The sequence below is a fragment of the Phasianus colchicus genome, chromosome 29 (assembly GCF_987193195.1).
Source record: "Phasianus colchicus chromosome 29, bPhaCol1.hap1.1, whole genome shotgun sequence".
Taxonomy (NCBI): Eukaryota; Metazoa; Chordata; class Aves; order Galliformes; family Phasianidae; genus Phasianus; species Phasianus colchicus.
Window position 1 is genome coordinate 3,015,570 of NC_143464.1, and position 69,992 is coordinate 3,085,561.

The 69,992-nt window shown below is 48.9% G+C and overlaps 7 protein-coding genes across 7 annotated transcripts; 3 read left to right on the plus strand and 4 right to left on the minus strand.

Moving 5' to 3' along the window:
• Positions 1-1,176: 1,176 nt before the first annotated feature.
• LOC149914636 (olfactory receptor 14J1-like) lies at positions 1,177-2,133 on the minus strand. The gene has a single exon (XM_090126541.1). It carries the CDS (start codon positions 2,131-2,133, stop codon positions 1,177-1,179), a length of 957 nt encoding a protein of 318 aa, XP_089982667.1.
• A 10,309-nt stretch (positions 2,134-12,442) lies between these two features.
• Positions 12,443-13,375, plus strand: LOC149914637 (olfactory receptor 14J1-like). The gene has a single exon (XM_090126466.1). It carries the CDS (start codon positions 12,443-12,445, stop codon positions 13,373-13,375), a length of 933 nt encoding a protein of 310 aa, XP_089982592.1.
• A 10,253-nt stretch (positions 13,376-23,628) lies between these two features.
• On the plus strand, positions 23,629-28,055 carry LOC149914638 (olfactory receptor 14J1-like). Its single transcript, XM_090126467.1, has 2 exons — positions 23,629-24,541; positions 28,033-28,055. Exons 1-2 carry the CDS (start codon positions 23,629-23,631, stop codon positions 28,053-28,055), a joined length of 936 nt encoding a protein of 311 aa, XP_089982593.1.
• A 2,310-nt stretch (positions 28,056-30,365) lies between these two features.
• On the minus strand, positions 30,366-31,340 carry LOC149914639 (olfactory receptor 14C36-like). Its single transcript, XM_090126468.1, has one exon. It carries the CDS (start codon positions 31,338-31,340, stop codon positions 30,366-30,368), a length of 975 nt encoding a protein of 324 aa, XP_089982594.1.
• Positions 31,341-41,216: 9,876 nt separating this feature from the next.
• LOC149914640 (olfactory receptor 14C36-like) lies at positions 41,217-42,188 on the plus strand. Its single transcript, XM_090126469.1, has one exon. It carries the CDS (start codon positions 41,217-41,219, stop codon positions 42,186-42,188), a length of 972 nt encoding a protein of 323 aa, XP_089982595.1.
• A 5,716-nt stretch (positions 42,189-47,904) lies between these two features.
• Positions 47,905-48,879, minus strand: LOC149914641 (olfactory receptor 14C36-like). The gene has a single exon (XM_090126470.1). The coding sequence runs from the start codon at positions 48,877-48,879 to the stop codon at positions 47,905-47,907; it is 975 nt and encodes a 324-aa protein (XP_089982596.1).
• Positions 48,880-64,965: 16,086 nt separating this feature from the next.
• LOC149914642 (olfactory receptor 14C36-like) lies at positions 64,966-66,057 on the minus strand. Its single transcript, XM_090126471.1, has 2 exons — positions 65,332-66,057; positions 64,966-65,004 (listed from the first exon to the last, which is right to left on the minus strand). The coding sequence occupies exons 1-2, from the start codon at positions 66,055-66,057 to the stop codon at positions 64,966-64,968; spliced, it is 765 nt and encodes a 254-aa protein (XP_089982597.1).
• Positions 66,058-69,992: the final 3,935 nt, after the last annotated feature.

A 69,992-nucleotide genomic window follows, 5' to 3' on the forward strand; every position in this document is an offset into this window, starting at 1 on the left:
AGCATGAGTGGGAGAGTAAGTGTAGGAATCTGTGCAGTCCATTCCTTGGGAATGTTCTTGGCAGCAACAATTATAGAAGCCCTGAGCCTACAGGCACTGCCATGAGGAGATCTCCATTAACAATGGACTTGCTGTGGTGGAAACTGTGTGACACAAGTGCCTACTGCGTGTCCTTGCTTGTGTTTGCAGCCACACAGCAGCACTGTCGCCAAGCCACAGGAGCTGCAAGGCTAAGGGTCAGTGGGGTTGAGTTTCAGCTCAACACACCACCACCACACCACTGAATTCTGTCTCTCATGCAACCCTGAGCCTTTTCTTGAAAAGTTTCTGTCTCACCTCTGTTGGCTGTTCCATTCCTGAGATGGAAGTGGCACCTGACTCAGGAAGGAGAAGGACACAGAGCTCTGCAGGAGGACCTGCACCACCTGCCCAGCAGCTCTGTGCTACCCCACAGTTGCACTTCCTACCTACAAATTCATGCTCCAGAATGTCTCCTGAGAGTCCTGGGCAACCTTTCCTGGCCTCTCATGTGTGCTTCAGCTACCCTCAGTCATCGTGGAGGCAGTGCCCACCTCTGTGTGGCAAATGGAAAGAAGACTGAAGGGAGACTTCAGGGAAAAGTTTAAGCCTCTGAGATGAAAACCCATATCCAAGACATTTTCTTACACAAGGTCTCACAGGGACTGAGGAAGAGGGGATCTGACAACCAACGTGCAAACCAGGTGCTGCTGCTGGCCTGTCAGAGGCACTGACAGATGTGAGCCTGAAAGCACAGACCCCAGCCAGGCGCCAAGGGATGGCCCGTCAGCTATGGCAGGCTGCAGTCACTGCACAGTTTGATTAACAGCTGTATGCTTCGTGCTGGACTATGGGGTGCTGAGAACAGCTGACCCTGAAAGCTCCATAAATGTCCCACAGTAAGGAAGACAGACAAAGTCATTGCATTCCCGTTGTTTGGATAAGCTTCACGGAGATCCTGCTTTATAATGTACTGTGTGACTGGGCAACACTGCATAGGTACAAACAGAGTCGTAATTGATGTGGATAATGACATTTAAATGAAAAACATTGGAACACATAAAACACGGAATAAAACATTCAATAAATTACACTTAGAAAAGTAATACGTAAACCAAGTAAGACAGTTTGATTCTGTCAAAAACTGTATTACAACTCTTAGATAGAAAAAGGTGGGCAGTTCACTGCTTTCGAAACGCATTTGGTCATCAGTTTCTGAAGAGCATCTTTGAGCTCCTGGTTCCTCATGCTGTAGATGAGGGGGTTCACTGCTGGAGGCACCACTGAGTACAGAAATGACACCAGCATGTCCAGGGATGGGGAGGAAAGTGATGGGGGTTTCAGGTGGGTAAACATCACGGTGCTGAGAAATAGGGAGAGCACGGCCAGGTGAGGGAGGCACGTGGAGAAGGCTTTGTGCCGTCCCTGCTCAGAGGGCATCCTCAGCACGGCCCTGAAGATCTGCACATAGGACACAACAATGAATACAAAGCACCCAAAGAAGGCAAGAATACTAACAACAATAAGCCCAACTTCCCTGAGATAGGATTTTGAGCAGGAGAGCTTGAGAATCTGGGGGATTTCACAGAAGAACTGATCCACAGCATTCCCTTTGCAGAGAGGCAGTGAAAATGTATTGGCAGTGTGCAGCAGGGAATAGAGAACCCCAGTGCCCCAGGCAGCTGCTGCCTTGGTGGCACAAGCTCTGCTGTCCATCAAGGTCCCGTAGTGCAGGGGCTTGCAGATGGCAACGTAGCGGTCATAGGACATGATGGTGAGAATGCAATACTCTGCTGAAATGAAGAAGAGAAAGAAAAAGACCTGTGCAGCACATCCTGCGTAGGAGATGTGCCTGGTGTCCCAGAGGGCATTGGCCATGGCTTTGGGGAGAGTGGTGGAGATGCAGCCCAGGTCGAGGAGGGCGAGGTTGAGGAGGAAGAAGTACATGGGGGTGTGCAGGCGGTGGTGGCAGGCTACGGCTGTGCTGATGAGGCCGTTGCCCAGGAGGGCAGCCAGGTAGATGCCCAGCAAGAGCCAGAAGTGCAGGAGCTGCAGCTGCCGCGTGTCTGCCAATGCCAGCAGGAGGAACTCGCTGATGGAGCTGCTGTTGGGCATCTGCAGTTCCTGGGCAGGGAGTCCTGTTCAGAGAGCAGAAGATAATGATGAGTCAAGACCTTTTTCAGAAACGCTCCTCCTGCTAAACTTCAAATTTTTTTGCGCCATAACTTGAATTTATTTTCATGAAGTTCAGCATTCCATAAGCAGATGACCATTATGGAGCTTTTACATTTCTCTCATTTCCTAATCTTATCCCATCTCCCTTGGTACTTTCATCTGTTTCCCTGTCTCATATCTTTAACACAACTGCTCTAAAAGCACCCAGCCCCAACTGCTGTGCCCTTAAAATTCTATTAGAGTAAGTTGCCTGATTGCAGGGTAAGTACATTATTCATGTCTGCAGAAAACGATGGTATAGTAATTTTGTTCTATTGCTCAAGAGAGGAGAGGCTGAAAGCACATTCTGTGTGACTGTTCATAGAACAATTGATTGAGAAAAGTGTGATTCAGGAGTCTCAGAGGTGTGTTCAAAGTTGACAGCCCCTTTTAAATTTCTGCCTTGAATCATTTTCTTTACACTGAGAAAAGGAAAATCCCTGCCTTGTCTCTCCTCTTGCACAGTGCCCTTCGAAACACTCTGGCATGCACTGTATCTGTGATGCCCCTGCCTGAGGCAGCAGCTGTGGCAGCTGTCGTGCCGGGGGCCTCCTTCCCCCCACACATCTCCTGCAGCGCCCTGGGCAGCTCCCAGGCAGGCTGAGTGCTGAGCCTGGCAGGCGGCAGAGTCCCTGCCCCGGCACACAGCCCCTGGGGCACAGCAGGGACCTGCTCTGCAGGACAGCCCTGGGCACCCGGCTGCAGCCCCGGCTGCACAGCCTGCAGCCGTCCTGGGACACGCAGCCCTCAGGGCTGTGCTCTGATGCAGCAGCAGGGAAGCCTTCAGCTGGAGCAGGTCTTTTTCCATGATCAAGAAACTGAGCGTATGCAGCCTGTTTTGCAAAGGGATGTCCCTGATTTAGATATCCATATCCCTGCAGTAAAGCCCACTCTGCTGCCCACAGCCAGAGACTTACTGGGTCAAGGGCTGTGAGCAATGCCCTTCCAGTGAGCTCACATCCTGCTAGCATACCACTCTGCCTGTACGCTCTTTTCCTTCTTCTCTCTGTCACTTGCAGATCATGCCCCCAGCCCTGCAGTGTGTTGCACAGGAGCTGCTCCTGGGCACAGCTGTCTACCTGCTGTGCTGCCCACTTGTATGAGCTCTCTGTGTCCCAAGAGCCCAGAGCAGCTCAGCAGCAGAGAATGTCATTTCTATCCTCCCAAAGACCTCCCTTGAGATGTCCCTGGGTCTCCAGGGCCAACAGCTCCTGTAAGACAACTGCATCATGACTGTACTCTGAAATCTGCTGAATTAACCACCAAATGCCCACTGGACAGTGACTAACTCCAGAAATACTTAGTCCTACCAGAGTGTGATTGCTAAAACAAAAAGGGCACACAGACCAGGACAGGGAGGGGTGGACTTCCCCTGGGCAGGGCAATGATCCAGCTGAAGCAGTGCAGGCACCTCATCCCTAGATGGAAACCCTGCAGCTGAAATGGGATTCAGCTCCCCACGGACCCCCAGGAGCTGAGATTCCTCTGGTTCATTTCAGATGTGCACAAGGAGTTGCCTGCATGTGAGCTCTTGCTCTGAGTCCTTGGTCCTTCAGCAGCAGGGAGTCAGTTGCTCACACACAGAGCCTGGGTGATGACCAAGGTGCCTGGGGTGCTCCTGGATGTGTGCTAGTGCTTGGGAAGTGTGTGGGAAATCCCTGAGACAGACACCTCCTTCCTGAGCATCAGCTGAGGGCAAGAGAGGGGATAGTGGCATTCTTGTTCATCCTAAATGGCAACAGACTCCTGCGTTCAGGGCACCCAAGTGTGCCTTTTCCACCCATCTCCATGGAACATGGAGAGTTATGCAGCTGACTAAATGGATCTTTCTCTGTTCTCTATCTACTGCTTATTCTGAAGCTCAAGGCACTGCAAAGCTAATACACGTCTTTATTCTTCAACTGATGAAACCTCAGTTTTCTATAGGCTCTCATGTGAATGGCATCAGAAGCAGCCTAGTGTCATGCCAGTTCCCTGGGCTGTCCAGCACACTCACATGCAGCTGCAAATTCAGCACTGGGCCTTCAGGAAAGCCATGTCCTTGCTTTGTCTGTGCTGCTTGGGCAACTTGGCGCCCCACAATGTGTTCAATGCCTTTGTGACACCTTTATAAATGCCACTGATTTATGAGGGCCAATGGCATCCTGGCCTGCATTAGAAATAGTGTGGCCAGCAGGAGCAGGGAGGGAATCATCCCACTGTACTCAGCACTGGTGAGGCCGCACCTTGACTATTGTGTCCAGTTTTGGGCCCCTGACTACAAGAAAGACATTGAGGCCCTGGAGCGTGTCCAGAGAAGGGCAACAAAAGTGGTGAGGGGTCTGGAGCACAAGGGGGTCTTAAGAGGAGCGGCTGAGGGAGCTGGGATTGTTTAGAGCTGGTAGTAGCAATGGTAATGGGAGGATAGTTGGGCTAGATGATCTTACAGGTCATTTCCAACCTTGTGATTCTATGATTCTATGATTCTATGGATGCACTGAATCCAATAATGCCTCCTGAATAGGATGTATTTTTATGTGTTTTTACACTAATGAGAACACCAGCATATGCTGGGCTAGAAAGCTTTGTACACTTGCAGGTCTGAGCTCTTGTTTGGACCACAGGGATATGGTTATATGGCTTCCACAACTGGACTGTAGCACAAGTCTTTACAATGGATGAGCAAGAAGACAAGGCAGGGCCACTGCCCTCTGTGAGAATGCACTGAGCTCTTTCTGGGGATGGCAGAGCAGCCAGGTCAGAGCGAATGACAATGGCAAACCGAGGAGACCAACAGTGTCTGCTCCTGGCTTCCTGATCAGGAAGAGCAAGTGGAAGGTGCCCTCTGCAGACAGGTGGGAGCCTGATGTTGTCAGGCCCTTGTCCCCTTTGGGGGCCTTTTCTACTGCAGGGACAGCAGAGCAGGGCATACACCATCCAGAAGATCCCTGCAGAGCACAGATGGCAGCTTCTTGAACAAGCCATACAGGAACCAGAGATGAGGGGTGCTCTGCCAGATCTCATACTCACTGGCAAGGAAGGGCTGGTGGGGAAAGGAAATGTCAAAGGGAACTTGGTCTGCAGTGGCCATGGGATGTTGGAGCTGAGGAGTCTGAAGGGAGGGCAAAAGACACGTTCACACATCTGAGCTTCAGGAGAGCACACCTTGGCTTCTTCAAGTATCTGTGGGGTACAGAACAGCAGGGAAAGGCTCTGAGGGAATAGAGTAAAAAAATGTGGTAACTATCTGAGGATCTTGGCTTCCAGGCAGAATACGTCCATTCCAAGGAAGAGGAAGCCAAATAAAAATGTCAGAATTCCTGCATGGTTGGGAATGGATTGATCTCACCCAAACACTGAAAGGAAACAAATAGGTAGTGGAAACAAGAAGAGGTCACCTGGCAGCAATGCAGAGACTTTGTCCAGAGTACCTGTTGAGATGAATATAGGTAAGTCAGAGTTCAACTGCAATTGAATGTGCCCAGGCATATCACAGACAAGAGGGGCTTGTAGAAATACAATGTAGTCTACGAAAGGAAGGCTAGAGAGAATGTGGGCCCAGTGTAGAATGGGGCAGGGAACCTGGTGAGACAGGACATGGAAAAGCCTCTGATACTCATTTTCTTCCTGACCTCACGGTTTATTAGTTGGTCTGGTCTTCTTGGAATCCTAGGTGCCAGAGACAGGTGGGAACTGTTAGTGTAAGGCAGATGTACTGTTGGTGAAGAAAGAGGTGGAATACCTAAGCAAACAGGATCCCCAGTTGGAAGAGGCCGACAGGAATGGTAGGATTTTGGAATGGTTTGGGTTGGAAGGACCTTAAAGACCATCCAGTTCCATCTGCCTTGCTGTGGGCAGGGCTGTCACACAGTAGATCAGGATGCCTGGAGCCCTTGACATCTCGAACATCTCCAGGGATGGGGCAGTCCCATCTTCTCTGGGCAGCCTGTTCCCTACCAGCTCCATGCCTCACATCATGATCTATGGAATGTTAGAAATTCCTTCCAAATGTCCAATGTAAATCTCTCTTTCAGTTTATTATCTTGTCATCCTAGCCCTACAATTCAGAAGTAATGTAAGAAGTCCGTCTCCACCTTTTTGTGTTTGAGCAAGACCATGGCTAGAAGATGGAAGGAAGGTATAATGCAGAGTAGTGCCTCCACATTTCAGATCCCCAACACAAGGAAGATGTCTGCAAGTGGGAGATGGTATAAATGTGTTCACACTTCTCAACTTCAAATATTCTCATGTGTCATTTCTCACTTTTTCAGCTGTAGACACTCATATTTGAGGGATATTGTGTCTTTTATTTTATTTATTTATTTAGATACTTTTCCTAAAAGGACAGTGTTTTAAAGAACTGTGTTAGCAGGACACAGATGTCTTCAGGCACAGGGACACAGACAGTGGTGCCAGTGCCAATGCCCTATGACCAATGCCCAGCATCCACTGCTGCTCTACCCTGCTGCGTATTTGATGTCCCTCATCCTCCAGGTGTCTCCAGCTCTCCTAAATCAGTGACCATGGTTCAGGGCGTGTTTTCAGCCTTGAAAACCTCCCAGCTATCTGGCTGATCTGTGACCTTCACAGAGATTACTGGAACTTGCTCCGTCTCTCCAAAATGTGATGGACTCTTTTCTCAGTTCCTTAGCTGTGACTGTATCTATCCCTTCCTATCCCCGTCTAACTCATTTCTTGTACAAATATTCCGAGTGAAAGACAAACATTATTAGGTGCATCTTGGACAAGGCAGGCAGTTATCACTGTGTTTTACCATTCATTCAATTGCATCATGTTTACAAAAGTTTGTTGGAAAAAAAAAAAAAAAAAAAAGAGAGAGAGAGAGAAATCTTTCCTTGCCCATGTGCAGCTGGTTCTCTAAGGAAAGCCAGTGGGAGTTGGTGCAAAAGACGTTTAACTCTGAGTGGGTAACTGCAGAGGAGAAGTGTGATGTGATGAAAAGAGGTGCAAGTCCCATAGGGAAAAATGAGTAGAAGTGGGGTGGAAAAGTTGAGGAGGACATTTGTCCACACAGTGACAGAACAAAGTCCGTTAGGGGACATCTTGGATCAATATCAGTTGCCAAGTGCTGCTTTAAATTCTTGTTTAAACCCAACTGTAAATAAATAATCAATAAATGTCTGTTGGATTCATCGTCCTTAAGCAGTCTCCAGATGCCTCTCCAGTTTGCTGTACAAGTTCTGAACACCTGAAGAAGATGACAGGAAGGCACAAGGCACAGGAGGGCTCTTCAGGTTGTAATGGGCCCCAGGGGGCATTTGCTGCTGAGTCCATCAACCTCCAGTGCTGAGAGAAGATTGCATGAAGTGCTCAAGAAGACAAAGTCAGAAGGAACAGTGAAGTTTCTTGGAGTATTAATGGGCTCCACTGAGGGCCATTGACAAGCCAGCTTCCCCAGGGACTTGTTAGAGCAGATAATTGGAAGCCATGATTGCAGGCAGACCAAGGCACTGGGATGGTGGCTGTGATGCTGAGCAAAGCCTCCTTTGTCTTCTGAAGCAGAAAGGCCAAGCCCTGATCCCCAGAGCCTTGGCAGGGAGATCGTGTCCCTCCTGCTGGCTCAGGGCCCTTCCTGGGGCAGTGGGATGGAGGTTTGTCTGATGTCAAATGAAAGACCAGGGCACAGCAGCTGCCAGACTCTGCATGGGGTGCAAGGATGCCGTGAGGCCCAAGTCCCATGTGGGCAGTGTGTCTCAGCAGAGGATGAGGCATGTGAGAAGGGCCCAGTCTGAACAAACAGTCAATCCCAATGAACTTCAGATCTCTCAGTTCTGGTGCCCTCCTTTGTACAGTGTCCAATAGTTTATGTCTTTTATGTTCTGCAGTGCCCAGCAGTTCACCCAGTGCTCCAGGTGAGGCTGCAGCAGTGCAGAGCAGAGAGGGACAATCCCTTCCCTCACGCAGCTGGCACTGCCGTGCTCAGTGCATCCCAGGGGGCAGTTGACCTTCCTGGCTGCCTGGTCACACTGCTGACTAATGTTCAATTTCATGTTGACCAGGACCCCCAGTCCCTTTCAGTGGGACTGCTCTCCAGTTTCCCATTCCCCAAACAGTGTGTAAGCCCACAGTTGCCCCTACCCAGGTGCAGAATCAGGCACTATTTCTTCTTATACTTCATTTGTGGTTGGTGCTTACCTAGTTCTCTAACTCATCCACATCCCTCTGAAAGTCTTCTCCAACCTCAGTGAAGGCAACAGCTTCTCCAAATTTGGAATCCTCAGCAAATTTCCTCATAACATCTTCTAGTCCTACATGCAAATCATTCATAAAAGATTAAAGAGATGTGGCCCTAAAATGGAGTCCTAGGGAACCCTTCTTGTGATCACTGGCCAGCCTGATGGAACCCCATTTACTTTAATCCTTTGGTCCGACCCACTGACCAAAGGCACACCCATCAAATTATGTTTCTGTGTAGCCCTGTGCAGAGCATTTGGCCCAGAAGGATATTGTGAGAAATAGTTAAACTATCCTCTCTGGACTCTATTGAAATCCTAAAGGATAACCTCAACTGACTTCCCTTGCTCAACTCAATGGGTGATGCTGTCATAAAGGGACATTAAGTTAAACAGGACCTTCCCCTCATGGACTCGTGTTGGCTGTGACCAATGACAGAATTGTCCTTCACGTGCTTTTCAGTAACTCCCCATCATTTTCTCCATAATTTTAACAGGCACCGAAGTGAGGCTGACAGTTCTGTAATTACCACTGTCCTCATTCTTCCTCTTCTTTAAAATTAGGACAACGTTTGCCATCTTTCTGTCAGCAGGAACTGACATGACCTTAGACTTCTTCTGATGCCATTCACATGAGAGCCCAGAGCAAACAACTAAGGTCATCAGTGAAAGAAGGTAGATGTGTCATAGCTTTGTAATGCCTTGAACTCCAGACTATGCCACAGATGGAACAGAGAGGAAGATCTGGCTCTTGTGTTCTGAGCTCATCCATTTGGGCAGCAGAATAACACGACATGCTTCATGGGGACAGGTGCAAAAGGCACAGTGGGTGCCCCAAGCACAGGGCTGTGGTGGCATTTAGGATGGCCAAGAATACCTCCCTTCTGGCCCTCAGCTGATGCTCAGGAAGGAGCTGTCGGTCTCACAGATTTTCCACCACAGTTTACAAGCACGAGCACACGGCTAGGATCACCCCAGGCACCTTGGTCATCACTGAGTGTGTGTGTGTGAGCAGTGCAGTCCCTGTTGAATAAAGAGCAAGGATTCAGACGAGGGGCTCACACACAGACACCTCGCTGTGCACATCTGAATTCAACTCAGAGGACTCCCGGCTCCCATGGTTCTGTGAGGAACTGATCCCATTTCAGCCCCAGGTTTTCCATCAGCAGATGAGTTGCCTAACCCTAGGGTTAGGGTGAGATGTTCTGACAGAATCAGAACAAAAGGAAATGATGTTAAATTAAAAAGTGGGGACTGAGGTTAGATGTTAGAAAGACATTTCATACAGGCGGGAACTAGAAAATGTTTCCCGGAGAGGTGGATGACCCATCCTTGGAGGCATGCAAGGTCAGGTTGGTTGGGATCCTGGGCAGCCTGATCTGGTGGTTGGCAACACTGCCCATGGCTGTGGAGTTAGAACTAGGTGATTTTTGAAGTCCTCTCCACCCTATGTTATTCTATGATTCTGTAATGTTATGACTGCACTTACAGGTCATGAGCAGAGGTTTCCAGATTTGGCATTTGCTTGTCTCATGGTCAAACATCTTTTACTAAAAACAACCATGCTTGTGGAATCCTGTGGACATGTGGTGATTAACTGAGCTGGCTGTGTAGTACGTTCTGCAGTGATGACCCTGCTGCCCCTCAGGAGATGTCACCCCTGGAGACCAATGGATGTCTCCATGGAGAGAAGGAAATCCCATCCTCTGCTGCTGAGCTGGGCCGGGCTCCTGGGACACAGGGAGCTCATACAAGTGGGCAGCACTGCAGAGGAACAGCTCCTCTGCACAGCATGATCTGCAGGAGACAGAGAGAGGGGAGAAGAAAGAGAGCCTACAGGCTGTGTGGCACGTTAGCAGACTGTGTGCTCACGGAAGGAGCATTGCTCACAGCCCTTGACAAGGTAAGTCCCTGGCTGCAGCAAATGAAGAGGCTTTTCCGGCAAGGATCACTAAATTTGGGACATCCCAGTGCAGTTCAGGCTGCATACACTGTTGTTATTTCGTTATTATGGATAAAGACCTGCTCCAGCTGAGGGCTTCTGTACTGCAGCATCAGAGCTCAGCTATGAGGGCTGCGTGTCCGTGTCCCAGGATGGCTGCAGGCATTGTGGGGAGATGTGGGGGGGAAGGAGCCCCCCGGCAGGGCACAGCAGGGGCCTTCTGCTACCACAGCTGCTGTCTGGGGCAAGGAGATCACACTCCATAGAACCTCAGGGCACTTCTGAGAGTACTTTACAAGAGGGAGAATAAGGCAGCGGTCACATTCTTCAGCGTGGGCTTTCCTGACCCACTGCTTTCTGTTTTCTCTTCACTTGCCTTCTGGGAATGGAGGTTGTGGTTTCAGAGAAGAGGCTGAGACTCCCTTACTATCACAGTGAGAGTTACCAGGACTCACAGCAAATTTTTTTACTTCCCCTCCATCCATACAAATCACCATTGCTCTGGGTCCAGTGTCACCAGGGTCCGTGTGACCCAGTTCTTGGCTCCTGCACACAAAGAGATTTTCTAGGGCCAGGACTGGTCTGCAGGGCAGGGCTGAGCACGCAGTGGTTGTGATGTGCTCTGTGAGCTCCAGGGACAGGGTGTGGGGACAGAGAAGCAGCTGCAGGCAGGGACAGCTGCAGGCGGCAGAGACATGGACAGGGAGGGAGAGAAGAGTGCTGACTGCAAAGGCTGGGAGAGGAAAATGGGCACCTCACTGCCATCCCTGCAATGCACATAGCTTCCCTGCAGCAACCCCTTGGTCTGTTTTCACTGTTTGCCTGCGCATCCATTCCCAGTGCCATGAGAACTTGATTAAGAGTTGCACTAAGGGCTCAGCACAGTGTAGGATGGGGATTCAGGAGGGGCTCAGGCACCCTCTGACAAACGCTGTCTTTAGGGCTAGGAATGAGCTGACTCTCTCTCTAGGACACCCCACGTTCTGGGCTTTTGACTCTGCTCCTGTGGTTCCTCCTGGGCTGAAGTCAGCCCTGCAAAATAATACAGCTCTGCCACGGCAGCTCTGTGTTATCCAGCAGCACCACGGAGAAGATGCCTCAGTGCTAAGGCCATGGAAATGCTGCTGGACGGCAGTGTCCCAGGAGAGAAAGGGAGAGCTGAGATCTTCCTCTAGTATTATAAGGAAGACAAGAGACTTGGAGTTCTGCACAACTAACCTCTGCTCTTCCTGGCAACCAGAGCCTTGTCAGGTTAACTCCTAGAGTGTGACCATCCTCCAGTGGTGCAAACACAGGGCAGATCACGTAGACCAATCACTTGGAAGTGAGAGGTATGCCCTTTGCCTCTCTGACATCAAAAGGGACACTGACACTTGAAGTGTCTCACAGTGATCAAGGATTTCTACCTTAAAAACACTTATCATGAATGCTGGGGCAACTGAACAAAATATACTGACAGAGTGTGCTGTCCAGTTTTGAGAAATTTGTGGAAAGCTCCTTGATACCTCAGGTTATTAATCTGAGATCACTCTGTTTTTAAATTGTTTTATTGCTGTAGAACAGAGCTGACTCATCCACAGCCTGCAGCTCTCCAAGTTCAAAGATCTTGTAGAAAGGACGGAGGCAATCTGGAAGTTATCAGAAGACATGGAGACGGCTTTTTTTGGAGAGGTCTGAAGTAAAATTTTACCGTTTTTCCCTCCTCAGACAGGACTCCATGCCCAGGAACTGCAGATGCCCAACAGCAGCTCCATCAGCGAGTTCCTCCTGCTGTCATTGGCAGACATGAGGCAGCTGCAGCTCCTGCACTTCTGGCTAAAGATATGAGGGATGGAAATTGATTGTAAGAGGAAATTATCTAGGAAGCTGAGATATGATTAGGAAATGAGAGGAAAGTAAGAGCTCTTTCAGCTTCTACTTCTTAAGGTACACTAAAGCTCATGCAAGTAAATTGAAGTTATGGAGTTAAATGAACATTTTTCAAAGAGAAAGAAACATTTCTATAGTATAGCAGGAGGAGAGTGTCTGCAAGTTATCTTGACTTCTGTCATTATTTTCTGCACTCTGCACAGGACTCCATGCCCAGGAACTGCAGATGCCCAACAGCAGCTCCATCAGCGAGTTCCTCCTGCTGGCGTTGGCAGACACGCGGCAGCTGCAGCTCCTGCACTTCTGGCTCTTGCTGGGCATCTACCTGGCTGCCCTCCTGGGCAACGGCCTCATCAGCACAGCCGTAGCCTGCCACCACCGCCTGCACACCCCCATGTACTTCTTCCTCCTCAACCTCGCCCTCCTCGACCTGGGCTGCATCTCCACCACTCTCCCCAAAGCCATGGCCAATGCCCTCTGGGACACCAGGCACATCTCCTACGCAGGATGTGTTGCCCAGACCTTCCTGTTTGTCTTTCTGATATCGGCAGAGTATTTCATTCTCACCATCATGTCCTATGACCGCTACGTTGCCATCTGCAAGCCCCTGCACTACGGGACCTTGATGGACAGCAGAGCTTGTGCCACCATGGCAGCAGCTGCCTGGGGCACTGGGGTTCTCAATGCTCTGCTGCACACTACCAATACATTTTCACTGCCTCTCTGCCAAGGCAATGCCATCAATCAGTTCTTCTGTGAAGTCCCCCAGATCCTAAAGCTCTCCTGCTCTCAGTCCTACCTCAGGGAAGTTGGACTTATTATGTGTAGTGTCCTCGTCTTATTTGGATGTTTTGTTTTCATTGTTGTGTCCTATGTGCAGATCTTCAGGGCTGTGCTGAGGATGCCCTCTGAGCAGGGACGGCACAAAGCCTTCTCCACGTGCCTCCCTCACCTGGCCGTTCTCTCCCTGTTTCTCAGCACTGGTATATCTGCCAATCTGAAATCCCCATCACTTTCCTCCCCATCCCTGGACCTGGTGGTGTCATTTCTGTACTCGGTGGTGCCTCCAACACTGAACCCCCTCATCTACAGCATGAGGAGCCGGGACCTTAAGGATGCCCTCAGGAATCTATTTATATATATTTTTCTTCAGCTTTAATTATGTCTTCATTATGTTCACATGATTACCACAACCTCAAGAAAAGCTGGGAATGGCATCATGTAGTATTTCAAATTTTTCCTCATTTATTTTTTTAATTCTTACAATAGTTTTTACTCTACATAAATAATATTATTAATTGATATTTCCCACCTACATTTTTTTTCTTATTTCTGAAAACTTTATTGTTCTTCAAGCACTAGGCTTGAATGATATCATATGTGTATACATTAGTCTATCATCTGTATCTCAGAGAGCAGCCCTGCACACAGAGGGCTGCAGGAACCAAGAGCCCAATGCCACACGTTGCAGCAGCCCTGGTGTCTGTGGGGCTGCCCCTCACCGCCCGCTGGGCGCTCCCTCTCTGCTGCCTTGGAGTTGTGCTGCTGCTTCCCTGGAGCCACGGCCATGGGCAGCAGCAGGACGTGCACTTTTCAGTGCTGCTCTGGTCCTGCAGACCAACAAAAAACACTTTGCCTGCGGTGTGCCTGCAGATAATTGTAGTGCACATATTAGCGTTAAAGCTGATGACTGTACCTGGACACCGAGTGTGTTTCACTGTTATCTAACCAGGAGCTTTGAATCTGGGCATGGAGAAGAGGAGGCTCAGAGAAGACCTTATTGCTCACTGTAACTACCTGAAGGGAGGTTGCAGGGAGCTGGGGGTCAGCCTCTTCTCTCACGTGACAGTAATAGGACAAGAGGGAATGGCCTCAAGTTGCTCCAAGGGAGATTCAGGCTGCACTTTAGGAAATACTACATTACCAAAAGGGTGGTCAGGCACTGGAATGGGCAGCCCAGGGAGGTGGTGGAGTCACCGACCCTGGAGGTGTGTAAGGAATGTGAAAACGTGGTTTTGAGGGACATGGTTGAGTGAGAACTGTTGGTGATGGGTGGACAGTTGGACTGGATGATCTCGAAGGTCTTTTCCAACCTTGGTGATTCTAGGATTCTATGATCTCCAGACCCCTGGTCATCAAACTGGTTGAAGGAGCTCACCCTGACCAACATCAGGCAGTACTGCTTTGTCTGCAGATTATCACCTGCCTCATCTCTTCACCTACAGTCGTGTCTCTCAGGGAAGTCAGATGCAGCCCCACACTCCTCTGCAGATTCTCTGATTAAATCAGAAGCAAACCATTACACTATGATGAGCAAACCATGCTATCTCCCAGTATGATGTCAGAATCTTTCTTTCCCACTGTTCCCTTCCCTGCGCGTGAAGCAGCAATCTGCTGATCGTCAGAGGGCTTATTTTGCCATCAGAAGATGACTGTGGTCATCTGAAGGCTTTGTTGGTTGTCAGAGTGTTCCATTGATTGTCAGAGGTGTTCATTAACCATCAAAGGCCTCATTAATCAAGAGCGGGTGTCACTGGTCATCAGAGGGCGTCACTGATCATCAGGATATTTGAGGAGTCCATGGGTGTGGATATGCAGACCTTGTTTTAGGTGGCAGGGTAGGGGATAGGGGGACTGAAGGAAGATGAATAAAGCAGACCCAGAGGAGGGACAGGTAGCTGCAATAAAAGAGGGGGCTAAAGGAGAGTGATGTGATCGCACTGTGGCCATACAGAGGTAGAGCAAAGGGTGAAGAGTTTGGAGAAACTGGAAGGAGGATCTGGGAGAAAACAGAGGCAGAGTATTGAGGCTGCATGGCAGCATGAGGAGCTCCATCCTTCAGGACTTTGGAGCAGATGATGAGAGAGTGTGGAAGCCCACAGGGGTGTAGGTCACTGTGTGCATGGCATGGAGCTGGGGACCCCTCCCAGCACTTCAGGGTGGCCACTGCCGGGCCGGAACAGGTCCAAGCAGTCCCTGCTGAGCATGAGAACAAGGACACAGACACAGAGTGTAGCTTTGCTGAGGGATTTATTGATCATCAGAGGGTGTCATTAATCATCTGGGTCTCCATTGGTCGTCAGAGGGCAACCTTGGTCATCAGAGAATGTCAGAGGGCATCAGAGGTGAGGAGAATCCTTGTCCCTGCAGGGTTTGTCCCCAAGGACTTAGGGCAGGAGAAGAAGGGCTGGCAGCAGCCAACAGGCCCAGGGCAGGATGTGGGTCCCCTTGGGACAGCAGCCACAGCTCCTGTCCCACCTGCACGGTGACCCTTGGCTATCCATAGGGCAGCCTGAGCTTGCCCCTTCCAAATCCCCTCCTCTGCACTGCCCCATAGAGTGCAAGGGAAGGTATGGAGGTGACAGTGCCCAGGTCCCCCTGGAGCAGGCCAGAGACAGTCCCCTCCATACCATCCATCCCCAGCCCCTGATCCCTGGTCCTCAGGGCTATGGGACACCCAAGGTCCCCAAGTGCCCTGTGGGGTTGCAGGTGTCCCCGTGCTGCTCACCTAGACACGCAGATCCAGGACCGCGCGTTTCTCACGTGGGGGATTCTCCTCTGCTCTGCTGAGCACGACCTGGGGAGAAAGGAGGTATAGGGACACACCGAGGGACAATGGGAAACGCTGGAACACACTGGGAACACCAAGGGAAAAGGGACACACTGAGAGGCCCTGAAGGCACAGGGACCCATTGTGGGTTCTAGAACACCGTGTCCAAAGCAAGGTCCTGTAGCCTGCTCAGCCCCAACTGCCCTCCATTGCCTCCTTCCCCTGCCCATTGATCGCCCACCGCAGGAGGGAGCCAAACAGAGGCCTTGGGGCCCAGGGGTGTCTCCAAGTCCCAGGAAAACAGAGAAGACAGCAACACATCGCACCCCCGTTCTTATCCCAGGGTCACCCCTCAACTTACAGGACCAGGAATGTCAACGACGACAGGTGGTGGTTCCTGGGGAAGAAGAGCCAAGGGGCAGCCATGAGGGAACTGTGAGATTGGGTGTCCCCACCCAAGCCCCCTGTTTGCCCCTAGGGCTGCCCCCAACCCCATGGCTGCCAAGTTCTGTCTTCACTTCTGCCCATGGAGAAACCCAGGGTTGGGGTAGGACATAGGGACAGGACAGGAGCTTGGGGGGCCCAAAGCAAGGGGAATAGGGATGACAAAGAGATGAGACTTGGGAGTACCAAATGAAGAGGAACGAGGATCTCAAAGAGAGGTGAATGGGGGAAAATGAAAGAGAGGGGACTGGGGACCTAAAGAGATGAGAATTGGGATGCCAAAGGAAGGAGATTTGTTGGTGCCAAAAGGATGGGGCATGGGGACCTAAAGTGAGGGCATTTGGAGCTCCAAAGAGAAGGCATTTGGGGACCCAATGAAAAGGGGACTAGAGTGCAAATGGAAGGAATTTGGATGTTCCAAGTTGAGGGGTGGCCTCTGCCAGGCAGGGGCAGACTCCACCTGTCCCTGCGGAGCTCCCTGCAGGGCAACCCTTGGACACAATCTGTGTGGCTGCCCGGGCACTCACCACAACAACTTCCGGTGCTTGCACAAGTGGCTGTGGGGAGAGGAGTAGGAGAGGGAGTGAGAGAGACATCAGGGACCCCCATGGCCAATCCCCTCCAGCCCCAGCCCACATCTCCCATGGATGCTTCACCTGAGCTTCCACTGTGCAGCACAGGGCAGCGAGGAGCATCACGAGGCTGAGCGCAGCTGCCTTCATCTTCCTCTGTGCTCTGGGAGCTGGGTGAGGCTGCAGGAAGCAAGGGCTGCATTTATCCTCCCACTGTCCCTCCCACAACCCCCAAGTGCCCCTGGGTTTGGCAGGCTCCGTTGGCACAGACTGACCTGGCATGCAGCCATCCCCTGCCCCAGCCCCGGGGCACAGGAGGCAACCAGGGATCAGAGGAAGAACATTGAGTGCTGGGATCCCCATGGCATTGAGCCCAAAGCTCCCAGATACCAGCACCTAGCACAGCCCAGCCTTTCTGTCCCCAGGACCACCGTCCCCATATCAAGGCTTTGTCCAAGGATTCATCCCTGACTTCTCTTGAGTCCTGTGATGCAAGTTGTTGGGCTGATAGTTTGGGGAACTGGGGATATAGCATTTGGGGGAGGTGAGAGGGCAACTGGGATGTGGGCAGTGAGGAAATTAGGGAGATATTTGGAAAGCAAGGAGACATAGGGATATGGGGACACAAAGATATGGGAGCATCATGGAGATATTGGGGCATCATGGGAACATGAGAATATCATGACAATATGGGGAAATCATGAAGATATGGGGATATGGGGACATGCAGCCAAATGGGAGCTGGTTGGTGACAGGGACCTGGAAGTCTGTGGGGAAAGGTGGGTGATGGGGACACATAAGCACAGGGAGGCTGGCAGTGTCCACTCAGTGTCTTTCTGGTCATGCAGGAGGTCATGAGTGAATAACAGGCCTGGGCTATGGCAGACACGTTTCCTCCTTACCAAACCTGAAGACCATGACTTTTAGAATCATGGAATCTGAGAATCACGGAATACCTGAACCACAGAAGTCACAGACTCATAGAATCAATGAGTCATGGAGGCACAGAACCACAGAATCACAGTACCATAGAATTACAGAATCATGGAATCATTTAGGAGGGCCGAGACCCCTAAGGTCACGTCAGGAGATGTGTCATGTATTTTCTGCTCTCTTAAATAGCCAGCCTCAGAAGTCCCCACGTTTCATCCAGAAATCTGTGCCGCGTGTCTGACATGGCAGTAGTGCTGCCTCTGTCCATGAGGAGAGATTGTCATGAGGACACACAGGCAGGGAATCCAAGGCTGGGGGTGAAAATTGGCATTAGGTTCTGAAGTCACTGGGCTGTGTGCCTCAGCTTGAGCAGAACAAAGGTGTCCTATGGGCTTTGTGTCATCATGATACAGCCTCCTGTCATGGCTGTAAGTGAAGCTTGTTTTATCCAGATGAAAGGAAGGAAATAATAGAGCACTGATAAATGGCTTAGAACTGCAAACAGCTCAAGGATTCTTCAAGGAAAGATGATAAGCCAATGTAGGTGCTCCATCTGACAGAATAGCCAGCTGGTCACAGCTTCACGGGGCATTTCCCATAAATAAGAGAGCTGTTGTGGGTCCTCTCTGAAAACAGCAGTTCAGTGTTTGCTTTGGAAATTGCCCAGAGAGCAGCCAGCTGGAAGAGCTTCCTTTGGGCAGATTCTGCTCTGCACAATCTTTGTCAGAGCTTAGCAGTGCTGCCTTATTCACTATATTTAAATACAGCGTGGCATTATTCCTGCTCTGGAGTTCTTTTGGAAAGAACCAATGAACTGCCCGTGCTGCCATCACTGAGGAGTATTGACTGAGGTGAGGAACGGGCTGTTTTTGTGATAAACACAAAGAAGGTGGATGACACTTGATAGCAATTCCACATGAAAGGTTCTCCTCAGGAAAACCCCTTGGCTGGTTTGAGGACATCTACAAAGAAATACTCAGGCTTTTGTAACAGCACAACACTGAACAAGTAAAATGTATGAGGTCTGAGTTCTCAGGCTGTGATCTCCCCCTGCAGTGATCTCCCCATCATGGCATCATGGCATCATTGAGGTTAGAAATGACCTCTCAGGTCATCCAACTGTTAACTCAGCACCATCAAATCCACCGCTAAACCCATAGCTGTGACCTGTCACCAGATCTGTGCTGTGTCACCCTGCTGGGCCCTGAGCCTGTGCTGCTGGGGAGCAGGTGAGGGACTTCCATGGCATGGCACGTCCTGGGTTGGGCTCAATGACCTCATCTTCTCCAACCTCGATGATTCTGAGAGTCTAGGACATTCACATTCTAGCATGCTAGGATTCTAGGTTTCTACATTTATAGGATTCTGTGTTTCTAGGATTTGACGCTTCTGGAATTCTAGAGTTGTAGGAGTGTAGGAATTTAAGCACGTAGGATTCTTGTCTGTAGGATTCTAAATTTCTACTTTTCTTAGGTTTGCAGGATGGTAGGATTATAGCTTTCTTAGATTTCTAGATTTCTATGAAGTAGGGTTCCAGGTTTCCAGGATTAATGAATTATAGGGTTCTATGTTTCCAGGATTTAGGTTTTTTGAATGCTAGGTAGGTTTCTAAGATTCCATGATGCGAGGATTCTACATTTCTTCAGTTTATAGAATTCTAGGTTTCTAGGATTTATAGGATTACAGGATTCTAGGTTCAAGGCTTTCAGGTCTCTAGAACTGTAAGTTTCTAAGGTTTCTCTAGTATTCCAGCATTCTGGTTTTCTAGGGTTGCAGGATGGGCTCTCACGACGACACACTGATGGAAGGGGGTTAAATTTTACCCGCTGCCTAAGGCTCACTAAAGCCTTTTGCAAACCACAACAGGAAAAATAAGCTCTAATCTAATTTTACCCATTCTTTAAGGCTCACCACAGCAAGATCGAGTCTCTCCATAGATAACCATAGTTAGTCAGCATGGGTTCATGGAGGGCTCTGGTGAGGCTGCACCTTGAGTACTGGGTCCAGTTTTGGGCCCCTCGCTGCAAGAAAGACATTGAGGCTCAGGAGCAGGTTCAAAGAAGGGCGACAAAGCTGGTGAGGGGTCTGGAGCACAGGCCTGATGAGGAGAGGCTGAAGGAGCTGGGATTGTTCAGTCTGGAGAAGAGGAGGCTCAGGGGAGACATTATTGCTCTCTATAACTACCTGAAGGGAGGTTGTAGTGAGCTGGGCTAAGGCCTCTTCTCTCGTGTAACTGGTGATAGGACTAGAGGGAATGGCTTCAAGCAGTGCCAGGGGAGATTTAGGCCTGACGTTAGGAAATAGTACTATTCTGAAATAGTGGTCAGGCACTGGAATGGGCTGCCCAGGGAGGTGGTGGAGTCACCAACCCTGGAGGTGTTCAAGGAACGTTTGGATGTTGTGTTGAGAGACATGGTTTAGTGAGAACTGTTGGTGATAGATGATGGTTGGACTGGATGATCTTGAAGGTCTTATCCAACCTTGGTAATTCTGTGATTCTGTGGTTCCTCTCTTTGCCATTTCCATTCGCTCTGACCTGCTCTGCCATCCCCAGGAAGAGCTCAGTGCACTCTCACAGAGGGCAGTCGTCCTTCCTTGTCTCCTCACCCATCCACTGTAAAGACTCTGTATCCCCCTTGTGCTGCAGTCCAGTTGTGGAAGCCATATAATTGTGTCTCTGTGGTCCAAACAAGAGCTCAAGCCTGAAACTGCACAAAAATTTCCGGCTCATCATATTTGGGTGTTTTCAACAGTGCAAAACACATGCCAATTGGGAAACATCATTAGATTTAGCACGGCTGAGGAGCGCATCTATGGTATTTGTGTTCAGAAGGTGGCACACAGGCATCGGACCCATTGTGAGGCTTGGAGTTGTCCAAGCAGCACAGACACTCTGAGGGCATGGCTTTCCTAAAGGCTCTGTGCTGCATTTGCAGCTGCATGTGAGTGTGCAGGACAGCCCAGGACACTGCCATGACTTCTGAGGCCAGTCACATGAGAGCCCATAGAAAACTGAGGTTTCATCAGATGAAGAACAAAGATGTGTGTCAGCTCTGTAGTGCCTTGAGCTCCAGAACAGGCAGCAGATGGAGAACAGAGATGATCTGCCTCTTCTTTTGAGAGCTCATCCCTTTTGCCAGCTGCATAACTGCATGCTCCATGGAGACAAGTAAAAAAGGCACACTCAGGTGCCCTAAACAAAGGTTTCTGTTGTCGTACAGGATGGCCAAGTATATCTCCATCCCCTCTCTGGCTCTCAGCTGATGCTCAGGAAGGAGGTGTCTGTCTCAGGGATTCCCCACACACTTCCCAAGCACTAGCACACATCCAGGAGCACCCCAGGCACCTTGGTCATCACCCAGGGTCTGTGTGTGAGCAACTGACTCCCTGCTGAAGGACCAAGGACTCAACCAGAGGAATCTCAGCTCCTGTTGGTCCGTGGGGAGCAGAATCCCATTTCCATTGCTGGGTTTCCATGTAGGGATGAGGTGCTTGCACTGCCTCAGCTGTATCAGTGCCCTGCCCAGGGTTAGTCCACCCCTCCCTGTCCTGCTCTGTGTGCCCTTTTTGTTTTAGCAATCACACTCTGGTAGGACTAAGTATGTCTGGAGTTGGCCACTGTCCACTGGACGTTTGGTGGTTAATTTAAAGTACAGTACAAACATTTCAAAGTACAGTCATGGTGCTGTTGTCTTTCAGGAGCTGTTGGCCATGGAGACCCAGAGACATCTCAGGGGAGATCAGTGGGTTGGATAGAAATGGCATCATCTGCTGCTGAGCTGTGCTGGGCTCCTGGGACAGAGGGAGCTCCTACAAGTCGTCAGTGCTGCAGTGAAAGAGCTGTGCCCAGGAGCAGCTCCTGTGCAGCACACAGCAGGACTGGGAGCATGATCTGCAGGTGACAGAGAGAAGAAGGAGGAGAGCTTGCAGCCTGCATGGCATCTGAACAGGCTGAGAGTCCACTGGAGGAGCATTTCTCACAGCCCTTGACAAGGTAAGTCTCTCACTGCAGGCAGTGCAGTGGCTTTTATTGCAAGGATCACTACATTTGGGACATTCCATTGCAGATGAGGCAGCTGACACTGTTTCTTTATCAGTGAAAAAGACCCACTCTAGTTGAGGGCTTCCATGCTGCAGCATCAGAGCACAGCCCTGAGGGCTGCGTGTCCCAGGACGGCTGCAGGCTGTGCAGCCGGGGCTGCAGCCGGGTGCCCAGGGCTGTCCTGCAGAGCAGGTCCCTGCTGTGCCCCAGGGGCTGTGTGCTGGGCCAGGGACTCTGCCGCCTGCCAGGCTCAGCACTCAGCACTCAGCACTCAGCACTCAGCACTCAGCACTCAGCCTGCACGGGGAGCTGCCCAGGGCGCTGCAGGGAGACGTGTGGGGGGAAGCAGGGCAGGGCAGGGCAGGGGCCTTCTGCTGCCACAGCTGCTCCCTGTTGCAGGGGCTTAGAACTCCAGGGCACTTCTGAGGGCACTTTGCAAGAGGGAGAATAAGGCAGTTGTTATGCTTCAGGGTGGGCTTTCCTGACCCTGTGCTTTCTGTTTTCTCTTCACTTGGCTTTGTGGGAATGGAGTTTGTGATTTCAGAGAAGAGACTGAGACTCCAATACTATCACACTGAGAGTTACCAGTCCTCGCAGCAAATTTCTTTTTTGCCCCTGCATCCATACAAATCACCATTGCCCTGTGTCCAGTGTCACCAGGATGTGTGTGACCTGACCCTTGGCACCTGCAAACACTGAGATTCCCGTGGGCCAAGAGGGGTTGGCAGGGCAGAGCTGTGCACACAGCGTCTGTAATGTACCTGTGAGCCCCAGGTAGGGTACATGGAGACAGAGAAGCAGCTGCAGGCAGGGACAGCTGCAGGCAGCAGAGACATGGACAGGGAGGGAGAGAAGAGTGCTGACTGCAAGGGCTGGGAGAGGAAAATGGGCACCTCACTGCCATCCCTGCAGTGCACATACCTTCCCTACAGCAACCCCCTGGCCTGTTTTCACAATCAGCCTGTGCATCCATTCCTAGTGCATGAGAACTTGATTAAGAGTTGCATTAAGGGCTCAACTCTCTGATAAATGCTGACTTTAGGGCGAGGAATGAGCTGACTCTCTTAGGACACCCCACGTTCTGGGCTTTTGACTCTGCTCCTGTGGTTCCTCCTGGGCTGAAGTCAGCCCTGCAAAATATTGCAGCTCTGCCACGGCAGCTCTGTGTTCTCCAGCAGCACCATGGAGAAGATGCCTCAGTGCTAAGGCCATGGAAATGCTGCTGGACGGCAGTGTCCCAGGAGAGAAAGGGAGAGCTGAGATCTTCCTCTGGTACAGTAAGGAAGACGAGAGACTTGGAGTTCTGCACAGCTAACCTTTGCTCTTACTGGCAACCAGAGTCTTGTCAGGTGAACTCCTAGAGTGTGACCATCCTCCAGTGGTGCAAACACAGAGCAGATCAGGTGGACCAATCATTTGGAAGTGCAGGGTATGCTCTTTGCCTCTCTGACATCAAAAGTGACACTGACACCTGAAGTGTCTCACAGTGATCAAGGATTTCTACCTTAAAAACACTTTTCATGAATGCTGGGGCAACTGAAGAAAATATATTGACAGAGCTCTGCTGTCCAGTTTTGAGAAATTTGTGGAAAGCTCCTTGATACCTCAGGTTTTTAATCTGAGATTACTCTGTTTTTAAATTGTTTTATTGCTGTAGAACAGAGCTGACTAATCCACAGCCTGCAGCAGAGTTCCTTGTACTCGGTGGCACCGTCAGCCAGCAGCAGCCAGAGTTGAGAGGTCTTGCAGAAAGGACGGAGGCAGTGTAGGAGGTTTCAGAAGTCACTGAGTACGGTTTGCTTGGAGAAATCTGGAGTAACATTTTCCCTTTTTTCCCTCCTCAAACAGGTGACTATGCCTTGAGGCAGCAGATGCCCAACAGCAGCTCCATCAGCGAGTTCCTCCTGCTGGCGTTGGCAGACACGCGGCAGCTGCAGCTCCTGCACTTCTGGCTCTTGCTGGGCATCTACATGGCTGCCCTCCTGGGCAACGGCCTCATCAGCACAGCCGTAGCCTGCCACCACCGCCTGCACACCCCCATGTACTTCTTCCTCCTCAACCTCGCCCTCCTCGACCTGGGCTGCATCTCCACCACTCTCCCCAAAGCCATGGCCAATGCCCTCTGGGACACCAGGCACATCTCCTACTCAGGATGTGCTGTGCAGGTCTTTTTCTTTCTGTTCTTCATCTCATCAGAGTATTGCATTCTCACCATCATGTCCTATGACCGCTACGTTGCCATCTGCAAGCCCCTGCACTACGGGACCTTGATGGACAGCAGAGCTTGTGCCACCATGGCAGCAGCTGCCTGGGGCACTGGGGTTCTCTATTCCCTGCTGCACACTGCCAATACATTTTCCCTGCCTCTCTGCCAAGGCAATGCCATCAATCAGTTCTTCTGTGAAATTGCCCAGATCCTCAAGCTCTCCTGCTCTGGTTCTTACCTCAGAGAAGTTGGGCTTATCATATTTAGTGCCTTAATCTTTCTTGCTTGTTTTGTTTTCGTTGTGCTGTCCTATGTGCAGATCTTCAGGGCCGTGCTGAGGATGCCCTCTGAGCAGGGACGGCACAAAGCCTTCTCCACGTGCCTCCCTCACCTGGCCGTGGTCTCCCTCTTTGTCAGCATTGCCACATTCGCCTACCTGAAACCCCCATCACTTTCTTCCCCATTTCTGGACCTGGTGCTGGCACTGTTATACACAGTGGTACCTCCTGTAGTGAACCCCCTCATCTACAGCATGAGGAACCGGGAGCTCAAGGTTGTCCTCAAGAAACTATTTCTATGTATGTTTTTTCAGCATTAATTATATCTTCATCATCTTCACGTGATTAGCACAAACTCAAGAAAAGCTAGGAATGGCATCATGTAATATTTCTTTTTTATTTTTTTTTTGTTTTAATTTTTTTAATTCTTGCAATAGTTTTTACTCCACTTAAATAATATTATTAATTGATATTTCCCATGTACATTTGTTTTTTTTTCTTACTCCTGAAATCTTTACTATTCTTCAAGCACTTGGCTGTTTGAGTAGATGTAAAAATAAATAAATAAATAAATAAAAATTAGACTATCATCTGTATCTCAGAGAGCAGCCCTGCACACAGGAGGGCTGCAGGAACCAAGAGCCCAATGCCACACGTTGCAGCAGCCCTGGTGTCTGTGGGGCTGCCCCTCACCGCCCGCTGGGCGCTCCCTCTCTGCTGCCTTGGAGTTGTGCTGCTGCTTCCCTGGAGCCACAGCCATGGGCAGCAGCAGGACGTGCTCTTTTCAGTGCTGCTCTCCTTGCACCACCTTTGCACGCTGTTCTCCTTTCTCCTTGCACTTGTGTCAGCCCTCAGGTCCTGCATTACGTAGCAGACCAACAAAAAAAGGACGCTTTGCCTGCGGTGTGCCTGGAGTTGTTTTAACAGCTTGGAAGAGCATTGCCATGTCAACAGACTGAAGGCTGGACACTTGGGGAGGAGGGAATCCTGTGAAAAATGAGACAGCCTTGCTCTGCCCAAAACGTTCCCATCATGCTGTAGGATGTTGTGACTGCAAACTTGTTTTTGATGGACTTGTTTATTGCCAGCTCACTCACAACCCTGGATGGCACACCTGTAAACCTAGGAGCCACAGAAAGACACCAGAGAGATCCTTGAGGTCCTGTTTGGAGACTTTCCTGCTTCAAAACTATGAGACAAGCACGCTTACAAGTCAAGGACCCTCCACTTCTCTCTGCTGGATCAAAGCTGGAACCAGGACCTGTGATCTCTTTCTCTGTCCTCCCCCCCCCACCCCCCACCCCCAACTCTGTCACTCCCTTTTCTTTCTTTTCCTCTCACAAAGTTGTCAAGTAACACAAGGCTTACTTTGATTTCTTATAACATCACAAGGTGTAGCTGCACATGGAAATAAGTGTAGAAGTGCCAGTACCTTACAGATAACTGTAGTGCACAGATTCACATTAAACTGATGCCTGTGTCTGGACACTGAGTGTCAGTTTCACTGTTATCCAACCAGGGGTTGCAAATCAGCTGAGGTTCCCCATCCGCGCTCGTTGTGTAATCAGTGCAACCCACTTACTCCAAGTGGCATCAGTTGCATGATGGGTGGAGGGAACCTTTCGTTTAAACATGCAGTTCAGCACTGGCAGTCGAGGTGCCAGAGGAGCTGTGTTTCAGTACCGACCACTTCAGAAGCAGCCCGAATCCCCTCATATGCAGCTAAGATCTCCTTCTCAGTTGCAGTGTAGCACTCTTTGGACCCTCTGTATACTCGCCTCCAAAATCCCAGGCAGCATCCTCGGGTCTCTCCTGAGGATCTTTACCACAAACTCCAAGTGGGACCTTTCTCTCCAGCAGCAGTGTACAGGATGTTCTTTACATCCTGTCCCAGCCATACTGGCCCTAGGGCCATGGCACGGGCTATGTCCTCTTTAATCTGTTCAAACGCCTGCTGCTTTTGAAATGTGAAGTCATTTTTCATCCACGTCACCTGATGAAGGAAGTGCACAATAAGGCTATAGTTTGGAACATGCAGTCTCCAAAAGCCCACTACACCCAGAAAAGACTGTGTCTCTCTCTTGCTAGTGGGTGGAGACATAGCAGTGATGTTGTTGGTCACATCTGCTGGAATGTGATGACGCCCATCTTGCCACTTTATACCTAGGAACTGAATCTCCTGGGCAGGTCCATTCACTTTGCCTCGCTTAATAGCAAAACCAGCTTGCAGAAGAATTTGGATTATTCGCTCTCCTTTTGTGAAGATGACTTCTGCTGCACCTCCCCACACAACAGTATCACAAATGTAATGCAGGGATCCTTGAAATGCCCACCTCACTCTTTACTCCAAGTTCTCTCACACATTACTCTGGGTTTATTCACATTTTGTGTGTGTGTGTGTTTTACTCACACTTTCCTCAGCGTTTACTGAAACATTTCTTCAAGTTTACTCACACTTCACTCTGGGTTTACTCAAACTTTTCTCCGATTTTTACTGACACCCTGCTCCGGGTGTACTCACGCTCTACTCCTGGTCTACCCACACTTTGCTCCTGGTCTTTCTCACACTTCAAGTTTATTCACACTTTAGTCCAGCTTTATTCACACTTCTCTACGTGCTTTACCCATACTTTACTCTGGTTTTTACACACATATTTCTTTAGATTTGCTCTCAATTCACATCCAGTTTTCTCTTCCGTCCTCCCCATGGTCAAAGAACCCATAGTTCTGTGGTGGCACCAACCTTTCTGCCACTTATTCAAAGCCTGCCATTTCCTAGACTGCTCTGCATCCCTCACCACCCCAGAAGAAGGAGAGAGAAAAATACCACTTGTGAAGCCACTCCTTCAGCCATTCGCCCTAACCCCTGAAATCCGTTTGCATAGGTCGCAGGCTTCCCTGAACAATTTCATCACTGCTTACCTGAACTATCAAGAATGGGTAGTAATCAGAGGAGCAAACCAGACCTGGGACTTTTCTGGTGATGCTGGTGGTGCAGGGAGGCCCCAGGGAGGCCACGCACTCTGGGAGAGGTGGAAGGGCCGAGAGCTAGTAGATGGGTTTAACAAATGGATCACAACAGCAACGATCTGAGGAGGAATGGTAATTTACTAAATCCTACTGAACCAAAGTGTGCCCAAAGTGTGAGTCCCCACGATAGTACAAGGGAAGCACATGCCCTTCTCTGCTGCAAACTGAGTGGGGCCTGAGGGAGAGCCACTGTGGTGCAGTCTGGATCTCCACCTATCTTCCTCTTCACACCATGTGCTCCAGGGAATTCTGCCCCTCCCCTCCCATCAGAATGCTCAAAATGCCCATAAAAGGCAGCAAGTGGAACCAGAACGCTAACTCTTTAACTCCCACTGCTTCACATGATGCTTTGATGTGGAATACTGACATAAAAAAAATCACAACACCACAACAGCCAGGACCTCACCACCCTCTCTCTGAAAAGATCCTCCCAGTCTCTAATCTAAATCTCAACTCTTGTAATTTAAAACATTTGTACCTTGTGATATCTGCCCATGTTAAAAGTTGATTTCCATCGTGTTTCTGAGCTCTCGGTGAGTACTGGAAGGCTGCAATGTGTTCTCCTCCAGGCTGTTTCTTCTCCCATCTCCCTCAGCCTGTCTTTCCAGGAGAGGTCCTCCAGCCCTCTGATCACCCTCGTGGCTTTCCTCTGGACCTTCTCTAAAAGCTTTACATCATGCTCCAGATGGGGCCTTCTGAGGGCTGAGTAGAGAAGGACAGTGCCCTCCCTTGCTCTGATGACCACCTCTCTGTTGATGCAGCCCAGGGTGCAGTTGGCCTCTAAGGCTGCAAGCACACATTACTGGCTCCTGTTCAGGTTTTCATCTACCATCTTGAAGTCCTTCCCCTCAGGGCTGCTCTCTAGGAATTCAACCCTCATGCCTGGGATTGTCCCGACACAAGTGCAAAAACTGGCATTTGATCTTGTTGAACCTCATGCTGTTTCTTTGGGCCCACTTTTCAAGCCTGGCCAGGTCCCTCTGGATGGCACCCCTTCATTCTGTCATGCCAACTGCACCACACAGCTTGGTGACATCAGCACACTTGCTGAGGGTGCTCTCTGTCTCATCATCCATGCCACTGATAGACGTTGAACAGCTCTGGTCCCAAGGCTGACCCCTGTGGACATAACTTGTGATCAGCCTCCACCTGGTGGAGCCGATTTCCCAGAGAGCCATTTACCACAGTCCTTTGGCTGCGACCTTCCAACCAATTTCTTATCCAATGAACACTCTGCCCTTCAAATCCATCTCACACATCTCTCCACAGAGATAAGGAAGTGATGTGGGACCATGCCAAAGGACTTCCAAAAGTCCAGGGAGATTTCTGTACCACTCTGTGTAACTGATGTACTGACAAAGCATCCACATTATCATTCTGACCATAAAGAACCAGGACATGTATTGAACTGTGGGGAAAATACTGATTTCTCATTTAGATCCTTGTAATATTGAGCTAAAGAAAGCATTGTAGATCCTAGGACTAAGGCTGTGTTATAGTAAACACACATCTTTTTGCAGCACACACGAAGAAATTGTTTATTAGATTGATTCTTTGCTTACAAGTGGCACCTGGTAGATAAGTGTGTTTCTGTAACTTAGCAACCTTCCCTTCAGTACCCAGAGAGCAGTTATTGGAATGGTCTGGAGTTCAGCAAAGGAATCATTACCAGAGCTGCAGTGACACAACAGACTGGGTCTGACAACAAGAACAGAAATAACAACTTGTACACAGGGGTAATTTGGGAAGTTATTATTAAATATTAGGGAAAAAAAGTCAGGACATGAGACAATAAAGATTAAATAGAAACATGGCATATCACTTTGATTAGAGTAAATAGGTAAGGAAGAAGAGGATGTGAAATCCTAACTAACAGTGAGCAGATGTATGTGTTGGAAATAATTTATATTATATAGAATATCAGTAAAATGTGTTGTGGGTTAGGTGCAGTTTCAAACAATATATTAACGTGAAAGGGACGCAGAATTCAATAGCTGATCCCAAGTGTGCAGAAAAAAACAAACAAACAACAACAGCAAAAAACCCTGCATTGATATGTAGCCATTGACACACACAGTTTGTTGTCTTTGGGTTTTAAGCAAAGAAAGAATAAAACGCTTTGTGCCTCAACCCAGGAATTGCTGAGATGTGTTCTCTCCCCTGTCCTGTAGAGGGGCAGTGACAGAGCAGCACAGGGGGCACCTGGGAGCCAGGCAAGGTGAGCACAGCGCAGCTGGGCGCTGAGTTCCAGGCTGATTTTGGGGTCCCAGCCCCGCAGCATGAGGCTCCGTCTGCCTTCCCCTCTGCAGGACAGCCCGGCCCCACCGCCCCACAGGCAGCCCCTGGCAGCTCAGTGCAGGCACTGTGTGGGGCAGCATGCGTGCAGTGGTACAGAGATGGGCCCCCAGCACAGCCCCTGACACCACATGTCCTCCTTCTCACAGCACCTACTTCCTCCCCTTTAGTTCATCTTCCTCTTCATCACGGTGCACCCTGGCTCACCTTTTAGCTCTTTCCCCCCAATTTGGCAAACTTCCATTGCTTGTTTTGCCACAATCAACAACTTTCTATCTTGGTCTGGTGTAAGTGCAAACAGTTATATCAAACCCAAGAACAAGTCCTTGCACCTGGTGGAGGCAAAAAAGTGATTTCAGAGCTTCTGTGAAACAGGATCATTGATAAAAACAGGGCTGTTCACACACCAGTCAAAGCTAAACACAGAAGTTTTACCACGAGCACACACTGATTCCTTCTGCTAAAGTAATATATTGTTCAACCGGCTAATACATTGATCCCATTTGCTAATCAAGCCTATATCAGCTCCACGGTGCCTGCTGGCATCTCATTTGCCTGCAGACACAGAGGTGGAACATGGAGGCTGTGAGAAAGTCAGCACTGAGCCAGAGTTCCTGTGGGCTCCAGGAGAAAAAGAGCACGGTGATGCCTCAGTACAAGTAGAAGGAAGCCAAACATATGTGTAGGACCATGATAACCACTAATGATAATTACACACACACACATATATATGAACAGCAAAGAAAAATGAAGTGATAAACATAAATAAATATTATAATCAGTAAGGAACGTAAGTATGTTATTGTACATACTGAGTCACTTGTTGAGACATGTGAAGTTTATGCCTGCTAAAATGTGACCAGGGCATCATTTTCCTCACCGCATTCTTGAGCTCCTGGTTCCTCATGCTGTAAATGAGGGGGTTCACTGCTGGAGGCACCACCGAGTACAGAAATGACACCACCAGGTCCAGGGATGGGGACGAGATGGAGGGGAGCTTCAGGTAGGCAACCATGCCTGTGCTGACAAAGAGGGAGACCACGGCCAGGTGAGGGAGGCATGTGGAGAAGGCTTTGTGCCGTCCCTGCTCAGAGGGCATCCTCAGCACGGCCCTGAAGATCTGCACATAGGACACAACAATGAATACAAAGCAACCAGATGCTAAAGAGGTACTGATCACAAGAAGCCAAATCTCTTTGAGGTAGGAGTGTGAGCAGGAGAGCTTGAGGATCTGGGGGATTTCACAGAAGAACTGGTCCACTGCATTGCCTTGGCAAAAAGGCAGAGAAAATGTGCTGGCAGTGAGCAGCAAGGCATTGAGAACCCCAGTGCCGCAGGCAGCTGCTGCCATGGTGGCACAAGCTCTGCTGTCCATCAGGGTCCCGTAGTGCAGGGGCTTGCAGATGGCAACGTAGCGGTCATAGGACATGATGGTGAGAATGTAATACTCTGCTGAGATAAAGAAGAGAAAGAAAAAGACCTGTGCAGCACATCCTGCATAGGAGATGGTCCTGGTGTCCCGGAGGGCATTGGCCATGGCTTTGGGGAGAGTGGTGGAGATGCAGCCCAGGTCGAGGAGGGCGAGGTTGAGGAGGAAGAAGTACATGGGGGTGTGCAGGCGGTGGTGGCAGGCTACGGCTGTGCTGATGAGGCCGTTGCCCAGGAGGGCAGCCAGGTAGATGCCCAGCAAGAGCCAGAAGTGCAGGAGCTGCAGCTGCCGCGTGTCTGCCAACGCCAGCAGGAGGAACTCGCTGATGGAGCTGCTGTTGGGCATCTGCAGTTCCTGGGCATGGAGTCCTGTGCAGAGTGCAGAAAAGTAATGGTGAGTCAAGATCATTCACACAGACACTCCTCTTGCTATGCTATAAATGTATTTTCTTTCTCTATGGAAAATGTTCATTTAGCTCTTTAACTTGAATTTATTTTCATGAGCTTCACCATCCCTTAAGAAGGAGAAGCTTAAGGAGCTCTAATTTTCCTCTCGTTTCCTAATCCTATTTCAACCTCCTGGATATTTTCAATCTTTGAGCAATTTCCATGTCTCATATCTTTATCCTGTCTGCTCTCGGAGTGCCCATCCCTACCTCTGTGCCCTTAAACTTCTGTTAGAGAAAGCTGCCTGTCTGCAGGATAAGTGCATTATTCATCTCTGTGGGAAACAATGACAATTTGAGCTGGTGCTGTCCTTTGGAAGACAAGAGTTTGAAAGTACTTTAGGAGATTGTTTGCATAACAGCAGACTGAGAAACGTGCAGTTCAGGATTCTCAGAGATGTGTTCATATTTCACAGTTCCTTTTAGATTTCTGCCTACGACTTTTTCCTCGTCCCTAAGAACAAGAAAAGAAAAATCCCTGCCTTGTCACTCCACTCGCAAAGTGCTCTTAGAAACACTCTGGGGTGCAGTGTATCTGCGATCCCCCAGCCCCAGGCAGCAGCTGTGGCAGCAGAAGGCCCCTGCCCTGCCCTGCCATGCTGGGGGCCTCCTTCCCCCCCCACATCTTTCTGCAGCATCCTGGGCAGCTCCCCAGGCAGGCTGAGTGCTCAGTGCTGAGTGCTGAGCGCTGAGTGCTGAGTGCTGAGTGCTGAGTGCTTAGTGCTGAGCCTGGCAGGCGGCAGAGTCCCTGGCCCGGCACACAGCCCCTGGGGCACAGCAGGGACCTGCTCTGCAGGACAGCCCTGGGCACCCGGCTGCAGCCCCGGCTGCACAGCCTGCAGCCGTCCTGGGACACGCAGCCCTCAGGGCTGTGCCCTGATGCTCCAGCACAGAAGCCCTCAGCTGGAGTTGATGGATAAAGAAACAATGAGTGTTTACATCCTGAAATGGGATGCCCCAAATTTAGTGATTCCAGCAATAAAAACTGATACATTGCCTGCAATGAGAAACTTACCTTGTCAATGGCTGTGAGCAATGCTTCTTCCATGAGCTCACAGCCCAACGTGCCACACTGCCTGTTAGTTCTCTTCCTTCTTTCCTCTCCCTGTCTCTTGCAGATCATGCCCACAGACCTGATGCATGGGGCACAGGAGCTGCTCCTGGGCACAGCTCTCTCTGCAGTGCTGCCACTTCTATAAGCTCCCTGTGTCCCAGGAGTCCAGCACAGCTCAGCAGCCGAGGATGTGATTTCATTCTCTCCATGGAGATATCCATGTTTCTCCTGAGCTGACAGCTCCTGCAAGGCAGCAGGGTCATCACAGCTGAATGTATTTCAAAGTCAGCTCAGTTAATCAGGATGTCCACTGTTTTTCAGAAGCACCGTTATTTGTACTAAAAGAAGTTTGACCAAGGGAGAAGCAAATGCCAAATCTGGGAATCCTCCATTCATGATCTGTAAGTGCAGATTCTGCAATAACATTACAGAATCACAGAATTGCTTAGGTTGGAGGGGACTTGAAAGATCACCTAGTTCCAAGCCCCCATTTGTGGGCAAGGGCTGTCAATCACAAGATCAAGCAGCCCAGGATTGCATCAGTCCTGACCTTGAATGCTTCCAGGGATGGAGTACACAAAATTCTATGGGCAACCTGTTCTACATCTTCTGAGTAGAAAATTTCTCCCTAAGAGCTAAACTAAATCTCCCCTTATTAATTTAACGTCATTGCCCTTTGTCCTGTTAATATCAGACCATCACAACCTAAGCCTAAAATTAGGCAACTCATCAGCTGATAGAAAACCTGGGGCTGAAATGGGATCAGTTCCTCACAGAACCATGGGAGCTCAGAACACAAGAGCCAGATCTTCCTCTCTGTTCCATCTGTGGCATAGTCTGGAGTTCAAGGCATTACAAAGCTATGACACATCTTCAGTCTTTCACTGATGACACCTTATTAGTTTGCTCTGGGCTCTCACTTGAATGGCATCAGAAGAAGTCTGGGGTTATGCCAGTTCCCAGTTGACAGGAAGCTGGCAAACATTGTTCCAGTTTTAAAGAAAAGTAAGAAAGAAGACCCCAGCAATTATGGACCTGTCTGTCTCACTGTCTCTCAGTGTGTTAAAGTGATGGAGAAAATAATGCTGGGAGTTATTGAAAAACACCTGAAGAGGATGAATTAAGAAGAATTCTGTCATTGGTCACAGGCAATGCTTGCTAGTGAGGGGAAGGTCCTGTTTAACTTAACGTCCTTTTGTGAAGTGCTCACCCATCTGGTTGACCAAGGGAAGCCAGCTGATTTCAGTGGAGCTTTTGATACTCTTTCTCATAGAATTTGTGGCATCCTCTGGAGTTCAAGGTGTTACAAAGCTATATGTCACATCTACATTCTTTCACTGACGACACCTTATTAGTTTGCTCTGGGCTCTCATTTGAAGTCTAGGGTCATGCAAGTACCCAGTTGACAGGAAGATGTCAATCTTTGTTCCAGTTTTAAAAAAGAACAAGAAAGATTATCAAGGCCATTACAGAGCTGTCGGTCTCATTTCTATGCCTGGTATAATTATGCAAAAAATGATGCTGGTATTTACTGGGAAACACCTCAGTAGAATAATTCTGTCACTGGTCACAGCCCACACAAGTTCATGAGTGAAGTTCCCGTTAAACTTAGTGTCCTTTTATGACAAAATCACACATCTGGTTGACCAAGGTAAAACAGCTGATGTTATCCTTGAGGATTTCAGTGGAGCTTTTGATATTCTTTCTTAGATAATTCTTCTGGACAAAATTTCCTGCATAGGTCTAGACAGAAAAAACTGCTGGGTGAGCAGTGAGCAGTTGGCCAATGGATCCTGCCCAAATGATTACATTAAGTGGAGTTCGATCAGGCTGGTGGATGGTCACTAGCAGGGTTTCCCAGGGCTCCATTTGAAGGCCGCTTTTCTTCAATGTTTTTGTGAATGACTTGCATGTAGGACTAGAAGATGTTTGAGCCAGTTTGCTGGTGACACCAAATTCGGTGGAAATGTTTCCTCCATTGAGGGTGGAGAGGACTTACAGAGAGCTGTGCTGGAGTTAGAGAACTGGTTAAACACAACCACATGAAGTGTAACAAGAACAAGTGCCTGATTCTGCACCTGGGTAGGTGCAACCCTGGACATACACACTGACTGGGAAATGGGATACTGGAGAGCAGTCCCAATGAAAGGGATTGGGGGTCCTGGCCAACATCAAATGGAACGTGAGTCAGCAGTGTGCCCAGGCAGCCAGGAAGGCCAACTGTCCTCTGAGTGCATTGAGCATGGCATTGCCAGCTGGGTGAGGGAGGGGTTTGTCCCACTCTGCTCTGCACTGCTGCAGCCTCAGCTGGAACATTGGGTGGACTTCTGGGCACCAAAGAACATAAAGGACATAAAACTATTGCAGACAGTCCAATGGAGGGCTCGAGCACTGAGACATCTGAAGTTCAAAGTTCTGTTGTGATTGAGTACATGTCCAGACTGGGCCCTTCTCACATCCCACATCCTGGCATGAGACACACTGCCCACATGGGACTTGGGCCTCACAGCATCCTTGCACCCCATGCAGAGTCTGGCAGCTGCTGTGCCCTGGTCTTTCATTTGACATCAGACAAACCTCCATCCCACTGCCCCAGGAAGGGCCCTGAGCCAGCAGGAGGGAGGGACACGATCTCCCTGCCAAGGCTCTGGGGATCAGGCCTTGGCCTTTCTGCTTCAGAAGACAAAGGAGGCTTTGCTCAGCATCACAGCCACCATCCCAGTGCCTTGGTCTGCCTGCAATCACGGCTTCCAATTATCTGCTCTAACAAGTCCCTGGGGAAGCTTGCTTGATAATGGCCCTCAGTGGGGCCCATTAATACTCCAGGAAACTTCACCGTTCCTTCTGATTTTGGCTTCTTGAGCACTTCTTGCAATCTTCTCTCAGCACTGGAGGTGGATGGACTCAGCAGCAAAAGTCCCGTGGGGCCCATTACAACCTGAAGAGCCCTCCTGTGCCTTGTGCCTTCCTGTCATCTTCTTCAGGTGTTCAGAACTTGTACAGCAAATTGGAAAGGTATCTCGAAAGTGCTTAAAGAGGAAGACAATGATGGGCATTTATGAAGACTATTTATTTATTTTATAGTTGGGTTTAAACAAGAAGTTGCAGCAGCACTTTGTAAATTATATTGACCCAGGATGTCCCCTAATGAGCTTTGCCCCATCACTGTGTGGACAAATGTCCTCCCCAGCTACTCCACCCCATTTCTACTCCCATTGGCCCCATGGGACTTGCATCAGTTTTTCTCACATCACACTTCTCTGCATTCCTCCACTCGGTGTTAAACCTCATTTGCACCAACGCCCACTGGCTTTCCTCAGTGAACAGGCTGCACAGGGGAAATGAAAGATTTTTTTTTTTTTTTTTTTTTTTTGCCATCAGCTGTAAACATCATGCAATTGAATGAACAGTAGAACAATGTAATCAACTGCATGCCTTGTCCAAACCACACCTAATGAGGTTTGTCTTTTATTGGGAATATCTGTACAAGAAATATGTTAGGCAGAGATAGGAAGACATAGATAGACAGTTAAGGAGTTGATCAAAGAGTCCATCAGACTTTGCAGAGATGGAGCAAGTTCCAATAATCTCCCTGAAGTTCACAGATCAGCCAGATAACTGGGAGGTATCTGAGTGAACAAAGAGCAAGGGAAGGAAAAATTTGTAGAGCAGTGGGAAGAGCATGTGTCCAGATGGCCTGCAGAAAACTTGCCCTGAACCATGGTCATTGATTTCGGAGAGCTGGAGACACCTGGAGGATGAGGGACATCAAATACACAGCAGGGTAGAGCAGCGGTGGATGCTGGGCATCGGTCACAGGGCACTGGCACTGGCACCAATTCCTCAGAGAACCAGCTGCACATGGGCAATGAAAGATTTCTCTTTTTTCCAACAAACAGAATTCCTTCATGATGAACAATGAAACACAGTCTGTGTCCCTGTACCTGAAGGCTTGTGTTTCCTGCTAACACAGTTCTGCAAAATGCTGTTCTTTTTGGAATAAGATAGAAAGGACACAAAATCCCCTGAAAGACTTGAATTTTCAACTTAAAAAAAAACAGATCTCATGAGTATTTCAGAACTTGAGAGGTGTGTTAACTCATTTTCACTGATTTCTGTCTTGGTCTTCAATCCATTCAATTCAGTTCAATTGCTTCAGTTTTATTGACATGAACATCTTTCAGACTTACAGCTTCAAAAATAAAAGAAAATCCATCTGTGTTTTGAACAGAGCCTGGCGCTCCCCAGAATTTCCCTGCCAAGAATTGTCCATGGCAGCTCTCAGTGTTCCCACTATCTGGGTCACACTGTGGTACTGAGATCTTCTCACGTTCTCAGACCTTGTTTTAGAAGGTCACATGCAGCACAGGACGCTTCACGCCCTTCATGCCAGGTAGCATGCCCCATTTCACTGTGAGCTCACATTCACCCTAGCTTTCCTTTTGCTGTGTATAAATTTCTGAAAGCCCTTCTGTCTTTGATATGTCTGGGCAGGTTCAATTCTGTGTGAGCTTTAGACTTTCTAAATTAATCTCAGCAGGTGCACTAGGACAAACACTCTGCATTGCTCCCAGCTGACCCCTTCTTGTTTCCAATTCCTATATCTGCTTTCTTTCTGTACCGTACACCACAGACACTTGAAGAAGCCAAGGTGTGCTCTCCTGAAACCCAAAGGTGTGAGGTTGACTTTTGCCCTCCCTTCAGACTCCTCAGCTCCACCATCCCATGGCCACTGCAGACCAGGTTCACTTTGACCTTCAACTTCTCCACCAGCCCTTCCTTGCCGGTGAGTATGAGATGCAGCAGAGCACCTCTCCTCTTTGGTTCCTCTGAGGTTTGGCGAAGAAACTGTCAGCTGCGCTGTCCAAGGATATCCTGGATCTTGTATGCCCTGCTGTGCCGTCCCTGCAGCAGATACTGGAGTGAAAAAGGCCCCCAAAGGGGACAAGGGCCTGACAACATCAGGCTCCCATCTGTCTGCAGAGGGCACCTTCCACTTGCTCTTCCTGATCAGGAAGCCAGGAGCAGACACTGCTGGTCTCCTCGGTTTGCCATTGCCATTCACTCTGACCTGGCTGCTCTGCCATCCCCAGGAAGAGCTCAGTGCACTCCCACAGAGAGCAGTTGCCCTTCCTTGTCTCCTCATCCATCTATCATAAAGACTTGTGCTACAGTCCAGTTGTGGAAGCCATTAAACCACGTCCCTGTGATCCAAGCAAGAACTCAGACCTGCAAGTGTACAAAGCTTTCTAGCCCAGCACATATTGGTGTTCTCATTTGTGTAAAACCATATAAGAAATCGTCCTGTTCAGGAGGCATTATTGGATTCAGTGCATCCATGGTATCTATGAAGGCGGCACATAATCATGGGACCCACTGTGGGGCGCCAAGTTGTCCAAGCAGCATGGACACTCCTGGGCATGGCTTTCCTGAAGGCCCTGTGCTGCATTTGCAGCTGCATGTGAGTGTGCTGGACAGCCCAGGGAACTGGTATGACACTAGGCTGCTTCTGATGTCATTCACATGAGAGCACATAGAAAACTGAGGCTTCTTCAGGTGAAGAACACAGATGTGTGTCAGCTCTGTAGTGCCTTGAGCTCCAGAATAGGCAGCAGATGGAGAACACAGGAAGATGTGCCTCTTCTTTTGAGAGCTCATCCATTTGGTCAGCTGAATAACTCTGCATGCTCCTTGGAGATGAGTAAAAAAGACATACTCCAGTGCCCTAAACGCAGTGGTCTGTTGTCATTTAGGATGGCCAAGAATAGCTCTGTTCCATCTCTGGCCCTCAGCTGATGCTCAGGAAGGAGGTGTCTGTCTCAGGGATTTCCCACACACTTCCCAAGCACTAGCACACATCCGGGAGCACCCCAGGCACCTTGGTCATCACCCAGGGTCTGTGTGTGAGCAACTGACACTCCTCTGGAGGACCAAGGACTCAGAGCAGGAGCTCACATGCAGGCAACTCCTTGTGCACATCTGAACTGAATCAGAGAAATCTCAAACCTATTTCCACCATAGGGATTCCATCTAGGGATGAGATGCCAGCACTGCCTCAGCTGGATCACTGCCCTGCTAAGGGCAAGTCTACCCATCCCTGTCATTGCCTGTGTGCTCTTTTCATTACAGCAACACTCAATGAAGGACTAACAGTATGTCTGGAATTAGTCCTTGTCCAGTGGGCATTTGGTGGTTAATTCAGCATATTTCAGAGTACAATCATGACACTGTTGTCTTTCAGGAGCTTTTGGCCACGGAGACCCAGGCACATCTCCAGGGAGATCATTGGGAGGATAGAAATCACATCCTCCGCTGCTGAGCTGTTCTGAGCTCCTGGGACACAGGGAGCTCCTACAAGTGGGCAGTGCTGCAGAGACACAGCTCTGACTAAGAGCAGCTCCCGTGTACTGTGCATCAGTACTAGGGGCACATTCTGCAGGTGACATGAAGATAGAAGAGAAAGGAGAGAGGGATTACAGGATATAAGGGGTGTGAGCGGGCTGCGACCTCACTGCAGGAGCATTGACACGGTAAGTCTCTCACCATAGGTAATGCAAACACTTTTCCATCAGGGATCACCAAATCTGGCACTTCCCAGTAGAGATCAAGCTGCATATACTCTGTGTTTCTTTATCATGGAATAAGAGTTGTTACAGCTGAGGGCTTACCTGCTGCAGCATCAGCGCACAGCCTGGAGGGCGCATCAAGAGAGAACCCTAAAGTGCATTTTACCTCTCTGCTTTCCTTTAACGTATATATTCTTTCAATAAAGCCATGGGAGTTCTCTTAGGATCCCTTTTTCACTTGAAAAAATAAACATGCACTTAGACAGTGCCTTGCAAACAGGGTGGGTTCTGGACAGTAAATAGGAATGCAGAGCGTTTGGGCTGGTGTCTGTATGCTCAGTCTGGGAAATGGCAGGAAAACAGCCCCCATGATGAAAATCTGCAGACCACAGAGATATGATCAGGGAATTACCCCCTTCATTGCAGGGACCTGCCTCTGAGCAAGCTCCCACCTAGAAACGTTTCTGCCCACATGACCATGGGGTCCGATGCGTGAACCACCTCCTGTGCAGGCAGAGCTCCAGCAGAGCAGAGCAGCATCTCCCCAGGCACGTGTCCATCACCCTCTGCAGTGCACAGGGGCTGAGAGCCACTGCCTGGGGCTGTGGGCAATGCAGTCTGTGAGGCTGGGAAGGAGCTGGCTTTCCCTTAATGAGATGCCATCAGTAGGACACATCTCCCTGAGGTGCCCTTCAGAGCCGTGACCCAACCTTCAGAATGCAAATCTTTCCCATAGCCTGGACAACAAATTTGAGGGAAGTTGCAGAGAGATGCAATATGCAAGGAAATGCTGTGGGGCTGGTGAAATGAATGTTAGGTTTCCATTGCAATACGCGTGGTGATGAGGCACTGCTGAAGTACGTTGAGAAATGATGAATATTCAGTGATGGGCAGTGGATTCCTCTGCTCTCAGCTCCGTCTGCCTTCTTTTCACAATGTTTTGGGAGTGTAATCATTATTCCTCTTCAAAACTGACAATCTCAGAGCAATTAGTAACAAGCCCAACCAACTCCCCTTTCTCCACACTAAGCAGAGGTGAATCCCTTTGCCTCTCAGGTCTCATAGGCATGCATATTGAGTACAGCAGAAGTGCTCCGAATTTCTCAATTCCGCAAACACTCCATGGACACACTGAGTGCAGAAAAAACTATCACTGCAACTTCCATTTGTAACCCACATATTTCTGGCACTGAGTCCACAGATGCTGACAAGCACCTCCCTATTGGAATTGACTTCATGTGACACATTTTGAAATGAAAACCATTCCCTACATGACCACATTTTCCTGTCCCTATGGGGACAAGACTGTTCCCTGGAGAGAAAAAGTGCAGAAGCCCTTGGCCTGGGAAGGAGCTGGCTTTCCCTAAATGAGATGCCATCAGTAGGACACATCTCACTGAGGTGTCCTTAGGAACCGTGAGCTGACCTTCAGGATGCAAATATTTCCCCTAGTCAGGTGATCAATGTGAAGGGAAGAAGCAGAGAGATGCAATATGCAAATGCTGTGGGGTTGGTGAAATCAGTGTTAGGGGTCATTTGCAAGATGTGTGGTGATGAGGCACTGCTGAAGTACATTGAGAAAGGGTGAATACACAGTGATGGGCAGAGGACTCCTGTTTTCTGAGCTGGGTCTGACTTCAGAACTTTATGGGAATGCAATCGTCTTGCGTCTGCTAAGTAGTCAAGCTCAGAGCAATTGGAAAGAAACCCAGTCAGCTCCCCTTACTCTGCACTAAGCAGCAGTGAATCCCTTTGCCTCTCAGGTCTTACAGCTGTTCAGACTTCAGCAAACACTCCTTAGGCATGGTGAGCAGGATGAGAATTTGTAGGAAAAAGTGATCCCTAGAACTTCTATTTCTTATCCACATATTTTTGGCATTAACATTCAGATGCAGACCAGCACTTCTGCATTAGAAGTGATTTTATCTGATACACTTTGAAAAGAAAGCCTGACCCCACACCACCACCATGGTTCCATGTAACCATAGGGACAAGTCTGCTTCATTGAGATTAAAAGTGCAGAGACCCTCATGGCAAATTTGACCTCATGAAATGTAGATCACGTCATGGAGATGAATGAACACAGCCCACATAGAAAGACTTGTCCTTGACTTTTATCCTCTTTGAACAGGTCGTGGTGCCCAGAAGTACTGCAGATGCCCAACAGCAGCTCCATCAGCGAGTTCCTCCTGCTGGCGTTGGCAGACACGCGGCAGCTGCAGCTCCTGCACTTCTGGCTCTTGCTGGGCATCTACCTGGCTGCCCTCCTGGGCAACGGCCTCATCAGCACAGCCGTAGCCTGCCACCACCGCCTGCACACCCCCATGTACTTCTTCCTCCTCAACCTCGCCCTCCTCGACCTGGGCTGCATCTCCACCACTCTCCCCAAAGCCATGGCCAATGCCCTCTGGGACACCAGGACCATCTCCTATGCTGGATGTGCTGCACAGGTCTTTTTCTTTTTCTTCTTCATCTCAGCAGAGTATTGCATTCTCACCATCATGTCCTATGACCGCTACGTTGCCATCTGCAAGCCCCTGCACTACGGGACCTTGATGGACAGCAGAGCTTGTGCCAGCATGGCAGCAGCTGCCTGGGGCACTGGGATTCTCCATGCTCTGCTCCACACTGCCAATACGTTTTCCCTGCCTCTCTGCCAAGGCAATGCTGTGGATCAGTTCTTCTGTGAAATCCCCCAGATTCTCAAGCTCTCCTGCTCACAGTCCTATCTCAAAGAAATTTGGCTTCTTGAGGTCAGTGCCACTTTAGCATTTGGGTGCTTTGCTTTCATTCTTTTCTCCTATGTGCAGATCTACAGGGCTGTGCTGAAGATGCCCTCTGTGCAGGGACGGCACAAAGCCTTCTCCACGTGCCTCCCTCACCTGGCCGTGGTCTCCCTGTTTCTCAGCACTGGCATGGTTGCCTACCTGAAGTCTCCCTCCATCTCATCTCGATCCCTGGACCTGGTGCTGTCATTTCTATACTCGGTGCTGCCTCCAGCAGTGAACCCCCTCATTTACAGCTTGAGGAACCTGGAGCTCAAGGATGCCCTCAGGAAAATACTCCAATATACTTTGTTTCTCCATCAAAACTATTTTCATCACTCTCTCAAGACTACAAAAACTTAGGAGAAGCCAGATTAACTTAATTGATGTTTCCACTTTTTCTTCATGTTTGTTCATCATACCTATGTTAATTTTAATTCCAATTAAATAGTGCCCATTGTCAGTCTTGATCTTTTACTTTTTATTACTATGTGATTAACATATTGCACTGAAGGAACCGGGCTCTTTGAGTAGATAAAGAAATCAGCACAAGATCATTTGCTTTGCCTTCCATCCAGTCTGGATCATCAGAAGAGGCTCAGGATCTAATCAACACATGCACACAGAGCAGCAGTGTCCCTGAGTTATACCTGCCACTGCCTGGTGGGGACTCTCTGCTGCCTTGGAGTTGTGCTGCTGCTTCCCTGGAGCCACGGCCATGGGCCGCAGCAGGACGTGCTCTTTTCAGTGCTGTTCTCTTTGCACCATTTTTGCACGCTGTTCTCCTTTCTCCTTGCACTTGTGTCAGCCCTCAGGTCCTGCATTACGTACCAGCCCAACAAAAAAAGGACGCTTTGCCTGCGGTGTGCCTGGAGTTGTTTTAACAGCTTGGAAGAGCATTGCCATGTCAACAGACTGAAGGCTGGACACTTGGGGAGGAGGGAATCCTGTGAAAAATGAGACAGCCTTGCTCTGTCCAAACGTTCCCATTGTGCTGTATGAAGTTGTGACTGCAAACTTGTTTTTGATGGGCTTGTTTATTGCCACCTCACTCAGAGCCCTGGATGGCACACCTGTAAACCTAGGAGCCACAGAAGGATGCCAGAGAGATCCTTGAGGTCCTGTTTGGAGACTTTCATGCTTCAAAACTATGAGAAAGCACGCTTACAAGTCAAGGACCCCCCACTTCTCTCTGCTGGATCAAAGCTGGAACCAGGACCTGTGATCTCTTTCTCTGTCCCTCTTTCCTCCCTACCCCCCTACTCTGTCTCTCTCTATTCTTTCTCTTCCTCTCATAGAATTGTTAAGTAACACAAGGCTTACTTTGATTTCTTATAACATCACAAGTTGTAGCTGCACATGGAAATAAGTGTAGAAGTGCCAGTACCTTACAGATAACTGCAGTGCACAGATTCACATTAAACTGATGCCTGTGTCTGGACACTGAGTGTCAGTTTCACTGTTATCCAACCAGGGGTTGCAAATCAGCTGAGGTTCCCCATCCGCGCTCGTTGTGTAATCAGTGCAACCCACTTACTCCAAGTGGCATCAGTTGCATGATGGGTGGAGGGAACCTTTCGTTTAAACATCCAGTTCAGCACTGGCAGTCGAGGTGCCAGAGGAGCTGTGTTTCAGTACCGACCACTTCAGAAGCAGCCCGAATCCCCTCATATGCAGCTAAGATCTCCTTCTCAGTTGCAGTGTAGCACTCTTTGGACCCTCTTTATACTCGCCTCCAAAATCCCAGGCATCATCCTCGGGTCTCTCCTGAGGATCTTTACCACAAACTCCAAGTGGGACCTTTCTCTCCAGCAGCAGTGTACAGGATGTTCTTTACATCCTGTCCCAGCCATACTGGCCCTAGGGCCATGGCACGGGCTATGTCCTCTTCAATCTGTTCAAAAGCCTGCTGCTTTTGAAATGTGAAGTCATTTTTCATCCGCGTCACCTGATGAAGGAAGTGCACAATAAGGCTATAGTTTGGAACATGCAGTCTCCAAAAGCCCACTACACCCAGAAAAGACTGTGTCTCTCTCTTGCTAGTGGGTGGAGACATAGCAGTGATGTTGTTGGTCACATCTGCTGGAATGTGATGACGCCCATCTTGCCACTTTATACCTAGGAACTGAATCTCCTGGGCAGGTCCATTCACTTTGCCTCGCTTAATAGCAAAACCAGCTTGCAGAAGAATTTGGATTATTTGCTCTCCTTTTGTGAAGATGACTTCTGCTGCACCTCCCCACACAACAGTATCACAAATGTAATGCAGGGATCCTTGAAATGCCCACCTCACTCTTTACTCCAAGTTCTCTCACACATTACTCTGAGTTTATTCACATTTTGTGTGTGTGTGTGTGTTTTACTCACACTTTCCTCAGCGTTTACTGAAACATTTCTTCAAGTTTACTCACACTTCACTCTGGGTTTACTCAAACTTTTCTCCGATTTTTACTGACACCCTGCTCCGGGTGTACTCACGCTCTACTCCTGGTCTACCCACACTTTGCTCCTGGTCTTTCTCACACTTCAAGTTTATTCACACTTTAGTCCAGCTTTATTCACACTTCTCTACGTGCTTTACCCATACTTCACTCTGGTTTTTACACACACATTTCTTTAGATTTGCTCTCAATTCACATCCAGTTTTCTCTTCCGTCCTCCCCATGGTCAAAGAACCCAGAGTTCTGTGGTGGCACCAACCTTTCTGCCACTTATTCAAAGCCTGCCATTTCCTAGACTGCTCTGCATCCCTCACCACCCCAGAAGAAGGAGAGAGAAAAATAGCACTTGTGACGCCACTCTCTCAGCCATTCGCCCTAACCCCTGAAATCCTTTTGCATAGGTCGCAGGCTTCCCTGAACAGTTTCATCACTGCTTACCTGAACTATCAAGAATGGGTAGTAATCAGAGGAGCGAACCAGACCTGGGACTTTTCTGGTGATGCTGGTGGTGCAGGGAGGCCCCAGGGAGGCCACGCACTCTGGGAGAGGTGGAAGGGCCGAGAGCTAGTAGATGGGTTTAACAAATGGATCACAGCAGCAACGATCTGAGGAGGAATGGTAATTTACTAAATCCTACTGAACCAAAGTGTGCCCAAAGTGTGAGTCCCCACGATAGTACAAGGGAAGCACATGCCCTTCTCTGCTGCAAACTGAGTGGGGCCTGAGGGAGAGCCACTGTGGTGCAGTCTGGATCTCCACCTATCTTCCTCTTCACACCATGTGCTCCAGGGAATTCTGCCCCTCCCCTCCCATCAGAATGCTCAAAATGCCCATAAAAGGCAGCAAGTGGAACCAGAACGCTAACTCTTTAACTCCCACTGCTTCACATGTTTTGGTGTGGAATACTGACATAAAAAAAAATCACAACACCACAACAGCCAGGACCTCACCACCCTCTCTCTGAAAAGATCCTCCCAGTCTCTAATCTAAATCTCAACTCTCGTAATTTAAAACATTTGTACCTTGTGATATCTGCCCATGTTAAAAGTTGATTTCCATCTTCTTTCTGAGCTCTCTGTGAGTACTGGAAGGCTGCAATGTGTTCTCCTCCAGGCTGTTTCTTCTCCCATCTCCCTCAGCCTGTCTTTCCAGGAGAGGTCCTCCAGCCCTCTGATCACCCTCGTGGCTTTCCTCTGGACCTTCTCTAAAAGCTTTACATCATGCTCCAGATGGGGCCTTCTGAGGGCTGAGTAGAGAAGGACAGTGCCCTCCCTTGCTCTGATGACCACCTCCCTGTTGATGCAGCCCAGGGTGCAGTTGGCCTCTCAGGCTGCAAGCACACACTGCTGGCTCCTGTTAAGGTTTTCATCTACCATCTTGAAGTCCTTCCCCTCAGGGCTGCTCTCTAGGAATTCAACCCTCATGCCTGGGATTGTCCCGACACAAGTGCAAAAACTGGCATTTGATCTTGTTGAACCTCATGCTGTTTCTTTGGGCCCACTTTTCAAGCCTGGCCAGGTCCCTCTGGATGGCACCCCTTCATTCTGTCATGCCAACTGCACCACACAGCTTGGTGACATCAGCACACTTGCTGAGGGTGCTCTCTGTCTCATCATCCATGCCTCTGATAGACGTTGAACAGCTCTGGTCCCAAGGCTGACCCCTGTGGACATAACTTGTGATCAGCCTCCACCTGGTGGAGCCGATTTCCCAGAGAGCCATTTACCACAGTCCTTTGGCTGCGACCTTCCAACCAATTTCTTATCCAATGAACACTCTGCCCTTCAAATCCATCTCAGACATCTCTCCACAGAGATAAGGATGTGATGTGGGACCATGCCAAAGGACTTCCAAAAGTGCAGGGAGATTTCTGTACCACTCTGTGTAACTGATGTACTGTCAAAGCATCCACATTATCATTCTGACCATAAAGAACCAGGACATGTATTGAACTGTGGGGAAAATACTGATTTCTCTTTTAGATCCTTGTAATATTGAGCTAAAGAAAGCATTGTAGATCCTAGGACTAAGGCTGTGTTATAGTAAAACACATCTTTTTGCAGCACACACAAAGAAATTGTTTATTAGATTGATTCTTTGCTTACAAGTGGCACCTGGTAGATAAGTGTGTTTCTGTAACTTAGCAACCTTCCCTTCAGTACCCAGAGAGCTGTTATTGGAATGGTCTGGAGTTCAGCAAAGGAATCATTACCAGAGCTGCAGTGACACAATGACTGGGTCTGACAACAAGAACAGAAATAACAACTTGTACACAGGGGTAATTTGGGAAGTTATTATTAAATATTAGGGAAAAAAAGTCAGGACATGAGACAATAAAGATTAAATAGAAACATGGCATATCACTTGGATTAGAGTAAATAGGTAAGGAAGAAGAGGATGTGAAATCCTAACTAACAGTGAGCAGATGTATGTGTTGGAAATAATTTATATTATATAGAATAACAGAAACATGTGTTGTGGGTTAGGTGCAGTTTCAAACAATATATATTAACGTGAAAGGGACGCAGAATTCAATAGCTGATCCCAAGTGTGCAGAAAAAAACAAACAGACAACAACAACAAAAAGCCCTGCAGTGATATGTAGCCATTGACACACACAGTTTGTTGTCTTTGGGTTTTAAGCAAAGAAAGAATAAAACACTTTGTGCCTCAACCCAGGAATTACTGAGATGTGTTCTCTCCCCTGTCCTGTAGAGGGGCAGTGACAGAGCAGCACAGGGGGCACCTGGGAGCCAGGCAAGATGAGCACAGCGCAGCTGGGCGCTGAGTTCCAGGCTGATTTTGGGGTCCCAGCCCCGCAGCATGAGGCTCCGTGTGCCTTCCCCTCTGCAGGACAGCCCGGCCCCACCGCCCCACAGGCAGCCCCTGGCAGCTCAGTGCAGGCACTGTGTGGGGCAGCATGCGTGCAGTGGTACAGAGATGGGCCCCCAGCACAGCCCCTGACACCACATGTCCTCCTTCTCACAGCACCTACTTCCTCCCCTTTAGTTCATCTTCCTCTTCATCATGGTGCACCCTGGCTCACCTTTTAGCTCTTTCCCCCCAGTTTGGCAAACTTCCATTGCTTGTCTTGCCACAATCAACAACTTTCTATCTTGGTCTGGTGTAAGTGCAAACAGTTATATCAAACCCAAGAACAAATCCTTGCACCTGGTGGAGGCAAAAAAGTGATTTCAGAGCTTCTGTGAAACAGGATCATTGATAAAAACAGGGCTGTTCACACACCAGTCAAAGCTAAACACAGAAGTTTTATGACGAGCACAATCTGATTCCTTCTGCTAAAGTAATATATTGTTCAACCGGCTAATACATTGATCCCATTTGCTAATCAAGCCTATATCAGCTCCACGGTGCCTGCTGGCATCTCATTTGCCTGCAGACACAGAGGTGGAACATGGAGGCTGTGAGAAAGTCAGCACTGAGCCAGAGTTCCTATGGGCTCCAGGAGAAAGAGAGCACGGTGATGCCTCAGTACAAGTGGAAGGAAGCCAAACATATGTGTAGGACCGTGATAACCACTAATGATAATTACACACACACACATATATATGAACAGCAAAGAAAAAAGAAGTGATAAACATAAATAAATATTATAATCAGTAAGGAACGTAAGTATGTTATTGTACAAACTGAGTCACTTGTTGAGACATGTGAAGTTTATGCCTGCTAAAATGTGACCAGGGCATCATTTTCCTCACAGCATTCTTGAGCTCCTGGTTCCTCATGCTGTAAATGAGGGGGTTCACTGCTGGAGGCACCACCGAGTACAGAAATGACACCACCAGGTCCAGGGATGGGGACGAGATGGAGGGGAGCTTCAGGTAGGCAGCCATGCCTGTGCTGACAAAGAGGGAGACCACGGCCAGGTGAGGGAGGCACGTGGAGAAGGCTTTGTGCCGTCCCTGCTCAGAGGGCATCCTCAGCACGGCCCTGAAGATCTGCACATAGGAGAAAAGAATGAAAACAAAACACCCAGATGCTAAAGAGGTACTGATCACAAGAAGCCAAATCTCTTTGAGGTAGGAGTGTGAGCAGGAGAGCTTGAGGATCTGGGGGATTTCACAGAAGAACTGGTCCACTGCATTGCCTTGGCAAAAAGGCAGAGAAAATGTGCTGGCAGTGAGCAGCAAGGCATTGAGAACACCAGTGCCCCAGGCAGCTGCTGCCATGGTGGCACAAGCTCTGCTGTCCATCAGGGTCCCATAGTGCAGGGGCTTGCAGATGGCAACGTAGCGGTCATAGGACATGATGGTGAGAATGTAATACTCTGCTGAGATGAAGAAGAGAAAGAAAAAGACCTGTGCAGCACATCCAGCATAGGAGATGGTCCTGGTGTCCCGGAGGGCATTGGCCATGGCTTTGGGCAGAGTGGTGGAGATGCAGCCCAGGTCGAGGAGGGCGAGGTTGAGGAGGAAGAAGTACATGGGGGTGTGCAGGCGGTGGTGGCAGGCTACGGCTGTGCTGATGAGGCCGTTGCCCAGGAGGGCAGCCAGGTAGATGCCCAGCAAGAGCCAGAAGTGCAGGAGCTGCAGCTGCCGCGTGTCTGCCAACGCCAGCAGGAGGAACTCGCTGATGGAGCTGCTGTTGGGCATCTGCAGTTCCTGGGCATGGAGTCCTGTGCGGAGTGCAGAAAAGTAATGGTGAGTCAAGATCATTCACACAGACACTCCTCTTGCTATGCTATAAAAGTATTTTCTTTCTCTATGGAAAATGTTCATTTAGCTCTTTAACTTGAATTTATTTTCATGAGCTTCACCATCCCTTAAGAAGGAGAAGCTTAAGGAGCTCTAATTTTCCTCTCGTTTCCTAATCCTATTTCAGCCTCCTGGATATTTTCCATCTTTGAGCAATTTCCATGTCTCATATCTTTATCCTGTCTGCTCTCGGAGTGCCCATATCTACCTCTGTGCCCTTAAACTTCTGTTAGAGAAAGCTGCCTGTCTGCAGGATAAGTGCATTATTCATCTCTGTGGGAAACAATGACAATTTCCGCTGGTGCTGTCCTTTGGAAGACGAGAGTTTGAAAGTACTTTAGGAGATTGTTTGCATAACAGCAGACTGAGAAACGTGCAGTTCAGGATTCTCAGAGATGTGTTCATATTTCACAGTTCCTTTTAGATTTCTGCCTACGACTTTTTCCTCGTCCCTAAGAACAAGAAATGAAAAATCCCTGCCTTGTCACTCCACTCTCAAAGTGCTCTTAGAAACACTCTGGGGTGCAGTGTATCTGCGATCCCCCAGCCCCAGGCAGCAGCTGTGGCAGCAGAAGGCCCCTGCCCTGCCCTGCCATGCTGGGGGCCTCCTTCCCCCCCCCACATCTTTCTGCAGCATCCTGGGCAGCTCCCCAGGCAGGCTGAGTGCTCAGTGCTGAGTGCTGAGTGCTGAGTGCTGAGTGCTGAGTGCTGAGTGCTGAGTGCTGAGTGCTGAGCCTGGCAGGCGGCAGAGTCCCTGGCCCGGCACACAGCCCCTGGGGCACAGCAGGGACCTGCTCTGCAGGACAGCCCTGGGCACCCGGCTGCAGCCCCGGCTGCACAGCCTGCAGCCGTCCTGGGACACGCAGCCCTCAGGGCTGTGCCCTGATGCTCCAGCACAGAAGCCCTCAGCTGGAGCTGATGGATAAAGAAACACTGAGTGTTTACATCCTGAAATGGGATGCCCCAAATTTAGTGATTCCAGCAATAAAAACTGATACATTGCCTGCAATGAGAAACTTACCTTGTCAATGGCTGTGAGCAATGCTTCTTCCATGAGCTCACAGCCCAACGTGCCACACTGCCTGTTAGTTCTCTTCCTTCTTTCCTCTCCCTGTCTCTTGCAGATCATGCCCACAGACCTGCTGCATGGGGCACAGGAGCTGCTCCTGGGCACAGCTCTCTCTGCAGTGCTGCCACTTCTATAAGCTCCCTGTGTCCCAGGAGTCCAGCACAGCTCAGCAGCCGAGGATGTGATTTCATTCTCTCCATGGAGATATCCATGACCCTCCTGAGCTGACAGCTCCTGCAAGGCAGCAGGGTCATCACAGCTGAATGTATTTCAAAGTCAGCTCAGTTAATCAGGATGTCCACTGTTTTCCAGAAGCACCGTTATTTGTACTAAAAGAAGTTTGACCAAGGGAGAAGCAAATGCCAAATCTGGGAATCCTCCATTCATGATCTGTAAGTGCAGATTCTGCAATAACATTACAGAATCACAGAATTGCTTAGGTTGGAGGGGACTTGAAAGATCACCTAGTTCCAAGCCCCCATCTGTGGGCAAGGGCTGTCAATCACAAGATCAAGCTGCCCAGGATTGCATCAATCCTGACCTTGAATGCTTCCAGGGATGGGACACAAAACTTCTATGGGCAACCTGTGCCATATATTCTGAGCAGAAAATTTCTCCCTAACAGATAAACTAAATCTCCAGTTTTTTATTTAATGTCCTTGCCCTTTGTCCTGTTAATATCAGACCATCACAACCTAAGCCTAAAATTAGGCAACTCATCAGCTGATAGAAAACCTGGGGCTGAAATGGGATCGGTTCCTCACAGAACCATGGGAGCTGCGAGTTCCCTTAGCTGAGTTCAGGTGTGCACAGTGAGGTGTCTGTGTGTGAGCCCCTCATCTGAATCCTTGCTCTGTATTCAACAGGGACTGCACTGCTCACACACACACACTCAGGGATGACCAAGGTGCCTGGGGTGATCCTAGCTGTGTGCTCGTGCTTGTAAACTGTGGTGGAAAATCTGTGAGACAGACAGCTCCTTCCTGAGCATCAGCTGAGGGCCAGAAGGGAAGTATTCTTGGCCATCCTAAATGCCACCACAGCCCTGTGCTTGGGGCACCCACTGTGCCTTTTGCACCTGTCCCCATGGAGCATGTCGTGTCATTCTGCTGCCCAAATGGATGAGCTCAGAACACAAGAGCCAGACCTTCCTCTCTGCTCCATCTGTGGCATAGTCTGGAGTTCAAGGCATTACAAAGCTATGACACATCTTCAGTCTTTCACTGATGACACCTTATTAGTTTGCTCTGGGCTCTCACTTGAATGGCATCAGAAGAAGTCTGGGGTTATGCCAGTTCCCAGTTGACAGGAAGCTGGCAAACATTGTTCCAGTTTAAAGAAAAGTAAGAAAGAAGACCCCAGCAATTATGGACCTGTCTGTCTCACTGTCTCTCAGTGTGTTAAAGTGATGGAGAAAATAATGCTGGGAGTTATTGAAAAACACCTGAAGAGGATGAATTAAGAAGAATTCTGTCATTGGTCACAGGCAATGCTTGCTAGTGAGGGGAAGGTCCTGTTTAACTTAACGTCCTTTTGTGAAGTGCTCACCCATCTGGTTGACTAAGGGAAGCCAGCTGCTTTCAGTGGAGCTTTTGATACTCTTTCTCATAGAATTTGTGGCATCCTCTGGAGTTCAAGGTGTTACAAAGCTATATGACACATCTACATTCTTTCACTGACGACACCTTATTAGTTTGCTCTGGGCTCTCATTTGAGAGGCATCAGATGAAGTCTAGGGTCATGCAAGTACCCAGTTGACAGGAAGATGTCAATCTTTGTCCAGTTTTAAATAAGAACAAGAAAGATTATCTAGGCCATTACAGAGCTGTCGGTCTCATTTCTATGCCTGGTATAATTATGCAAAAAAAGATGCTGGTATTTACTGAGAAACACCTCAGTAGAATAATTCTGTCACTGGTCACAGCCCACACAAGTTCATGAGTGAAGTTCCCGTTAAACTTAGTGTCCTTTTATGACAAAATCACACATCTGGTTGACCAAGGTAAAACAGCTGATGTTATCCTTGATGATTTCAGTGGAGCTTTTGATATTCTTTCTTAGATAATTCTTCTGGACAAACTGCATAGGTCTAGACAGAAAAAAACTGCTGGGTGAGCAGTGAGCAGTTGGCCAATGGATCCTGCCCAAATGATCACATTAAGTGGAGTTCGATCAGGCTGGTGGATGGTCACTAGCAGGGTTTCCCAGGGCTCCATCTGAAGGCCGCTTTTCTTCAATGTTTTTGTGAATGACTTGCATGTAGGACTAGAAGATGTTTGAGCCAGTTTGCTGGTGACACCAAATTCGGTGGAAATGTTTCCTCCATTGAGGGTGGAGAGCTGTGCTGAAGTTAGAGAACTGGATAGGCACAACCACATGAAGTGTAACAAGAACAAGTGCCTGATTCTGAACCTGGGTGTGGGCAACCCTGGACATACACACTGACTGGGAAATGGGATACTGGAGAGCAGTCCCAATGAAAGGGACTGGGGGTCCTGGTCATCATCAAATCAAACATGAGTCAGCAGTGTGCCCAGGCAGCCAGGAAGGCCAGCTGTCCTCTGGGTGCATTGAGCATGGCAGTGCCAGCTGGGTGAGGGAAGGAATTGTCCCGTTCTGCTCTGCACTGCTGCACCTTCACCTGGAGCACTGGGTGCACTTCTGGGTACTGCAGAACAAAAAGGACATCAAACAATTGGGGACTGTCCAAAGGAGGGCTCCAGAACTGAGAGATCTGAAGCTCAAAGTGTCATTGCGATTGACTGCTTGTTCAGACTGAGCCCCTCTCACATCCTACATCCTGGCATGAGACACACTGCCCACATGGGACTTGGGCCTCACGGCATCCTTGCACCCCATGCAGAGTCTGGCAGCTGCTGTGCCCTGGTCTTTCATTTGACATCAGACAAACCTCCATCCCACTGCCCCAGGAAGGGCCCTGAGCCAGCAGGAGGAAGGGACACGATCTCCCTGCCAAGGCTCTGGGGATCAGGCCTTGGCCTTTCTGCTTCAGAAGACAAAGGAGGCTTTGCTCAGCATCACAGCCACCATCCCAGTGCCTTGGTCTGCCTGCAATCATGGCTTCCAATTATCTGCTCTAACAAGTCCCTGGGGAAGCTTGCTTGTCCATGGCCCTCAGTGGGGCCCATTAATACTGCAGGAAACTTTACTGTTCCTTCTGACTTTGTACTCTTGAGTATTTATTTATAGTTGGGCTTAAACAAGATGTTTAAGCAGTACTTTGTGAGTTATATTGATCCAGGATGCCCCCTAATAAGTTCTCTTCTGTCACTGTGTGGACAAACATTCTTCTCTACCTCCCCACCCCATTTCTACTCTCATTGGCCCCATGGGACTTGCATTACTTTTCCTCACTTCACTCTTCTCCTCTGGAGTCACTCGCTCAGTGTTAAATCTCCTTTGCACCAACTCCCCCCCGCTTTCCTCAGAGAATAAGCTGCACATGGGCAAAAAAAAAAAAAAAAAAAGTGATGCAATTGAACAGTAATGAATGACACAGTGGTTAACTGCAAGCCTTATCCTTATCCATGCTGCATGTAATGAGGTTTGTCTTACACTGGGAATATTTGTACAGGACATGAGTTAGACAGAGATAGGAAGGGATTGATAGAATCACAGTTAAGGAGTTGAGAAAAGAGTCCATCGGACTTTGGAGAGATGGAACAAATTCCAATAATCTCCCTGAAGATGATAGATCAATGAGCAACAGATGGGGAAATCTGGAGAGCAGTAGGAAGACATGTGTCCAGATGGCCTGCTGAAAACACACCCTTAAGCATGGCCATTTATTTAGGAGAGCTGGAGACATCTGGAAAGTGAGGGACATCAAATACACAGCAGGGTAGAGCAACAGTGGACGCTGGGCATTGGTCACAGGGCATTGGCACTGGCACCACTGTCTGTGTCCCTGTGCCTGAAGGCATTTGTGTACTGAAAACACAGTTCTGGAAAACATTGTCCTTTTAGGGAAAATAAATAAATAAATAAATAAATAAATAAATAAATAAATGAAAGACACAATATTCCCTCAAATGTGAGTGTTTTCAGCTTAAAAAGAGAGAGAGAGATGTGAGAATATTTGAAGTTGAGAAGCGTTAATGCATTTATATCCACTCCCACTTGCAGACATCTTTGTTTTGTTGGGGATCTGAAATATGGATGTACTACTCTGGATAATGCCTTCCCTTCGTCTTCTAGTCACTGTCTTGTTCAAATAAAAAAGGTGGAGACTGAATTCTTACATCATTTCTGAATAATAGAACAAGGATGAATAATAATAAACTAAAGAGAGTTTTACATTAGACATTTGGAGGGAATTTCGAACATTCCATAGATCACTATGTGAGGCATGGAGCTGGTAGAGAACAGGCAGCCCAGAGAAGATGTTGCTGCTCCATCCCTGGAGATGTTCAAGATGTCAAGGGTCCAAGCATCCTGATCTACTGGTTGACAGCTCTGCCCACAGCAAGGGAGGTGGAACTGGATGGTCTTTAGGGTCCTTCCAACCCAAACCATTCCAAAATCCTACGATACTTGTCAGCCTCTTCCAACACGGGATCCAGTTTGCTTAGGTATTCCCTGATCACCTCTTCTTTCACCAACAGTACATCTGCCTTACACTAACAGTTCCCACCTGTCTCTGGCACCTAGGATTCCAAGAAGACCAGACCAACTAATACACCGTGAGATCAGGAAGGAGATGAGTATCAGAGGCTTTTCCATGTCCTGTCTCACCAGGTTCCCTGCCCCATTCTACACTGGGCCCACATTCTCTCTAGTCTTCCTTTCGTAGACTACATTGTATTTCTACAAGCCCCTCTTCTCTGTGGTATGCCTGGGCACATTCAATTGTGGTTGAACTCTGACTTACCTATACTCATCTCAGCATATGCGCTGGACAAAGTCTCTGCATTGCTGCCAGGTGATCTCTCCTTGTTTCCACTTCTTCTATGCTTCTTTTCTGTGTTTGGATTTGAACAGGTCAATCCATTATGATTCCTGCTGTAGTTTTGCAATTTTTTTCCTGACTTCCTCCTCCTTGGAATGGACTTATTCTGCTTGGAAGCAGTGATCCTCAGATAGTTTGGAGATTTTTTTGACCTTATGCGCCTCAGAGCCTTACCCTGCTGGACTGTAGCCCACAGACACTTGCAGAAGCCCAGGTGTGCTCTACTGAAGCCCAAAGGATTGAGCTTGTCATTTGCCCTCCCTTCAGACTCCTCAGCTCCACCATCCCATGGCCACTGCAGCCAAGGCTCTCTTCCATCTTCACATTCCCCACCTGCCTTTCCATGCCGGTGAGTATGAGATCCAGTAGAGCACCTCTTCTCTTTGGTTCCTCCAGGGCTTGGTCAAGAAGCTGCCATCTGTGCTCTCCAGGGATCTTCTGGATGGTGCATGCCTTGCTGTTCTGTCCCTGCAGCAGATACTGCAATGAAAAATACTCCCAAAGTGGACAAGGGCCTGACAACATGAGGCTCCCATCTGTGTGTACAGGGCACTTTCCACTTGCTTTTTCTGATCAGGAAGGCAGGAACAGACACCATAGGTCTCCTCTGTGTGCCATTTCCATTCTCTCTGACCTGGCTGTTCGGCCATCCCCATCAAGAGCTCAGTGCACTCTCACACTTCCTTGTCTCCTCGCCCATCCATCGTTAAGACTCTGTATCCCCCCTGTGCTGCAGTCAGTTGTGGAAGCCATTGAACCGAGTCCCTGTGGTCCAAACATGACCTGAGGCCTATGGTATTTGTGTCCAGAAGGAAAAACACAGGCCTTAGACCCATTGTGGGGCTCAGAATTGTCCAAGCAGCACGGACACTCCTAGGTCACGGTTTTCCTGAAGGCCTCGAGCTGCACCTGCAGCTGCAAGAGAGTGTGCTGGACACCTAAGGAAGTCAGTATGACATTAGGCTGCTTCTGATGCCATTCACATGAGAACACATAGAAAACTGACGTTTTGTCAGTTGAAGAATGAAGATGTGTGTTAGCTTTGCAGTGCCTTGTGATACAGAATGTGCAGCAGAAGGAGAACAAAAATCTGGCTCTTCTTTTGGGAGCCCAGCCATTTAGTCAGCTGCATAACTCTGCATGGTCCATGGAGAAGGGCGGAAAAAGGGTCTTAGAGGAGAACTCAATGCAGGGTTCTCTTGTTGTTTAGGATGGCCAAGAAAAGCTTTATCCCCTCTCTGGCCCTCAGCTGATTCTCAGGAAGGAGGTGTCTGTCTCAGGGATTTCCCACACACTTCCAAGCACTAGCACACATCCAGGAGCACCCCAGGCACCTTGGTCATCACCCAGAGTCTGTGTGTGAGCAACTGACTCCCTGCTGCTGAAGGACCAAGGACTCAGAGCAAGAGCTCACATGCAGGCAACTCCTTGTGCACATCTGAACTGAACCAGAGGAATCCCAGCTTCTCTGGGTCTGTGGGGATCTGAATCCCATTTCAGTCATAGGGTTTCCATCTAGGGATGAGATGCCAGCACTGCCTCAGCTTCATCACTGCTCTGCCCAGGAGAAGTCCACCTCTCTCTGTCCAGGTCTTTGTGCCCTTTTTGTTACAGCAAACACACTCTGGTAGGACTAACCACATGTATGCAATTGGTCACTGTCCAGTGGGCATTTGGTGGTTAATGCAGCAGATTCCAGAGTACAATCATGATGCTGTTGTCTTCCAGGAGCTGTTGGCCACAGAGACCCAGGGTCATCTCAGGGAAGATCAGTTGGGAAAAATAAAGTCACACCCTCTTCTGCTGAGCTGTTCTGAGCTCCTGGGACACAGGGAGCTCCTACAAGTGGGCAGTGCTGCAGAGACACAGCTCTGACTAAGAGCAGCTCCCGTGTACTCTGCCTCAGCACAAGGGGCACATTCGGCAGGTGACATGAAGATGGAAGAGAAAGGAGAGAGGGATTACAGGATGTGTGGGGTGTGAATAGGCTGCGACCTCACTGCAGGAGCATTGCTTTCAGCCACTGACATGGTAAGTCACTCACTACAGGTAATGCAAACACTTTTCCAAGAGGGATCACCAGATCTGGCACATCCCAGTGCATATCAGGCTGCATACACTCTGTGTTTCTTTATCATGGAATAAGAGCTGTTCCAGCTGAGGGCTTCCCTGCTGCAGCATCAGAGCTCAGCCCTGAGGGCACATCAAGAGAGAGAACCCTTAAGTGCATTTTACCTCTCTGCTTTCCTTTAACGTATATATTCTTTCAGTAAAGCCATGGGAGCTCTCTTAGGTTCCCTTTTTCACTTGAAAAAATGAATCTGAAGACGGAGTGGGTTCTGGACAGCAAATAGGAATGCAGAGATTTGGGCTGGTGTCTGTATGCTCAGTCAGGGAAATGGCAGGAAAACAGCCCCCAGAATAAAAATCTGCAGACCACAGAGATATGATCAGGGAATTACCCCCTTCAGTGCAGGGACCTTCTTCTGAGCAAGCTCCCACCTAGAAAAGCCTCTGCCCAAATGACATGGGGTCCAATGCGTGAACCACCTCCTGTGCAGGCAGAGCTCCAGCAGAGCAGAGCAGCATCTCCCCAGGCACGTGTCCATCACCCTCTGCAGTGCACAGGGGCTGAGAGCCACTGCCTGGGGCTGTGGGCAATGCAGTCTGTGAGGCTGGGAAGGAGCTGGCTTTCCCTTAATGAGATGCCATCAGTAGGACACATCTCCCTGAGGTGCCCTTCAGAGCCGTGAGCTGACCTTCAGGATGCAAATATTTCCCCTAGTCAGGCGATCAAAGTGCAGGGAAGAAGCAGAGAGATGCAATATGCAAATGCTGTGGGGTTGGTGAAATCAGGGTTAGGGGTCATTTGCAAGATGTGTGGTGATGAGGCACTGCTGAAGTACGTCGAGAAAGGGTGAATACACAGTGATGGGCAGAGGACTCCTCTTTTCTGAGCTGGGTCTGACTTCAGAACTTTATGGGAATGCAATCGTCTTGCGTCTGCTAAGTAGTCAAGCTCAGAGCAATTGGAAAGAAACCCAGTCAGCTCCCCTTCCCCTGCGCTAAGCAGCAGTGAATCCCTTTGCCTCTTAGGTCTTACAACTGTTCAGACTTCAGCAAACACTCCTTGGGCATGGTGAGCAGGATGAGAATTTGTAGGAAAAAGCGATCCCTAGAACTTCTATTATTGACCTACATATTTTTGGCGTTAAGGTTCAGATGCAGACCAACACTTTTGCATTAGTAGTGATTTTATCTGATACATACTGAAACTAAAATCTTCCCACACACGATCACCACGTTCCTATGCACAGGGACAAGTCTGCTTCATTGAGATAAAAAGTACAGAGTCCCTCATGGCAAACACAAACTCATGAAATGTAGATCACATCAGGGAGCTGAGTGAACACAGCCCACATAGAAAGACTTGTCCTTGACTTTTTTCCTCCTTGAACAGGTCCTGGTGCCCAGAAATACTGCAGATGCCCAACAGCAGCTCCATCAGCGAGTTCCTCCTGGTGGCGTTGGCAGACACGCGGCAGCTGCAGCTCCTGCACTTCTGGCTCTTGCTGGGCATCTACCTGGCTGCCCTCCTGGGCAACGGCCTCATCAGCACAGCCGTAGCCTGCCACCACCGCCTGCACACCCCCATGTACTTCTTCCTCCTCAACCTCGCCCTCCTCGACCTGGGCTGCATCTCCACCACTCTCCCCAAAGCCATGGCCAATGCCCTCTGGGACACCAGGCACATCTCCTACGCAGGATGTGCTGCACAGGTCTTTTTCTTTCTCTTCTTCATCTCAGCAGAGTATTGCATTCTCACCATCATGTCCTATGACCGCTACGTTGCCATCTGCAAGCCCCTGCACTACGGGACCTTGATGGACAGCAGAGCTTGTGCCACCATGGCAGCAGCTGCCTGGGCTTCTGGGGTTCTCTATTCCCTGCTGCACACTGCCAACACATTTTCCCTGCCTTTCTGCCAAGGCAATGCCATCAATCAGTTCTTCTGTGAAATTGCCCAGATCCTCAAGCTCTCCTGCCCTGGTTCTTACCTCAGAGAAGTTGGGCTTATCATATTTAGTGCCTTAATCTTTCTTGCTTGTTTTGTTTTCGTTGTGCTGTCCTATGTGCAGATCTTCAGGGCCGTGCTGAGGATGCCCTCTGAGCGGGGACGGCACAAAGCCTTCTCCACGTGCCTCCCTCACCTGGCCGTGGTCTCCCTGTTTCTCAGCACTGGTATATCTGCCAATCTGAAGTCCCCATGACTTTCTTCCCCATTTCTGGACCTGGTGCTGGCACTGTTATACACAGTGGTACCTCCTGTAGTCAACCCCCTCATCTACAGCATGAGGAACCGGGAGCTCAAGGATGTCCTCAAGAAACTATTTTTATGTATGTTTTTTCAGCATTAATTATATCTTCATCATCTTCACATGATTACCACAAACTCAAGAAAAGCTGGGAATGGCATCATGTAATATTTCTTTTTTTTCTTTTTTTTTTCTTTTTTCTCTGTTAATTGTTTTAATTCTTGCAATAGTTTTTACTCCACTTAAATAATATCATTAATTTATATTTCCCATGTGCATTTTTTTTTTCTTACTCCTGAAATCTTTACTATTCTTCAAGCACTTGGCTGTTTGAGTAGATTAAAAAAAATAATAATAAAAATAAAATTTAGATTATCATCTGTATCTCAGAGAGCAGCCCTGCACACAGAGGGCTGCAGGAACCAAGAGCCCAATGCCACACGTTGCAGCAGCCCTGGTGTCTGTGGGGCTGCCCCTCACCGCCCGCTGGGCGCTCCCTCTCTGCTGCCTTGGAGTTGTGCTGCTGCTTCCCTGGAGCCACGGCCATGGGCAGCAGCAGGACGTGCTCTTTTCAGTGCTGCTCTCTTTGCACCACCTTTGCACGCTGTTCTCCTTTCTCCTTGCACTTGTGTCAGCCCTCAGGTCCTGCATTACATAGCAGACCAACAAAAAAAACTTTGCCTGCGGTGTGCCTGGAGTTGTTTTAACAGCTTGGAAGAGCATTGCCATGTCAACAGACTGAAGGCTGGACACTTGGGGAGGAGGGAATCCTATGAAAAATGAGACAGCCTTGCTCTGCCCGAAACGTTCTCATCATGCTGTAGGAAGTTGTGACTGCAAACTTGTTTTTGATGGACTTGTTTATTGCCACCTCACTCACAGCCCTGGATGGCGCACCTGTAAACCTAGGAGCCACAGAAAGACACCAGAGAGATCCTTGAGGTCCTGTTTGGAGACTTTCATGCTTCAAAACTATGAGACAAGCACGCTTACAAGTCAAGGACCCTCCACTTCTCTCTGCTGGATCAAAGCTGGAACCCAGACCTGTGATCTCTGTCTCTGTCCTCCCCCCCCTCCCCCCCCACCCCCCCACCCCCAACTCTGTCACTCCCTTTTCTTTCTTTTCCTCTCACAAAGTTGTCAAGTAACACAAGGCTTACTTTGGTTTCTTATAACATCACAAGGTGTAGCTGCACATGGAAATAAGTGTAGAAGTGCCAGTACCTTACAGATAACTGTAGTGCGCAGATTCACATTAAACTGATGCCTGTGTCTGGACACTGAGTGCCAGTTTCACTGTTATCCAACCAGGGGTTGCAAATCAGCTGAGGTTCCCCATCCGCGCTCGTTGTGTAATCAGTGCAACCCACTTACTCCAAGTGGCATCAGTTGCATGATGGGTGGAGGGAACCTTTCGTTTAAACATCCAGTTCAGCACTGGCAGTCGAGGTGCCAGAGGAGCTGTGTTTCAGTACCGACCACTTCAGAAGCAGCCCGAATCCCCTCATATGCAGCTAAGATCTCCTTCTCAGTTGCAGTGTAGCACTCTTTGGACCCTCTTTATACTCGCCTCCAAAATCCCAGGCATCATCCTGGGTCTCTCCTGAGGATCTTTACCACAAACTCCAAGTGGGACCTTTCTCTCCAGCAGCAGTGTACAGGATGTTCTTTACATCCTGTCCCAGCCATACTGGCCCTAGGGCCATGGCACGGGCTATGTCCTCTTCAATCTGTTCAAAAGCCTGCTGCTTCTGAAATGTAAAGTCATTTTTCATCCGCGTCACCTGATGAAGGAAGTGCACAATAAGGCTATAGTTTGGAACATGCAGTCTCCAAAAGCCCACTACACCCAGAAAAGACTGTGTCTCTCTCTTGCTAGTGGGTGGAGACATAGCAGTGATGTTGTTGGTCACATCTGCTGGAATGTGATGACGCCCATCTTGCCACTTTATACCTAGGAACTGAATCTCCTGGGCAGGTCCATTCACTTTGCCTCGCTTAATAGCAAAACCAGCTTGCAGAAGAAGTTGGATTATTCGCTCTCCTTTTGTGAAGATGACTTCTGCTGCACCTCCCCACACAACAGTATCACAAATGTAATGCAGGGATCCTTGAAATACCCACCTCACTCTTCACTCCAAGTTCTCACACACATTACTCTGAGTTTATTCACATTTTGTGTGTGTGTGTGTTTTACTCACACTTTCCTCAGCGTTTACTGAAACATTTCTTCAAGTTTACTCACACTTCACTCTGGGTTTACTCAAACTTTTCTCCGATTTTTACTGACACCCTGCTCCGGGTGTACTCACGCTCTACTCCTGGTCTACCCACACTTTGCTCCTGGTCTTTCTCACACTTCAAGTTTATTCACACTTTAGTCCAGCTTTATTCACACTTCTCTACGTGCTTTACCCTTACTTCACTCTGGTTTTTACACACACATTTCTTTAGATTTGCTCTCAATTCACATCCAGTTTTCTCTTCCGTCCTCCCCATGGGCAAAGAACCCAGAGTTCTGTGGTGGCACCAACCTTTCTGCCACTTATTCAAAGCCTGCCATTTCCTAGACTGCTCTGCATCCCTCACCACCCCAGAAGAAGGAGAGAGAAAAGTACCACTTGTGAAGCCACTCCTTCAGACATTCGCCCTAACCCCTGAAATCCTTTTGCATAGGTCGCAGGCTTCCCTGAACAATTTCATCACTGCTTACCTGAACTATCAAGAATGGGTAGTAATCAGAGGAGCGAACCAGACCTGGGACTTTTCTGGTGATGCTGGTGGTGCAGGGAGGCCCCAGGGAGGCCACGCACTCTGGGAGAGGTGGAAGGGCCGAGAGCTAGTAGATGGGTTTAACAAATGGATCACAGCAGCAACGATCTGAGGAGGAATGGTAATTTACTAAATCCTACTGAAGCAAAGTGTGCCCAAACTGTGAGTCCCCACGATAGTACAAGGGAAGCACATGCCCTTCTCTGCTGCAAACTGAGTGGGGCCTGAGGGAGAGCCACTGTGGTGCAGTCTGGATCTCCACCTATCTTCCTCTTCACACCATGTGCTCCAGGGAATTCTGCCCCTCCCTTCCCATCAGAATGCTCAAAATGCCCATAAAAGGCAGCAAGTGGAACCAGAAAGCTAACTCTTTAACTCCCACTGCTTCACATGATGTTTTGGTGTGGAATACTGACATAAAAAAAATCACAACACCACAACAGCCAGGACCTCACCACCCTCTCTCTGAAAAGATCCTCCCAGTCTCTAATCTAAATCTCAACTCTTGTAATTTAAAACATTTGTACCTTGTGATATCTGCCCATGTTAAAAGTTGATTTCCCTCTTCTTTCTGAGCTCTCTGTGAGTACTGGGAGGCTGCAATGTGTTCTCCTCCAGGCTGTTTCTTCTCCCATCTCCCTCAGCCTGTCTTTCCAGGAGAGGTCCTCCAGCCCTCTGATCACCCTCGTGGCTTTCCTCTGGACCTTCTCTAAAAGCTTTACATCATGCTCCAGATGGGGCCTTCTGAGGGCTGAGTAGAGAAGGACAGTGCCCTCCCTTGCTCTGATGACCACCTCTCTGTTGATGCAGCCCAGGGTGCAGTTGGCCTCTCAGGCTGCAAGCACACACTGCTGGCTCCTGTTCAGGTTTTCATCTACCATCTTGAAGTCCTTCCCCTCAGGGCTGCTCTCTAGGAATTCAACCCTCATGCCTGGGATTGTCCCGACACAAGTGCAAAAACTGGCATTTGATCTTGTTGAACCTCATGCTGTTTCTTTGGGCCCACTTTTCAAGCCTGGCCAGGTCCCTCTGGATGGCACCACTTCATTCTGTCATGCCAACTGCACCACACAGCTTGGTGACATCAGCACACTTGCTGAGGGTGCTCTCTGTCTCATCATCCATGCCTCTGATAGACGTTGAACAGCTCTGGTCCCAAGGCTGACCCCTGTGGACATAACTTGTGATCAGCCTCCACCCGGTGGAGCCGATTTCCCAGAGAGCCATTTACCACAGTCCTTTGGCTGCGACCTTCCAACCAATTTCTTATCCAATGAACACTCTGCCCTTCAAATCCATCTCACACATCTCTCCACAGAGATAAGGAAGTGATGTGGGACCATGCCAAAGGACTTCCAAAAGTCCAGGGAGATTTCTGTACCACTCTGTGTAACTGATGTACTGACAAAGCATCCACATTATCATTCTGACCATAAAGAACCAGGACATGTATTGAACTGTGGGGAAAATACTGATTTCTCTTTTAGATCCTTGTAATATTGAGCTAAAGAAAGCATTGTAGATCCTAGGACTAAGGCTGTGTTATAGTAAACACATCTTTTTACAGCACACACGAAGAAATTGTTTATTAGATTGATTCTTTGCTTACAAGTGGCACCTGGTAGATAAGTGTGTTTCTGTAACTTAGCAACCTTCCCTTCAGTACCCAGAGAGCTGCTATTGGAATGGTCTGGAGTTCAGCAAAGGAATCATTACCAGAGCTGCAGTGACACAACAGACTGGGTCTGACAACAAGAACAGAAATAACAACTTGTACACAGGGGTAATTTGGGAAGTTATTATTAAATATTAGGGAAAAAAAGTCAGGACATGAGACAATAAAGATTAAATAGAAACATGGCATATCACTTGGATTAGAGTAAATAGGTAAGGAAGAAGAGGATGTGAAATCCTAACTAACAGTGAGCAGATGTATGTGTTGGAAATAATTTATATTATATAGAATATCAGTAAAATGTGTTGTGGGTTAGGTGCAGTTTCAAATAATATATTAACGTGAAAGGGACGCAGAATTCAATAGCTGATCCCAAGTGTGCAGAAAAAAACAAACAAACAACAACAACAAAAAACCCTGCATTGATATGTAGCCATTGACACACACAGTTAGTTGTCTTTGGGTTTTAAGGAATGAAAGAATAAAACACTTTGTGCCTCAACCCAGGAATTGCTGAGATGTGTTCTCTCCCCTGTCCTGTAGAGGGGCAGTGACAGAGCAGCACAGGGGGCACCTGGGAGCCAGGCAAGGTGAGCACAGCGCAGCTGGGCGCTGAGTTCCAGGCTGATTTTGGGGTCCCAGCCCCGCAGCATGAGGCTCCGTGTGCCTTCCCCTCTGCAGGACAGCCCGGCCCCACCGCCCCACAGGCAGCCCCTGGCAGCTCAGTGCAGGCACTGTGTGGGGCAGCATGCGTGCAGTGGTACAGAGATGGGCCCCCAGCACAGCCCCTGACACCACATGTCCTCCTTCTCACAGCACCTACTTCCTCCCCTTTAGTTCATCTTCCTCTTCATCATGGTGCACCCTGGCTCACCTTTTAGCTCTTTCCCCCCAATTTGGCAAACTTCCATTGCTTGTCTTGCCACAATCAACAACTTTCTATCTTGGTCTGGTGTAAGTGCAAACAGTTATATCAAACCCAAGAACAAGTCCTTGCACCTGGTGGAGGCAAAAAAGTGATTTCAGAGCTTCTGTGAAACAGGATCATTGATAAAAACAGGGCTGTTCACACACCAGTCAAAGCTAAACACAGAAGTTTTACGACGAGCACACTCTGATTCCTTCTGCTAAAGTAATATATTGTTCAACCGGCTAATACATTGATCCCATTTGCTAATCAAGCCTATATCAGCTCCACGGTGCCCGCTGGCATCTCATTTGCCTGCAGACACAGAGGTGGAACAAGGAGGCTGTGAGAAAGTCAGCACTGAGCCAGAGTTCCTATGGGCTCCAGGAGAAAGAGAGCACGGTGATGCCTCAGTACAAGTAGAAGGAAGCCAAACATATGTGTAGGACCATGGTAACCACTAATGATAATTACACACACACACATATATATATGAACAGCAAAGAAAAATGAAGTGATAAACATAAATAAATATTATAATCAGTAAGGAACATAAGTTTGTTATTGTACAGACTGAGTCACTTGTTGAGACATGTGAAGATTATGCCTGCTGAAATGTGACCAGGGCATCATTTTCCTCACCGCATTCTTGAGCTCCTGGTTCCTCATGCTGTAAATGAGGGGGTTCACTGCTGGAGGCACCACCGAGTACAGAAATGACACCACCAGGTCCAGGGATGGGAAGGAAATGGAGGGTGGCTTCAAATAGGCAACGATGCCTGTGCTGAGAAACAGGGAGACCACGGCCAGGTGAGGGAGGCACGTGGAGAAGGCTTTGTGCCGTCCCTGCTCAGAGGGCATCCTCAGCACGGCCCTGAAGATCTGCAAATAGGAGAAAAGAATGAAAACAAAACACACAGATGCTAAAGAGGCACTGATCACAAGAAGCCAAATCTCTTTGAGGTAGGAGTGTGAGCAGGAGAGCTTGAGGATGTAGGGGATTTCACAGAAGAACTGGTCCACTGCATTGCCTTGGCAGAGAGGCAGTGAAAATGTATTGGCAGTGTGCAGCAAAGCATTGAGAACCCCAGTGCCCCAGGCAGCTGCTGCCATGGTGACACAAGCTCTGCTGTCCATCAGGGTCCCGTAGTGCAGGGGCTTGCAGATGGCAACATAGCGGTCATAGGACATGATGGTGAGAATGCAATACTCTGCTGAGATGAAGAAGAAAAAGAAAAAGACCTGTGCAGCACATCCAGCATAGGAGATGGTCCTGGTGTCCCAGAGGGCATTGGCCATGGCTTTGGGGAGAGTGGTGGAGATGCAGCCCAGGTCGAGGAGGGCGAGGTTGAGGAGGAAGAAGTACATGGGGGTGTGCAGGCGGTGGTGGCAGGCTACGGCTGTGCTGATGAGGCCGTTGCCCAGGAGGGCAGCCAGGTAGATGCCCAGCAAGAGCCAGAAGTGCAGGAGCTGCAGCTGCCGCGTGTCTGCCAACGCCACCAGGAGGAACTCGCTGATGGAGCTGCTGTTGGGCATCTGCAGTTCCTGGGCAGGGAGTCCTGTGCAGAGTGCAGAAGATAATGTCAAGATCATTCTCAGAGGCACTCCTTCTGCTATAATTTTTTTTTTCTTTCTCTCTGCACAATGTTCATTTAGCTCCATAACTTCAATTTAATTTCATGAAGTTTAGCATTCCATAAGCAGAAGACGAGTATGCAGCTTATAGATTTTTCTCATTTTTTAATCTTATCCCATCTCCCTGGATATTTTCATCTCTTTCCCTGTCTTTAACACAACTGCTTTTAAAGCACCCAGTCCCATCCTATGTGCCATTACATTTCTGTTAGAGAAAGCTGCCCGACTGCAGGTTAATTTCATTATTCATGTCTGGAGAATACGACAGTATTGTAATTTTGTTCTATCCTTCAAGAGAGGAGAGGCTGAATGCACATTGTGTGACTGTTCACAGAATGAGTGAGAATAGTGTGAATCAGGAGTCTCAGGGATGTGTTCTAAGTGAACAGCCCCATCTAGATTTCTGCCTCCAGTCCTTTCCCTTCCCCTGCCTTGTCTCTCCTCTTGCACAGTGTCCTTAGAAACATTCTGGCATGCAGTGAATCTGTGAGTCCCCCGCCCCAGGCAGAAGCTGTGGCAGCTGAAGGCCCCTGCCCTGAGGGGGGAAGCCCTCATATGGAACAAGTCATTTTCATAATAAAGAAACACAGACTCCCTGCATCCTGATCTGCAATGGGAAGTCCCTGATTTAGTGCTCCCTCCAGTAAAAGCAGCAGCACTGCCTGCAGCCAGAGACTTACCGTGTCTATGGCTGTGAGCAGTGTTCCTTCAGTGAGCTCACAGCCTGCTCACACTCCACATAGACTGTAACTCTCCTTCCTCTCTCTTCTATCCTCATGTCACCTGCGGATCATGCCCCCAGCCCTGCTGTGCTGTGCAGAAGAGCTGCTCCTGGGCACAGCTGTCTCTCTGCAGCACTGCCCCCTTGTAGGAGCTTCCTGTGTCCCAGGAGCCTGGCCCAACTCAGCAACAGAGGATGTGATTTTTTTTTCCCCAGGTAATCTCCCTTGAGATGTCCCTGCATCTCCATGGCCAACAGCTCCTGAAAAACAACAGTGTCGTGACTTTACTTTGAAATCTGCTTAGTTAACCACCAAACGTCCAGTGGACAGTGACTAATTCCAGATATATGATTAGAGAGTGTTTGCTGAAACAAAAAGGACACACTGAGAAGGTCAGGAAGGGTGGACTTCCCCTGGGCAGGGCACTGATCCAGCTGAGGTAGTGCAGGCATTTCATCGCTAGTTGGAAACTCTGGGGCTGAAATCAGATTCTGCTCCCCACGGACCAACAGGAGTTTCAGGGATTCCTCTGGTTGAGTTCAGATGTGCACAAGGAGTTGCCTGCATGTGAGCTCCTGCTCCGAGTCCTTGGTCCTTCAGCGGGGAGTCAGTTGCCCACACACAGGCCCTGGGTGATGACCAAGGTGCCTGGGGTGCTCCTGGATGTGTGCTAGTGCTTGGGAAGTGTGTGGGAAATCCCTGATTTAGACACCTCCTTCCTGAGCATCAGCTGAGGGCCAGAGAGGGGATGGAGATATTCTTGGCCATCCTAAATGATATCAGACCCTTGCATTTATGGCAATTTATGGCACTTGTGTGTCTTTTTTCACTTTTCTCCATGGAGCATGCAGAGGTATGCAGCTGACTAAATGGATAAGCTCTCAAAAGAAGAGGCAGATCTTTCTCTGTTCTACATCTGCTGAATATTCTGGAGCTCAAGGCACGACAGAGCTAACACATCTGTATTGTTTAACAGAAAACACTACAGTTTTCTATGGGCTCTCAAGCAAACGGTGTCAGAAGCAGCCACGTCATGTCATGTCATGCCAGTTCTCCAGGCTGTCCAGCACACTCACATGCAGCTGCAAATGCAGCACAGGGCCTTCAGGAAAGACATATCCAGGAGTGTCTGTGCTGCTTAGTCAACCTGACGCCCCACAGTGGATCCAATGCCTTTGTGCCATCTTCATAAAGACCATGGATGCACTGAATCCAATGACCCATCCTGAATAGGTTGTTTTCTTCTGTGCTTTTTCACTATTGAGAACACCAGCACATGCTGGGCTAGAAAGCTTTGAAGAGTTGCAGACCTGAGGTCTTGTTTGGATCTCAGGGATGTGGTGAAATGGCTTCCAAAAGAGACAAGGAAGGGCAACTGCCCTTTCAGAGAGTGCACTGAGCTCATCTTGGGGGAGGCAGAGCAGCCAGGTCAGAGTGAATGGCAATGGCAATGGCAAACAGAGGAGACCAACGGTGTCTGTTCCTGGCTTCCTGATCAGGAAGAGCAAGTGGAAGGTGCCCTTTACGTGCAGATGGGAGCCTCGTGTTGTCAGGCCCTTGTCCCATTTGGGGGCTTTTTCCACTGCAGTGTCTGCTGCAGGGACAGCACAGCAGGGCATGCACCATCCAGAAGAACCCTGGAGAGCACAGCTGGCAGCTTCTTGACCAAGCCATAGAGGAACCAAAGAGCAGAGGTGCTCTGCTGCATCTCATACTGCCAAGGAAGGGTTGATGGGGAATGTGAATGTGAAAGAGAAGCTGGTCTGCAGTGGCCATGGGATGGTGGAGCTGAGGAATCTGAAGGGAGGGCAAATGAGAAGCTCACACCTTTGGGCTTCAGGAGAGCACACCTTGGCTTCTTCAAGTGTCTGTGGTGTACAGAACAGCAGGGAAAGGCACTGAGGGAATAGGGTCAAAAAATGTGGCAACTATCTAAGCAACTTGGCTTCCAAGCAGAATATTTCCATTCCGAGGAAGAGGAAGGCAAGTTAAGATGTCAGAAATCCTGCATTATTGTGAATTGATTGTGTTGCTCTAACCCAAACACAGAAAGGAAGCGTACAGGAAATGGAAACAAGAAGTGGCAGCAATGCAGAGACTTTGTCCAGTGTTCCTGAGATGAGTCTAGGAAAGTCAGAGTTCAACTGCAATTGAATGTGCCCAGGCATATCACAGACAAGAAGGGCTTGTAGAAATATGTAGTCTACAAAAGAAAGGCTAGCGAGAATGTGGGCCCACAGTAGAATGGTGTAGGGAACATGGTGAGACAGGACATGGAAAAGTCTCTGATACTCATTTCCTTCCTGACCTCACGGTTTATTAGTTGGTCTGGTCTTCTTGGAATCCTAGGAGGCAGAGACAGGTGGGAATTGTTGGTGCATGGCAGATGTGTCCTTGGTGAAAGAAGAGGTGATCAGGGAATACCTAAGCAAACAGGATTCTGAGTTGGACGAGACTGACAGGAACCACAGAATCCTTGAATGGCTTGGATCGGAAGGACCTAAAAGACCATCCAGTTTCAGCTCCCTTGCTGTGGGCAGCGCTGTCATCCAGTACATGAGGATGCTTGGGGCCCTTGTCATCTTGAACTTTGCCAGGGATGGGGCATCCACCACTTCTCTGGGCTACCTGTTCCACAGCTGTTCCATGCCTCACAATCATGATCTTAGAAATGTTAAGAATTCCTTCCAAATGTTTAATGTTAGTATCTCCTGTAATTAATAACTATTCTTCCTTGTTTCAGAATTTGGAAATCTGGTAAGAAATCAAGTTTCCAGTTTTTTAATATGAAGAAGATAATGGGTGGAAGATGGAGGGAAGGCATTATCCAGAGCATTGCCTCTACAGTTCAGATCCCCAACACAAGGCTGATGAGAGCAAGACAAAGTGAGTTTGGGAAGGTTCACTCAAGGTGACTGGGGATGGAGCACTTCACATGTGAGGAGA

Bases quoted from the DNA above. Each gene is read 5' to 3' on its own strand.
- LOC149914641 (XM_090126470.1), bottom strand. From the start codon at position 48,879: ATGCCCAACAGCAGCTCCATCAGCGAGTTCCTCCTGCTGGCGTTGGCA.
- LOC149914637 (XM_090126466.1), top strand. From the start codon at position 12,443: ATGCCCAACAGCAGCTCCATCAGCGAGTTCCTCCTGCTGGCGTTGGCA.
- LOC149914638 (XM_090126467.1), top strand. From the start codon at position 23,629: ATGCCCAACAGCAGCTCCATCAGCGAGTTCCTCCTGCTGGCGTTGGCA. The intron at 24,542-28,032 runs GTATGTTTTTTC...CTGTTGATGCAG, and splicing joins CCTCAAGAAACTATTTCTAT to CCCAGGGTGCAGTTGGCCTC.
- LOC149914642 (XM_090126471.1), bottom strand. From the start codon at position 66,057: ATGTACTTCTTCCTCCTCAACCTCGCCCTCCTCGACCTGGGCTGCATC. The intron at 65,005-65,331 runs GTGAGGAAAATG...CTGTGTCTGCAG, and splicing joins ACCAGGAGCTCAAGAATGCG to GCAAATGAGATGCCAGCGGG.
- LOC149914636 (XM_090126541.1), bottom strand. From the start codon at position 2,133: ATGCCCAACAGCAGCTCCATCAGCGAGTTCCTCCTGCTGGCATTGGCA.
- LOC149914640 (XM_090126469.1), top strand. From the start codon at position 41,217: ATGCCCAACAGCAGCTCCATCAGCGAGTTCCTCCTGCTGGCGTTGGCA.
- LOC149914639 (XM_090126468.1), bottom strand. From the start codon at position 31,340: ATGCCCAACAGCAGCTCCATCAGCGAGTTCCTCCTGCTGGCGTTGGCA.